Genomic DNA, 72,089 nt, shown 5'->3' with positions numbered 1-72,089 from the left:
ATTTGTGATGCGGCCATTGTTACCTCTTAGTCTTCTGTACAGACCTAGCCTGGCCTCTTTCAGCACTCTTAAGCTTTGCCTCACTGAGTAGAGGGTCAGACTTGACCAGAAGAAGAGTTATTGGGATTTTGAATGTGTTCTTCTAATAACAAATGCAGGTCACTCATGTTCTACCGATCTACTGTATGGCATGTGTATAAGCACACCATAAAATCAGTCCCAGGACTCATATGGCCCATACTACAGTATGTCCCAACCCAGTGGTGGGAGGGAGGGAGGGAGGGAGGGAGGGGGAGGGAGGGAGGGAGGGAGGGAGGGAGGGAGGGAGGGGGAAAGCGAGAGAGCGAGAGGGAGAGAGAGACCATAATAGAGACACATTATTCCCTCAGATTACAGGCCCACAAAGAATTTGAAAACAAATCCAATTTTGATAAACTCCCATATCTATTGGGTGAAATACCACAGCGTGCCATCACAGCAGCAAGATTTCTGACCTGTTGCCACGAGAAAATGGCAACTAGTGAAGAGCAAACACCATTGTAAAAACAACTCATGTTTATTAGTATTTATTTTCCCTTTTGTACTTTACCTATTTCTACATCATTACAACATTTTATACATCATTACAACATTATCTACATCATCTACATTATTACTGTATATAGCCATAATATGACATTTGAAATGTCTTTATTCCTTTGCAACTTTTGTGAGTGTAATGTTAACTGTTTATTTCTGATTGTTTATTTCACTTTTGTTTATTATCTATTTAATTTGCTTTGGCAATGTTAACATATGTTTCCCATGCCAATAAAGCCCTTTGAATTAAATTGAATTGAGAGAGAGAGAGAGGGAGAGCGGGAGAAAGCAAGAAAGAGAGAAGGAGAGAGAGGGAGAAGGAGAGAGAGGGAGAGGCACAGTGAAGTGACTGATCAGGGATAAGGAAAGGTGGGCACCACACCGCATCAGCACATACGGAATCAATCCCATCCCGATTCCCGTCTATCCATCCAGTACCTCTGCAGAGCGCCATGACATCATGGCTCTGGGGCGATGAGCTGAGAGTGATGGATATCTGTATAGGAACATTTCCTTCTGGCCCGCAGCCTCTGTTCATGTTAAAAGCCTTGCACATCATACATCACCGTCTACCGGCATCCCTCCCGAGCCCACATCTCACATCTCCCCTCCTCTCTGCTCCGGACAACATATGGAGACACTTTCTCCTTCTGCATCTCTACCACTTGACGGCCTCATAGCAAATCAGATTGCAGATTGAGCTTGTTTACCTTCCAGACCTTGATCTGAATGCTTCCATTAGAGAAGGCTGGGGAGGGGAGAGGGGGAAGAAACGCAGAGAGAAAACCTAAAATAGGGGAAGCCTAAACCAAAAGAAAGTGCTACTTAATATGACATTTAACCTTTTCCAAACTTCCAGCCGTGAGCGTTTAAAGGCCGGCAATAAATCTGTTCTCAGTTCTCAGTCAGTATGATGGAGGATCCCTGCTCTCACTCTCAGTTACAAGATATAGGGAGGAGAGGAGAGAGGAGATGGAGAGAGAGGGACAAAGAGGAGAGAAGACTCAGTGTCTTCCCCTCCGGAGTGTGTGAAAGGTTGAGGAAACAGCGGGCTGCACCAGCAAGGATCATGTGTATAACGAGGCGACAGTCTTGAGATTGATTGACAGAATGTGTGAGGTGGCTGAGCCTACTGTCGTCCACAACACTTGGTTAACACATCATCCCCTTCACCCACGAAGACAAACACACATACAGTTTCTCTCGCATGCACACATACTAACACACACCTACATTGTTTAAAACCCACCTCTGCATCTCCCTTTGGTGGGTAAGCTTTTACGTCTATCTCCACTATCTACACATTGCAGCAAGTTCCCGACTAGCTCTGTGACAGTTCCAAGACGATTCCTTGCCTGGTCATGAGATGATCAAACTGGAATTATTTAATAGCACCTGGGTCTTGTGCTTGTGTCAGAATGAATAGTTTTGTTTTCTGGCAGTCAACCCTGAAACGGGATTGGCTTCCAACATAAGATGAAAGGATAGAGTAAAAGGACCCAACTCTACAAAACTAAAGAAAACAAACAGTATTAGGCAACAGAGGGACAATTAGCATTGATGTCTGGTGATCCACCCCATACCGCCCAGGGTCAACATACACGCATGCACACGTACACACACACACAAACATAGATTCATGTTGACACTAAACTCCCCATGCAGACCCAAACCACCAACTGTCGTCAACAACCAGCAGCAATTCATTAAACGCCTTGCATAAGCAGAAAATCATAAATACCGCAAAGCAAAAAATATGAATTAACTGTGAAAATAATTACAGGTCTCTTTAATAGGGGGGGAATAAAACTTTTGACAGTATTTACAAAACAGAGGAGGGCGAGGGATCTTTAGATGTGATGCACAGCTGGCTGGCAGGTAGAGCGAGGGCTGGTTGGGTGGCAGATATATCTCTGTTGAACCCCAGCCCTTCGACACATTGTAATTACAGTGTTGGGACTCCACGTCCTGAATCGAAAAAGGCGCTGGAAAAATGGCCCGGGACAACGTATAGCTATAAATCATTGCGCCAAGAGGAGTCTTCTCAATGATTTGTTGACATATCTTTTATGTATGCGTCTTGTCGAGGGCTCTCGAACAATCTGTTTATAACCAGTAAAAATATAAACATTTAGGGGGAAGAAAGAGAGGAAGGGAAGGGAAAATACTACAACTTTTTTATTTTATGGCCATAAGTGAACAGACTGAACATTACAGTGCCATGCGGTGAGGTGAGGATAGCACTGTTAGCTTGTTGTAGATACAGGTTGCTGGAAGCTAGATTGTGTCCCAAATGGCACCCTATTCCCTTTATAGTGCACTACTTTTGACCAGGGTCAATAGGGCTCTGGTCAAAAGTAAAGCACTATATGGGGGATAGTGTGTCTTTTGGGATGCACACGATGACTTGCTACTGGGAGAATAGGACAGTGTATTCGCTACCAGTTACCTGCCATAGCTTGATACACAAATACCCTTCCCAGCTTGGCTTGTGGCATGGGGGAGCTGACTGGGCAGGTCAATTATCTTTACCTGTAGGAAGAGGGACAGTCAAACACTGAAAAGCTGATTTCTAAATGTTTTAACGGTTATTACATTCAAACTAAATAACTAACTATCCCACCTAGGCAATAAATGCCTACTCCACCCTAGACCCCAGTCACACACACAATGCCCAATCATAGGCTCCCTAGTGGCGCAGTGATCTAAGGAAATGCATCTGAGTGCAAGAGGCGTCACTACAGTCCCTGGTTTGATTCCAGGCTGTATCACATCCGGCCGTGATTGTGAGACCCTTTGGGCGGCGCACAATTGGTGAAGCATTGTCTGGGTTTGGCCGGGATAGTCCATCATTGTAAATAATAACTTGTTCTTAACTGACTTGCCTAGTTAAATAAAAGATAAATAAAAAAATAAAAAAATAAGCTACAGCTGGCCATCGTTCAGTGAAGAACAGAGGCAAGGCAAACTTTAGGCCGGGTGCCAGTCATTTTTTTGTGTCTTTTATTTTCATTAATCAAGTTCAAACTTGAATCCCTCGTTTCAGTGCACAACAGGAAACTACAAGAAAACGTATGTAGTAAAACACAATGGGAGGAAATAACAGCTTTACACTTTATGGGCTTACGTCTTACTACTTTCAACCACTACTAGGCTCTGATCCATCAGGCAGACATATGTAGTAAAACACAATGGGAGGACATAACAGCTTTACACTTTATGGGCTTACATCTTACTACTTTCAACCACTACTAGGCTCTGATCCATCAGGCAGACAGATGTAGTAAAACACAATGGGAGGACATAACAGCTTTACACTTTATGGGCTTACGTCTTACTACTTTCAACCACTACTAGGCTCTGATCCATCAGGCAGACAGAGCTGTACTATAGTCTATAATAAATCCTAATAAGACCTGACCTCCTGACGCAAGTGTCGTTTTCCTGACCTAGACACACTGGCATTGACTCTGATAAAATACACACAGTCTAATGAAAGCTCATTAGAGAGAGAGGGAGAGAGACAGAGAGAGAGAGAAAGAGGGAGGGAGAGAAAAGGAAGAGAGTGTGAGGGAGAGTGAGAGAGAACATTAGATAGCATGAGGGAAAGGGTGAGTGAGAGAGAGAGAGACCCTATTAGCTACAGCTACTCACAGTCTCTCTCTGTCTGACTTCCCTATGGCTACACTACTCAGTCTCTCTGACTGATCCAGAGAGAGAGAGAGATACATCCTCATTAAGGCTGAGAATAAACATCCTGTTTAACAGACCAATCAGATTAAATATCCTGTTTTAAAGGACCAATCAGATTACACATCCCATCTAACCAGCCAATCAGAACAAACATCTGTTTAAGGAAGCAATCTGTATTTTATCGGGGTGCCACATCTGTGCCATGTTTACCCCTGAGCTAATAGCCAGACAAAGAGGGCTTTAAGGAGCAGCCTCTCTCGCTGTGCCTCAGGTGGAGTGTTCTTGTGTGGCACACACACACACACACACACACACACACACACACACACACACACACACACACACACACACACACACACACACACACACACACACACACACACACACACACACACACACACACACACACCCTTATGTCCATAAATTAAACACCCACTCTATTAATTCATGCTTTTTCAATGGCAGCAATCCGCTGGCAGCGAGGGGTAAACATTAAACCTACCTGCCTCCTAAATTGATGGTGCTGCTCCTTCCTTTCAATCCCCCTCTGGCTCGGATCTACACCATGCTTTGTGGCTGTGTGTGTGGAGGCATGGGTCTAAATCTATGATTAGGATCCCCTGGGAAAGGCATGGATAACTGTGGGGCAGCCAGGGGTGGGACAGGAGAACGGGACAGTCTGTGGGTGTGTGTGTGTACCTGCATGTAGTCACAATGGCATTATTGAGGGTGCTGGGCTTGAAGGCGTCCCGTTGCCTCGTCCAGCCTGTCTCTATAGTGGTGGCATGTTTGGCTGGATCGAGTTACTAGCCTGTCGCTTTCATGTGAGGCTTCATTAGAGCAGGGTGAGTAACATGAATCTGGAGGCAATGAAGGTGCCTGAAAAGCTGCCTGTCGCCTCCCAGCCCTGCTTCACTGCACACTGACTGGGCTATGGCTTTCCACTACCGTCTCATACCCTAACAAACACAAATGAAAGCAAGAGGGAAATGTGTAATAATTTGTCTGTTATTGGCTGATGCACTCTAAACCATGCTTACTCACAAGTTTCTATCAGACAGGTCATGAGGAGAGGAAACTGACATAATACAGCACTTCCACGAACCTAAATTGTTATGTGTTGCACTGTAACTCATGAACAAACAGCAAATATCCAGGACATCATCTCCCTCTCTCATCTCCTCCCCTCCCTCTCTCACCCCCTCCCCCCCTCCCTCCCCTCCCTCCCTCTCTTAATATATATATATATATATTACCTCCTCCCCTCCCTCTCCCTCCTCCCTCTCTCACCTCCTCCCCTCCCTCCCACCCACTTCCCTCCCTCTCTTACCCCTCCCTCCCACTCACCCACTCCCCTCTCTCTCTTGCCTCCTTCCCTCCCTCTCTTACCCCATCCCTCTCTTATCTCCTCCCCTCCCTCTCTTACATTTTCTGTTTTTTATTGTTGTAGTATCATCTTTCACATGTACTAGAATAGCCACACAGTCAGATAGGATGCTGGAGATAATTTTGATGAATAACGACTGTAGGTCTGCAAAGTTTCAGACTTCAGGAATGGGTGAGACATTTAGCATGAAGTCACCCAGGTGTCCCACACAAGTTGCCCAAATGTACCCAAGTGGCTGAATTGGTGAAATGATCTATAACTATATACAACAGTGCAAATAACTATAAAGAACATATCAAAAATAAATTCTAACACACCATTTTTTAAAATAAAAATGTTAAAAAAAATATTAGAAATGAAAAAGAAATAAAAAACAGGGGTAGACAATTTGGAAGTCCTCTACACAATATTTTGCTGCCTGTGCTATGTCCCATAGCAGTCTCTTTCTGCTGTAAAGAAGAGGCAAACTGAACAAGTGGTGCAGGCGATGGGGGACATCATGCAACACAGAACACAACGACGCCTCCATGCTGTGCCCTTTTGGCCCTGAGGCACAGTCATGCCTGCAGTAATGAACTGTGGCATATGAACACCACTGGAGGCAGGAGTAGAGGGGGCAGAGGTAGATGGGGCAGAGGCAGAGCGGGAAGAGGTAGAGGGGGCAGAATGTGGACTTTTTGCTATAGCCAGCAAGCTCCCGGATGAGCAGCTCCCTGAAGGCTAGCTGTAAGATGGGGGTCTGTCCACAGCTCCTCGCCATTTCCTTCTGCAGGATGAAGGAATTCACCACAGCAATGTCAATGAAATGATAAAACAATGTCTTGTACCATTTCTTTGTTGTATGGAGAACATTGTAGTACCCTATCAGTGCGTCTGATAGGTCTACACCTCCCATGCTCTTGTTGTAGTCCTTGATGGCTGCAGGAATGGGGACATTTTTGGTGGTCCATGCCCCAGTAGCATCCTTCACACGCCTGACGACGTGATTGCCACTGAAGGACTTTTGAAAAGTGGAGCACACCACCACCTCTCTGGTGTCTATCCACTTCACAAAAAGCAGGCTCTTCACGGATCCATCCTATGGTACCCCGCTCAGCCCGCTTAGGCGTGTCATTTATCTTGGTCTTCGGAAAGCCCACTCTGTTGGTCCGAATGGTGCCACAAGCCCACACCTCCAGCTTCCTCAGGTCTGCAGACAGGGTAGGGCTTGTGTAGAAGTTGTCCACAAAGAGTTTGTAGCCCTTCCCCAGCAGTTGAAAATTCAATAACTCCATTACAGAGTCATAGCTGAGTCCTTTACCAGTCGCACAAGTGTTCTTCCCCTCATGGACAAAAAAATTGCATGTGTATGCACACACAGAATCAGCCAAAACAAACAGCTTGGAACCCCACTTAGTTGGTTTGTTACGCATGTATTGTTTTAGGCCAATTCTGGTCTTTGAGGCGACCATCCTCTCATCTATGGACAAGTTCTGGGCGGGCTGAAAATGGATCTTGCAGGCCTCAACCATGCTGGGGTAGAGAGGTTTGACTTTTCAGAGCCTGTCAAACCTTGCGGTGCCTCTCCTCCTGTCATTCTCCTCATCAACTTCTGGGTCACTGATGTGAAGCGCCGGTGAGATATTTATAAACCCTGTAGAGCACATGACAGTGGGGGGGAAAGGCAGTTGATAGTGTGGGGAAGTTTTCCTGTAATCCTTTAGGGTTTTTAACTTCCCCAGCCCCATGTAAATTACCAATGAAAGCTAACAGAAAAGGTCTGACATGGAAATGGGCTTCCATGCCTCTTTATTTCCTGCTTGCTTCCTAGCCCCATACTTGTTAGTATTACACACCAGGGAATCAACAACTGCCAGGGTGAAAAACAGTTGAAAAAGTTGCATGGGGCTGTATTTCAATGTCATGTCGAGCTGAGGTCCTGGTGGCCTTTTTGGTCTGAATATTGGAGGACGTGGGGGATGGGCACCTTGGCACCGGGGGCTCCCAGTCGGAGTCGCTATCACTGTGAAAGAAAACATTTAAAAAACATTTGTATTGTATGAGCCTTTTATCATCACATAAAATAAACAGATATGTATTGTATAGAGCAGAGGGAACCGTCACTAAGGTCAAGTGCTATTCCATTCAACTCCAGCCATTGTTGTGGGCCTGCCCTCCCCCCAACAGCACCCAATGGCTATTTCATATGGAAATGGAGAGGAGTAGCAGGCACAGTGGCAATGTGTGTGTTTGCTGTTCTACCCCATTCCATTTGAATAAAAAAATGAATATATATATATATATATATATATATATATATATATATATATATATATATCTCTCTACACATACATATACACACACACCCAAACAAACAAACACACACACACACCCAAACAATCAAACACACACTATGTATAGCCAATGTGTAATTTACACATTCCATCACACATTTCATTGCAAATTGCAAAAAATTAAATAAAATAAAAATATATTTTTGCAATTTTTTTTTATATTTCAAACAACGCATTAGCACTTACCAGTCCAGAATTACGTCCTGTCCTTGCAGAAACATCTCCTCAATGTTTGAATCATAACTGTGTTCACTCAAAGATTCTTCAAACTACAAATCTGTCTCACTTTCTCAATCAATCTCTTCTCTGTAAATCTGTATACTTAGACTCGGACTTCGCTTTTCCTGATTTATTCGCCATGATGTCTTCAAAAAAATCGTTGAAAAAACACTTTCCAAAATACTGCTTCCAAAATACTAATTTCCAAAACATTGCTGTGCGTAACGAGCGTGACTGCAACTAGTCTGATGGTCAATGGCGAATGAAGTTCGTTGTGCGTGCGTTTACAAACAAGGGATGGTGGTCCAACCCATAACCATCACATACTGGCATTTACCTCAGCTCATTAGCTATCTACCCAGCTAGATTTCAAGAAGATCAGTGGTCATTGGGCAGAAATACAGTCAATCAACGAAACTTCGCTAATATTATTGGTGCGCAATGAGGTCATTGCTCATTGTCTTCAAATCAGTTCACTTCGGTCAATACTCCCCGCAAAAAAAAACTATCAAGATTGGCTGTGTTGCAAACATCCAGAGGATTGCAATGAAACCAACCATGACTAGATAAACGATTGTTTACTGTGTGTAATTACGTCGAATGCTTCGTCAAAAGTTGATAGAGATGGAATTCACGACACAAGCGGTTTACAAAATGTTTCGTTTTAGGCTAAAAAAATCGATTTTATCAAAGAAAACGGCACTTCATTTGATCACTGGGACCCTCACGAGGAGAAATAAGAGCAAGATATCAGAATGTAAGTCATAATTTTACCTTCAGATGTGAATGTGTCAAAACTGTCATGGCGGAAAATGTTTGTTGTTGTTGATCACTCTTCTCAAATAAAAGCATGGCGTTTGTTCTCTATAACAGCTATTTTAAATCAGAAAACGTAGTTTGATTACCAAGATGCTAATCTTTTGAAGGATGTAAGACACTTGCATTTTCAAGAATGTTTAATGTTACGACGTTGTATTTTTAGTTAGTCACTCTGAAATTTCCCAGGATGTTGATCCCGGTAACGGATCACAGCCATAAAAGGTTAAAAGATTCAGAAATCTACTCAAACCGTAACTCCCTCTGTGATGAGGTACTGGTCTGAAACCTTAGCCCTCTCGCGGTTATCGAGGTAAGCTGGTCTGAAGGGAATTTCTCCCTGTGGGGGTTATATTCATAACAGCAGAAAGGGCTGTCCCATGATGCCAGATCAATGTCTGTGCTCATGGGGCGGGCCAATGACTTAGTTAAACTCCAAACGGAATTGGAGTTTACTTCATTAAACAGTTTAAAATCACATTACATCATTTCACAAATAGTTTAATCTTTACTCCTTCATTTTAAACAATTAGATGCAAGCCTCACAACTGAGACACTTGTATAAACATAGTTATGGTAATGTGGCTGTATTGTCTCTCATGAGTCTTCCGGAGACACCTGAAACCCCACCTCTTTAAGGAATACCTAGGATAGGATAAGTAGTCCTTCTCACCCCCCCCCCTTTAAGATTTAGATGCACTATTGTAAAGTGACTGTTCCACTGGATGCCATAAGGTGAATGCACCAATTTGTAAGTCGCTCTGGATAAGAGCGTCTGCTAAATGACTTAAATGTAAATGTATCATTTATGTATTCGGAAGTGTCAGATAGCGATTTACAAATGTTTTTTTTATACTCTGAACATTAGGTACCTTTAAAGGGATACCTCATGATACTTCCCCAGAGTCAGATAAACTCGTGGATACCATTTGTTATTTCTGAGTGCGGTTTGAAGGATGTTGCTAACCCTTGTTAGCAGTGGCTCGGTGTTACGCATGCCTCTATGAAGAGGGAACGCAACACCCTGCTACAATTAAACTCTCCGTAAAGTGAAAAAAAGGTATGGACTGTAGATGCAAGTAAGAATGACAACAGGCAGAATGTGGTACGGTTTACAAGGACTTTATTCCTTCACACGGTAATATGGGGAAAAGGGGCTGGACAGAACCAAAGCAAAGAAAGTAAATCTCAAAGCCCCCCCTCTCCTATCCTACCTGCCTAACCAATACTAACCTAATTTAGCACCACCTGGTGCCCTAGCCAAAATACAGGGGGTGGTCCGCCCAGGTCTTACCTAGTGTGCCTAGACAATGAATATACTACGGGTATTTGTATGTCCGCGGGCCTCTTGCCTAAACACTCCCAAGGTGCCTTCCCCTTTCCCCCTGGGAACAAATGAAACAGAATATTAAACAATTTCACAAACAAACTAAGAAACAAAGGACATCAAATAAGCTCTATCTGAGTAACAAACTCACAAAACATACCAACTCTCAGCAATGAACTCCCAGCAAAATCAACCTCTAGCAAAATCAACCTCTATCAAAAGCTCTCTAGCAAAATCTCTGCAATGACCTCCCAGAAAATCTCTTCCTCCTGAACAGAACACTGGCTTTTATATAGCTTCTGAAGGAATGGGTAATTGGAGACAGCTGCGTCGTGACGAGGGGGCGGGGTCAGCTCTCCAATTAGCCATGGAGTCAACCAATCAGCTGCTTGAGGGATTTCAGGAAGCCATTTCCTGAAATAAACACATGCAAATACACAAACTACAACACATAAACTGGGGAATGTAACACTCGGGAAACTACCTCTAACATGCTTCATAATCGACATAGATTATTTCCACAAATTCTGACTCTGGGTAAGTGGATACAGGGCCATAATCCCGAAGTATCCCTTAATGTGTTATGAAAATAAGACCTCACTACAAAACATTTCTGAGATCTGGAATCTGAAAACTTTGATGCTCAATATGTCAGAACTATGCTTTGCTCCAGGGTGAACGGGAATTTACCGGCCATTTGAGAAATTTACCGAGCCCATATGCATTGGGTACATAACCCATTAGGGTGTCCACCCACGGTGCTCAGAATGACAAAAATCACATTAGGTTAGGTTATGGTAATGCATAACAGAACATGCAACTCATGTAATGAAGCAGCCAATAACACATATTTTTCAAACATTTGCCAAAATGCAATACGCGGGAAAACACCTGATAGTGGTTCCATATGTGACAGAGATCAAACAAATAGGATGGGTTGCTAAAATTACTAGGATTTTGTCTTTGGCTTCTGGACACCGAAAGAAAGGTGATATGAAAAATAATAGAATAGGAGAGTGTCACATTCGTTGTATAGAGGAGACACCAAGGCGCAGCGTGGTAAGCGTACACAGGCGTCTCCTCCCATGTCCATTTCCACATTAAATGCTGCTCCTCCTTTTCACGCTGCTTGGTCCTGTTATGGTGGGTTGTTCTGTCACGTTCGTCATATAGAGGAGACCAAGGCACATTCTACCATAGACATATAAACACCTAGACTTACAAAAACCCCTAGACAATACAAAAACTAAACAAACCATCCTCGTCACACTCTGACCAAACCAAAATAATGAAGAAAACAAAGATAACTAAGGTCAAGGCGTGACTGTAACCCCCCACCCTCCCAAAGGTGCGGACTCCCGGCCGCAAACCTAAACCTATATGGGAGGGTCTGGGTGGGCATCGAACTTCGGTGGCGGCTCTATTTCTGGACGCCGCCCCCCTTCTTTATACTGATCACTCCGCCTTTGTAGCAATGACCCGTGGCTCATCACCTGAGGCTCTGGACTGCGGATCATCGCCGGCGACCCCGGGCTGGGGACCATCGCTGGAGACATTTACATTTACATTTACATTTAAGTCATTTAGCAGACGCTCTTATCCAGAGCGACTTACAAATTGGTGCATTCACCTTATGGGGACCATTGCTGGAGATCCCGGGCTCGGGATCGTCGCTGGAGGTTCCGGACTGTGGCCCGTCGTCATCAGAGGTTCCGGATTGTGGCCCGTTGTCGGAGGTTCTGGACTGTGGCCCATCGTTGAAGGTTCCTGTCTGTAAACTGTCGCCGGAAGCTCGGGACTGGGTATTGTCGCCGGATGCTCTGGACTGCCGAGGTGCACTGGAGGCCTGGTGCATGGTGCCGGCACTGGTGGTACTGGGCTGGTGAGACGCACCTCAGGGCAAGTGCGGGAAGCAGGCACAGGACGTACTGGACTGTGGAGGCGCACTGGAGGTCTGGAGAGTAGAGCTGACACAACCCGTCCTGGCTGGATGTTTATTTTCGCCCTGCATATGCAGGTTCACAGCTTTGCACACTCTTGGAATTTCTCAAGCAGCTTCATGAAAAAGGCTTTTCCAACAGTCTAGAAGGAATTACCACATATGCTGGGCACTTGTTGCCTACTTTTCCTTCACTCTGTGGTCCAACTCATCGCACTCCATCACCCTCCTTCTTGGTCAAAATGCCCTTACACAGCCTGGAGGTGTGTTGGGTCATTGTCCTGTTGAAAAACAAATTATAGTCCCACTAAGCACAAACCAGATGGTGTATCGCTGCAGAATGCTGTGGTAGCCATGCCGGTTAAGTGTGCCTTGAATTATAAATAAATCAGTGTCACCAGCAAAGCACCATAACACCTCCTCCTCCATGCATCACGGTGGGAACCACCCATGTGGTGATCATCTGGACTGATCAGACCAAAGGAGAGATTTCCACCGGTCTTATGTCCATTACTTGTGTTTCTTGGCCCAAGCAAGTCTCTTCTTATTGGTGTCCTTAAGTAGTGGTTTCTTTGCAGCAATTCGACCATGAAGGCCTAATTCACGCAGTCTCCTCTGAACAGTTGATGTTGAGATGTGTCTGTTACTTGAACTCTGAAGCATTTATTTGGGCTGCAATTTCTGAGACTGGTAACTAATGAACTTATCCTCTGCTTCGGAGGTAACTCTGGTTCTTCCTTTCCTGTGGCGGTCCTCATGAGAGACAGTTTCATCATAGCGCTTGATGGTTTTTGCGACTGCACTTGAAGAAACTTTCAAAGTTCTTGAAATTTACCAGATTGACTGACCTTCATGTCTTAAAGTAATGATGAAATGTAATTTCTCTTTGCTTATTTGTTCTTGCCAGAATATGGACTTGGTCTTTTACCAAATAGAGCTTCTATCTTCTATATACAGTTTAAGTCAGAAGTTTACATACACCTTATTCAAATACATTTAAACTCAGTTTTTCACAATTCCTGATATTTAATCCTAGTAAAAATGTCTTAGGTCAGTTAGGATCACCACTTTATTTTAAGAATGTGAAATGTCAGAATAATAGTAGAGAGAATTATTTATTTCATCACATTCCCAGTGGGTCAGAAGTTTACATGCTACCAAATACTAATTGAGTGTATTGCCTTTAAATTGTTTAACTTGGGTCAAACGTTTCAAGTAGCCTTCCACACGCTTCCCACAATAAGTTTAGTGAATTTTGGCCCATTCCTCCTGACAGAGCTGGTGTAACTGAGTCAGGTTTGTATTCCTCCTTGCTCGCAGTCAGCTTAGTGAATGTAAACTTCTGACCCACGGGAATTGTGACACAGTGAAATAATCTGTCTATAAACAATTGTTGGAAAAATGACTTGTGTCATGCACAAAGCAGATGTCCTAATAAACTTGCCAAATCTATAGTTTGTTAACAAGAAATTGTTGGAGTGGTTGAAAAACAAGTTTGAATGACTCCAACCTAAGTGTATGTAAACTTCCCACTTCAACTGTGTTCTTTTATGGTAATCATTTGAGAACATCTAGGCCTAATAGACAGAAAGTCTATCTATTCACTATAATGTAACTACAAAAAGGCCTGCAGGCATTAGGTGAAGAGGTCTCTCTTCCTCCAGTCCTTCTAGGCCTAGCATACACGATAAGAGCTGCTCTTTCTAAATACGTCATAAATCACACCATATGACAGCTTAATTACTGTAAACACAGAGAGATTCAGCCTTTTCAGTCAAGTTTTGATCAACAGGCACATCTCCAAAGGCAGCAGAAGCACATAGGCTTTTATGTTCATTGTAGGTAGGGCTGCTTGGGAAATCCACCCAACCACAAAAATGCAGAGGAAATGATGTGTCAATGTTAAATCACACCGATATGTTGACGACTAGAATGACTAATTCTCTGCGATGGCTTCATAAAACAAACCAGAGCCAAGAACAAATAGGAAACATGAGAATTGGCCTATTTTGTTTAAACTAATAGACCTCTATATTACTCCTTAAGTAATCTTCATTTAAAATCACCATCCCTACCCCGCCTCCTGCCCCTATTCTTATAGGCTAACCCTTGCCCTCCACATCGGCACACGCTGAAACAGGTTTTTTGAAGAAGCTCATTTCAGAAGGTTAGTGGTTAAATTGTCCATGTTAATCTGTGAAGCGGAGAGACGGACCTCTGGACAGCCTCCCTAATTAAGAAGAGGGCACCACAGTCACGGTTTCACTTTAACCCCTCACAAAGACCACAGTCTTCCCCAGGCCCAGACCACTATCCCATTACCACAGTTTCAGCCAGGCAGTCACCACTATCACACTAACTATTATACTGAGTCCACTCAAGCAGAGATGGGAGCCACCACCCATATCCCACAGCTAGGCTCCGCTCATGCAGAGAAACAGGGTCCCTGAAGCTGGAATCGGTCATTGCATCATCAGGACTTAGGCTACAAGAAACCTGTGTTATCCTACATCATATGCATATTATTAGGCCAATCAATGGCTCTACCATAAACAGCCTAATAAAATGAAGCACTGTGCTACATTGGGGAAGGAAAAATGGCAGCAGTAGTTTGTGAAGATCCATTAGGTAAGCCGGACCGGAGGTTGTTGTCAATGTGAATAGGTGGGAAGCCCAGGTTACATTCCATAGCTAGAGCTCAGAGCTGAGCTGTTTCTGTATGTGACAGGGAGGCTCACCCTGATAACAGGTGGATTAAGGTACCCTTATTGTACTCCTGCAGGCCTGCAGCTGTCTCTGAGCTGGGCTGAGGCTCCACCAGTCTGGAACTGCACTGTGCTTTCGTTGTGCAAAAACTGACTGCCTGGGCCTTAGAACATTCCTCCTGTGACCAACTGCCTGCATGTCAATCAAGCACACTGGCCGTGCATGGGGGTGTGATTGAGCGATTGACAAGGAAACTGGTGCAGTTGGGAGTAGAGTAATGTCACTTAATCACTGAGTAGGGCACCTGCCCAGCCTGCATCCCTACCCAGCCACTACTTCCTCAGTCCACATCATCTGTTTAGTGATGTCAGAATTTCCAGAGCCACTGCCTGTGACTGCCCCATCAATGGAGCTGCTGGGGTGGAGGGTTGTTAGCAAGTCACCCCCAAAAAAACAATACAACCATGTGGGAGTCTGTGGGAGGCAGCAACAGTAGACAAATAAACAGTCCTGTGACAAGGTGTCACTCAAATCCATTCAGAGGCTCTTCAATTGTTTCACGCTAACCTGGAGAGGCAACCAAGCAGACAAAGCGCTACTCCCCTACTAAGTAAGGGCTGTACCTGTGTGTGACTGTCTCACCAAGCTGATGTGTTTAGTCCTAAAGTCATGAAATGTGCAGAGTACATTGAGCGCAATTACTGCTTCAATAAATACATTTAAGTTGGCAAAAAAAAAAATCAGACAGCGACGCTACATGCTATTGTGAAGTAAAACGAAATACCCCTACATTTCAAAAATGATCAAAACAACAGATAACCATTAAACCGGTGGGTTGGTCAGGACTGTTTCTGATAGCCTACCTGCTGCTGGATCCCACAATTACAGAGCTCTTATATAAAAAAACGGTTAATTAAATCTGTGGGACGGGGTGGAAGGGAATAATAAATCAGATTGACTGAATAATATACCGGAGCTCCTCCGGACCAGAGCTGCCTGCCTGCCCCAGTGGAGCCAGGCACCGAGGCCAGGAGAAGCTTGAGGCTCCTACTGGCCCTGTAACAGATAAGACAGCTATAGTAATCTGACTCTAAGTCTGTGGATAAAGGCAGTTTGTGTCTTCTCTGCCCCTCTGTCAACACCTGTGGGGTAATTAGGCCTAATTATGAGAGAGAGAGTCCGCTTCCCCTTCATGTTATTAAATAAGAGCCAGCTCCTCCAGCCAGGTCTCTCTCAACACCGGCAAGGGGCTGGCGACCTTCAGATCAAACGTAGCCACTATCTGCGGCCCCCTGCTTCGCAGAGCTCCATGCTTATGAAAAGGGGGATTGGGAGCCGTGTCGTTGTGATATGGAGCTTCAGAGCACATTCCTTCCCTGGCTCTTTGGAGTTGGTAGCGAGCTGAGATGCAGCTACCCACCTGGGTAGCCTCCTGTCATATTCTGCCATTCATAAATATGAGCGTGACACACAGATCACAGGGAGGTTGTTATGGAAACTATACCCTGTCTCACAAAAACCCATTACGCAGAGAAGACAGGGCCAGAGTCCCATGATCTGATTACAATCATCAACAAATATGAGATTTGATATAAATTATGACAATGACAAGCATTTTGCAGATCATTCACACACATGCATTCTGGATAGGCTGCTTGTACAGCACATTTTAAGCAACAACAATACATTTTACTACAGCTTTGACATACTTGGCTAAACACACTATGGACGGTTCCATGGCAAGTAAGAAATCCCTCCTTCAGTGAGATCATACCTCAGCTATTAGTCATTATGTTCTTTATCATAACAGTCTTATCTTGTGTTTCCCCCTATTCTCTCCATGGGCATTTCCATTTCACTGACTCTTTAAGCATTAGTGAGCCTTTTTTCCAAGACCCTCCCACCATCCCCGCCACTAACTTAAAATTCTCCAGAGGAAACCAACATGCTGAATAGAGACCCAGGTCCATTATAAAATTCCAGTTAAATAAACAGCATAGGAAGTGGCAGGGACACACACCCTTTAGTGTGACTGAGCGGCTGGTAGTGGGGGTATCTGGGCTGGAATAGCATAACACCACAGCCCAGCTAGCCTAGATAGAAGATGAAGTCAGACAAGTGCACCCACACCCACTGTCACTCACAGAGTCAGTGGGGGGAAGAGGAGGCATTGTTCCTGTCAATGGCGTGAATGCTGAACGGGGCCATGGTAGATAAGGGATTTTAATGCCATCCAAGCCTCATTTAGGCAGGCAGGCAGGCACTGACGGAGCACTTTGTCACTGCGTTGTTCTGATTTAGGAGAATCCTGACTAAGGCCAACAGGTACCTTCCTCTTTATCTGTTTGTATTATCACCTAATTTCCTCCTTTAGGTGTTTTACCTGAACACTTCAGGATATAGGGTCACAAGAGGATTGGTAGCTATTCATCACCAGCCTACAGCACTCCTCTGGCTAACCCCCTCATGTGCCCTCTCCAAGAAATCAAGCTAGACATTAATCACATTTTTTTGCTCTCAATTTAGTTCAATTTAATCACTGTGCTCATTTGCACTCTTGTATCACAAGTATTTTTACTTACACTTATTGTGTGTACCACAAACCATGTGACAGTCTTCATTGACGATAGTCTGCTACTAGTATGTTTTGAACAGGAAGCAGGAATCTAGATAGATAGCTAGAGCTGTAAACAAAGTTAGGTAGCTTTCATTTAGCTACACAGATCCATTCGTAAACCCAGTCAGGTTTTCCCACGGGCTAAGACACTACAATGGTCTGTATTGTCAACGTTATAGAAATTAACATTGTAAAATGCAAAAACAACTAGCTAGGTGACGTTAGGCCAGCTAACACGGGCTAGTTAAGTGCACAAGCTAGCTAGCTATAAGCAGTAGCTCTCCAATGAGTTCAGATAATAGTGATGATATATTCTAACAATAGCAAAAACGATACATGATTGTAAGTGTGCATGTAATTGCAATTTTGAAAATTGTGATAGAAGCACACGTCACAAATGTACATTTGCAAATCAGGGGAAAGAAAAACGAACCGCCTTTGTAATTGAAGAACCCTTGTTTTCAAGAGAGTCATTCTTACTAGTGCATGAATTTATAGCAGTTAATGGAATGACTTGCTGGAACCGAGCCCACTGAGCGACGACTTCTTCTGTGGTTTCTTTTATGGGGGTTGGCAACCAACTTTACGGTGCTCACGGAGTTACTTTTTCCTCTAGTACTGTACATAAAATAATTCTAATTTCAAAATATTAGCCTTCCGCAAATACAATATACAAAACTGCATTAGATTATAATAGACAATAGCAGAATATAATATACGTCATGATATATGATTTCAGATATGTGTGCTGTGTTTTCAATTAATTAATGGTACAACCTAACCTAATTCATACCGCATGTGTATTTGAATAGCATAAGAACTATCAAAATTGACCATTTATTCAATCTATCAGATTCAGTCAAAGCATTTGAAAATAAGAAGCCTCCTAAAAAGCCAACAACATTGTAAGGAGGTTATTGATGAATGAAGATAGTGCAATCAAATTATTCTCTGAAAATGTTCAATCTGAGACCTGGATTTGACTTGCGCCAAAAATGTTTTAGACATAGAGTCCCTTCAAAGATTGAGTAAATATGCTGTTTCTGGAGAGCACGTATTTACAATAATTTGTGAATGCTGCTAAAAGCTGAGGTTTGAAAAGAGACGGATAAAACCTGCAAAACCTTTGGCCAGGTATAATACTGAGCAAACAGGAGACTCTTTATTTTTTTCATCCTTTTCAGTGTAATTGTAAAAAGAGAAAAAAACACAAGCCCCTAATCTATAGAGCACACAGTGTCCTTTCATGAGTGTGCTGGGAGAGACCTTTATTTGTCCATTCCAATCATGGAAAAGAGGAGGTTTCAAGCTCGGCTGGATCTGAGCAAGAAGATTAGATGAAACCAGAGTGTTTTAAACCTCTTCAGGGGCCATGGATTAAGGCTGGGTGATGGTTACATTGAGCCATTCCCCTGCACTCCGAACAATAAAGAATACAAGCTCACAGGTGTTCGGTCAAAAATACTGTCAGGGACCGCAGAATAATTTGTCATGAAGAACTCACATGATCTATTCAAGCACAGCATGAAATATTTTGTCCTTATGCAGATTGAAAATACGGCTTCTCCACACACTATCATGTATTATAATCTCACACCAACTACAACTGAAAAGAAGAAAAAAAATGAAGTGGAAGAATAAGAACCACTTCATCTACCTATAGCTAATGATATGCAGGGACATGTAGACGGTTGATGGAAGGGAGCAAGAAGAGGAGGAGAGAGGGTAAATGGGGGATGTATCCAGTTAAACCAATTACAGCTAATGGAGGTGGCAGGATCATGACCCTTCAGTGGAGGCCACAGGAACATGTCTGCTGACTGGCCTGGTCAAATGCCATGCCATGCCCTGCTCATCATCAATTATTGGTGGCAGTGTCTCGGTTTACCCCGTGGGGATGACAAGGCCAGCCCAGTGCACCTGGGTGCCAGTGTCCTGGCCTCCAAGGAGGGGAGTACTATGATCATTATTATGCATCCAACCAAGAGAGAAGGGTAAGGAAATCCCTGGACTCACTCTCTCGCTCTGCCTCCCTCGATTCGCCGCAGGGGCAAGCAGGTCATCTTACAGCTCATCACCAAATTAGAAATGCTTTAGGTTGGCCAGACTGGTCGGGTCCTGTTGTTGGTTGGTCCTGATGGTGCAGCCAAACCGTAGATAGAAATAGAATCAGTCTACCATTTCCTGACACTCACTCAGCATAGTCTTCTCTTTCATCACAGAGGAGATACACCGACCATCCAGTGCAAAACACTGAACAAACTAGACTGCAGCTTAAGTTCATGGAGACGTACCATACAGTAATGGAAACCTACAGCAGAGACATGCATATAAAAGGGTTTAAATATAAATAAATAAACATTTATTGTGCCGTCCAAACTACATATAAAAACAAAGCGTAACATTTTTTTTTGTCTAACTGCCTCATTCTCGTCTCACAAAAGAGGGGAGGGCAATGTCCTGAAGAGGGAGAAAACCCCTCAGATAACACTGTCTGACCCAAGCACAAGACAATTGAGCTATAGCACAGTATTTTGATTTGGAATATGCAGCTCAATGCAAAACCCCTTAGTGGTCCAGCAGCAGCGCACAGTGTCTCCATCTCTGTCTCTGCCATGCTGCACCATGCAGTCTTTCCTCTGGTTCAGAGCCTTTAATGACAGTCCTGATCCCTTACTGACAGTGGAGCAGATTCTCACAGAACTGCAGACAGCCAGGGCTACGTCTGCATGGCTGTGGGAACTGGCAAGGCTTTTCAACAGCCACCACAGCATAAGCTGTCCATTACAACTACCAGGGAATGCCTGATAACCTCAATTAGTTCATCTTTATATCCAGCTAAACCTTGAGAAGTCACCTTTTTGTTAGGTGTATCATGTTGTCAGTGATGGAAATACCCAAAGAATAGGAGTAGAGATATTAGGATAATGCAGAATGCTGTGGTGTGTTAAGATATTGGACCACATGTATATAGAGCAGTGGAGGCTGGTGGGAGGAGCTATAGGAGGACAGGCTCATTGTAAAGGCTGGAATTGAATAGATGGAATGGAGTGAAAAGTTGTTTCCATGTTTGATACCGTTCCGATAACTATTTTCCAGTCATTACAATGAGCCCACTAGCCTCCACTGGTCTACAGTCTACTTCCTTAAACACTTGCCACTATAAGCCACTACCTTTCAATGCACTCACAGAGGAATAATAACTAATGTACATTTGAGGTTATTGTTCATCATGTATCCAAGTCAAACAAACCATCTTGAGAACTAGGGCAGGGCAGGGACAGTCTTTAACAGATTTTGGCCAATGGGCGACTGTCCATAGTCTTCCCACAATTTATATTGTGAGACTAATGTTTGAAGTTTAGCATTCAACGACCTGGTGATTCCAATGACTAATAATGTTTAAGGATGACTAGGAAAATCTAGCGTGTGAGAGAAAAATATGACGTGTGTATGGGAGGTGGTGATTCATGGGTTCTCCCAGGTCCTGCTGTTTTTTTTGGGCATCAGTGCTGAGGTGAGGTGGGCTGTGGGCTCAGGGTGTGAGCGGAGAGATCGCAGGCCAGGGAGGGTGAGGTGGGACGGGTGAGGCGGGGCCGTGGGGGAGGCAACCTAACACGCTTTTAATGAAGACCCAGGCCTGTTCAGCCTGCCCTGGGGGAGCATAACAGAACATAGCAGATACACTGTCACAATAAGCACCACCACCCCTAAGCAATCCTCCCCTGAACTCGTTGAGAGGGGGAGCACACGACGTCTGAAGTTAATGTTGTTATCAGGGCTTTGTGAAACTCCCTCTGCTGATGCGGATGGTGCAGCCCTGGCTGGTTCTCATGGTCTCTTACTGTAAGTCAGCCACAGCAGGGAAAGGATGATTACCTCCAAGTTTGCATCCAAGTCCACGTCCTCTTGACTTTCCCATCCCATTCAGTTGCAGTGGCAGGGCCAACGCTCAAGGAGAGAAAGCTCAACACAACAGGATGCTGTGCCAATAGTACAGTCCTCCACATAATGATCACCCTGCCTATACTCTGGCACTGGGTCAAAGGGTAACATTACTAAAACATTACTAAAAACAGTATTTTTGGGAGTACCGAGGTATTCACAACAGCTTTATTTATAGGGACTGTTACAGATGCGTACACACACACGCCAGCCATATCTCATCAGATCATTGCGACAAACAAAATGCCAGAGATAAAAGACTACGGGGAACACCAGAACAGAAACCAACCAGTGCATGGCATTGTGTGTGTGCAGTTTTAATATGCCGGCGGGCAGTCTCGCCACACACACAGACAGACAGAGCTGGCTAAACAGGAAAGAGGGCATAAATCAGGACCGCCATCGACAGGCACCCCGGGGTTATCCCAGCATGCAATCTGTCAGCGTTGCATAACGATCTCTGAAGCTCTGTCGCTTTCGGTCTATGGACAGGAGCGACAGGACATTCAGAGGAGAGAAAATGCAATCTGTTGGTTCTGCCAGTCAAACTATCACCCCCTCCCCTCCTCCAAGCTAACTCTCCAGCTAATGTTTTGGCTGTAAAGTGGGGAATAGTGTCATGGCGGGAGGAGATAAGTCCTTGATTTATGGCTGTGTCAGACTGATAACACAGGGGCCCCAGGGCAAACACAGGCAGAAGAGATAGATTTGGAAGGAAATTATAATATGGACGTTTACACTGCTGCTGCTTTCCCTTTTCCCCCACTGAGTGGGGAGCTTAAAACGAGCTTATAATAAACCGGATGCTTACTTGGGATTTTAAGGTATCTATGAATGAATATTTTGGAATATACACAAAAATAACCATACAGTGTTATAGCATTTCAAATGATTAATTATACCTTTTTTAATTAGTCATTGCTATATTTGAGTAAACAGAGCACACCTACAAAATGAATATGGGGATAGAATACTCTAGAACATATCAAATAATTATTTGCATGCAAGTGTCTGTCTCTCACAACATTGTGTGCTAGGCTCTTTGCTTGTTTAACCCCAAACACCAGTGCAGGTGTTTATTTGTTAGGAAGCAGACCCGCTGAAGTAAAAGGCCAATCCTGCTGATCTGTGGGTTTGGAGCACACACACACACAGCCTACCTATACTATCGACAATGTCCCTTTGTCATGGGAAATCCACTGATAACTCATTAACACACTTCATCAAGGCTATGTAATAAAGAAGCTTCCTGTGTGGCCAGTCCTGACTAGATGATTTAATAGTTGAGGTAGGTGATTATAATTACTCTATTTTATTGAAGTCAAAACCTCAAAAAATGCTATGTCATATGCCCTTATTATTACTAATGGTCAGAGGCGTTGGTGGCCCATGAAGGATTGTGGTGGCTGGCCGGTGGGGTTAACCAGTTTAGACAAAGAAACATCTCTCTCTGTCAGACATCCCCTCAGGAGATAATGTATTTTAGAAGCCATGTGTAATTAATAAAGTTCCATTCCAGAGTGTATCTGTCCTTATCTGAGGTTGATAAGCCCATTTCACAGCCCTTCACCTCTACTGAGGAGCAGAGCAGAACTACCATCAGGACAGGACCCCACTGTGTTCTGTCAAACTCAGTTTCCCCTCCACCTCAGAGTCAGTTATAAGTCATGTCTTTATCTGGCTGTAACAGGTGTCTGTGGTTCTGGGTGAAAGAGGGGTGACTTGTGGATTAACCTTCTATTGAGAACTATAACAGTTGCCAAAAAGGGTGCAAATCCCCCCTACTGTAACTCAATGTGGAAATACAGCGGGTCAGTTGTTGTGAATGGTTGAGACAGACAGCTTTGAGATTCAAGTCAGGGAGTGGTGAAACTGCTGACTAGGTCACAAACTTTATTAAAAACTGTCAGCCGTTGATAACCTTGGCCTTGAAGAACCTACAGAGATCACCGCCATCAGGATATATATACAGTACCAGTCAAAAGTTTGGACACAACTACTCATGCAAGGGTTATTTATTTATTTATACTATTTTCTACATTGTAGAATAATAGTGAAGACATCGAAACTATGAAATAACTAATGGAATCATGTAGTAACCAAAAAAGTATTAAAAAGATCAAAATATATTTTTGCCTTGATGACAGCTTTGCACACTCTTGGCATTCTCTCAAATAGCTTCCCCTGGAATGCTTTTCCAACAGTCTTGAAGGAGTTTCCACATATGCTGAGCACTTGTTGGCTACTTTTCCTTCACTCTGCGGTCCAACTCATTCCAAACCATCTCAATTGGGTTGAGGTCAGGTGATTGTGGAGGCCAGGTCATCTGATGCAGCACTCCATCACTATCCTTGGTCAAATAGCCCTTACATACTTTGAAGGGTTATTTTGGGTCATTGTCATGTTGAAAAACATGACAAGCACAACCCAGATGGGATGGCGTATCGCTGCAGAATGCTGTGGTAACCATGCTGGTTAAGTGTGCCTTGAATTCTAAATAAATCCCAGTGTCACCAGCAAAGCACCCCCACACCTCCTCCTCCATGCTTCACGGTGGGAACCACATATGCAGAGATCATCCGTTCACCTACCTTGCGTCTCACAAAGACACACCGGTTGAAACCAAAAATCTCAAATTTGGACTCATCAGGCCAAAAGGACAGATTTCCACCAGTCTAATGTCCATTGCTTATGTTTCTTGGCCCAAGCAAGTCTCTTCTTCTTATTGGTGTCCTTTGGTAGTAGTTTCTTTGCAGCAATTCGACCATGAAGGCCTGATTCACGCAGTCTCCTCTGAACAATTGATGTTGAGATATGTCTGTTACTTGAACTCTGTGAAGCATTTATTTGGGCTGCAATTTCTGAAGCTGGTAACGCCAATGAACTTATCCTCTGCAGCAAAGGGAACTCTGGGTCTTCCTTTCCTGTGGTGGTCCTCATGAGAGCCTGTTTCATCACAGCGCTTGATTGGTTTTGCAACTGCAATTGAAGAAACTTTCAAAGTTCTTTACATTTTCCGGATTGACTGACCATGTCTTAATGTATTGATGGACTGTCGTTTCTCTTTGCTTATTTGCGCTGTTCTTGCCATAATATGGACTTAGTATTTTAATAGTATTTTACCAAATAGTGCCATCTTCTGTATACCAAACTTACCTTGTCACAACACAACTGATTGGCTGAAACGCATTAAGGAAAGAAATTCCACAAATTAACTTAAGACACACCTGTTAAATAAAATGCATTCAAGGTGACTGCCTCATGAAGCTGGTTGAGAATGTCAAGCGTGTGCCAAGCTGTCATCAAGGCAAAGGGTGGCTACTTTGAAGAATCTCAAATATGAAATATTTGGATTTGTTAACACTTTTTTAGTTACTACATGATTCCATGTGTTATTTCATAGTTTTGATGTCTTCACTATTATTCAACAATGTAACAAACAGCAACAATAAAGAAGAACCCTTGAATGAGTAGGTGTGTTCAAACTTTTGACTGGTACAGTGTATACAGTGGGGCAAAAAAGTATTTAGTCAGCCACCAATTGTGCAAGTTCTCCCACTTAAAAAGATGAGAGGCCTGTCATTTTCATCATAGGTACACTTAAACTATGACAGACAAAATTAGAAAAAAAATCCAGAAGATCACATTGTAGGATTTGTTATGAATTTATTTGCAAATTATGGTGGAAAATAAGTATTTGGTCAATAAAAAAAGTTTCTCAATACTTTGTTATATAACCTTTGTTGGCAATGACAGAGGTCAAACGTTTTCTGTAAATCTTCACAAGGTTTTCACACACTGTTGCTAGTATTTTGGCCCATTCCTCCATGCAGATCTCCTCTAGAGCAGTGATGTTTTGGGGCTGTTGCTGGGCAACACGGACTTTCAACTCCCTCCAAAGATTTTCTATGGGGTTGAGATCTGGAGACTGGCTATGCCACTCCAGGACCTTGAAATGCTTCATACGAAGCCACTTCTTCGTTGCCCAGGCGGTGTGTTTGGGATCATTGTCATGCTGAAAGACCCAGCCACGTTTAATCTTCAATGCCCTTGCTGATGAAAGGAGGTTTTCACTCAAAATCTTACGATACATGGCCCCATTCATTCTTTCTTTTACACGGATCAGTCGTCCTGGTCCCTTTGATGTTTCCACCCCCATGCTTCACAGTAAGTATGGTGTTCTTTGGATGCAACTCAGCATTCTTTGTCCTCCAAACACGACGAGTTGAGTTGTTACCAAAAAGTTATATTTTGGTTTCATCTGACCATATGACATTCTCCCAATCTTCTTCTGGATCATCCAAATGCTCTGTAGCAAACGTCAGACGGGTCTGAACATGTACTGGCTTAAGCAGGGGGACACGTCTGGCACTGCAGGATTTGAGTCCCTGGCGGCGTAGTGTGTTACTGATGGTAGGCTTTGTTACTTTGGTCCCAGCTCTCTGCAGGTCATTCACTAGGTCCCCCGTGTGGTTCTGGGATTTTTGCTCACCGTTCTTGTGATCATTTTGACCCCACGGGGTGAGATCTTGCGTGGAGCCCCAGATCGAGGGAGATTATCAGTGATCTTGTATGTCTTCCATTTTCTAATAATTGCTCCCACAGTTGATTTCTTCAAACCATGCTGCTTACCTATTGCAGATTCAGTCTTCCCAACCTGGTGCAGGTCTACAATTTTGTTTCTGGTGTCCTTTGACAGCTCTTTGCTTCCATCACGTGGACTGGTATATGTTTCGTATTGCGTCAGATAACAACATTGACGAATACGCTGATTCGGTGTGCGAGTTCATTAGAACGTGCGTTGAAGATGTCGTTCCCATAGCACCTATTAAAACATTCCCTAACCAGAAACCGTGGATTGATGGCAGCATTTGCGTGAAACTGAAATCGCGAACCACTGCTTTTAATCAGGGCAAGGTGACTGGTAACATGACCGAATACAAACAGTGCAGCTATTCCCTCCGCAAGGCTATCAAACAAGCTAAGCGTCAGTATAGAGACAAAGTATAATCTCAATTCAACGGCTCAGACACAAGAGGTATGTGGCAGGGTCGACAGTCAATCACAGACTACAAGAAGAAAACCAGCCCAGTCACGGACCAGGATGTCTTGCTCCCAGGCAGACTAAATAACTTTTTTGCCCGATTTGAGGACAATACAGTGCCACTGACACGGCCTGCAATGAAAACATGCGGACTCTCCTTCACTGCAGCCGAGGTGAGTAAAACATTTAAACGTGTTAACCCTCGCAAGGCTGCAGACCCAGACGGCATCCCCAGCTACGCCCTCAGAGTATGCGCAGACCAGCTGGCCGGTGTGTTTACGGACGTATTCAATCCCTATACCAGTCTGCTGTTCCCACATGCTTCAAGAGGGCCATCATTGTTCCTGTTCCCAAGAAAGCTAAGGTAACTGAGCTAAACGACTACCGCCCCGTAGCACTCACTTCCGCCATCATGACGTGCTTTGTGAGACTAGTCAAGGACCATATCACCTCCACCCTACCTGACACCCTAGACCCACTCCAATTTGCTTACCGCCCAAATAGGTCCACAGACGATGCAATCTCAACCACACTGCACACTGCCCTAACCCATCTGGACAAGAGGAATACCTATGTGAGAATGCTGTTCATCGACTACAGCTCGGCATTCAACACCATAGTACCCTCCAAGCCCGCCCTGTGCAACTGGGTACTGGACTTCCTGACAGGCCGCCCCCAGGTGGTGAGGGTAGGCAACAACATCTCCACCCCGCTGATCCTCAACACTGGGGCCCCACAAGGGTGCGTTCTGAGCCCTCTCATGTACTCCCTGTTCACCCACGACTGCGTGGCCACGCACGCCTCCAACTCAATCATCAAGTTTGCGGACGACATAACAGTGGTAGGCTTGATTACCAACAACGACGAGATGGCCTACAGGGAGGAGGTGAGGGCCCTCGGAGTGTGGTGTCAGGAAAATAACCTCACACTCAACGTCAACAAAACTAAGGAGATGATTGTGGACTTCAGGAAACAGCAGAGGGAACACCCCCCTATCCACATCGATGGAACAGTAGTGGAGCGGGTAGTAAGTTTTAAGTTCCTCGGCATACACATCACAGACAAACTGAATTGGTCCACTCACACAGACAGCATCGTGAAGAAGGCGCAGCAGCGCCTCTTCAACCTCAGGAGGCTGAAGAAATTCGGCTTGTCACCAAAAGCACTCACAAACTTCTACAGATGCACAATCGAGAGCATCCTGGCGGGCTGTATCACCGCCTGGTACGGCAACTGCTCCGCCCACAACCGTAAGGCTCTCCAGAGGGTAGTGAGGTCTGCACAACGCATCACCAGGGGCAAACTACCTGCCCTCCAGGACACCTACACCACCCGATGTTACAAGAAGGCCATAAAGATCATCAAGGACAACAACCACCCGAGCCACTGCCTGTTCACCCCGCTATCATCCAGAAGGCGAGGTCAGTACAGGTGCATCAAAGCTGGGACCGAGACTGAAAAACAGCTTCTATCTCAAGGCCATCAGACTGTTAAACAGCCACCACTAACATTGAGTGGCTGCTGCCAACACACTGACTCAACTCCAGACACTTTAATAATGGGAATTGATGGGAAATGATGTTAAATATATCACTAGCCACTTTAAACAATGCTACCTAATATAATGTTTACATACCCTACATTATTAATCTCATATGCATACGTATATACTGTACTCTATATCATCTACTGCATCCTTATGTAATACATGTATCACTAGCCACTTTAACTATGCCACTTTGTTTACATACTCATCTCATATGTATATACTGTACTCGATACCATCTACTGTATCTTGCCTATGCTGCTCTGTACCATCACTCATTCATATATCTTTATGTACATATTCTTTATCCCCTTACACTGTGTATAAGACAGTAGTTTTGGAATTGTTAGTTAGATTACCTGTTGGTTATTACTGCATTGTCGGAACTAGAAGCACAAGCATTTCGCTACACGCATTAACATCTGCTAACCATGTGTATGTGACAAATACAATTTGATTTGAATAGACATTCGTTACATTGCAAGCGCTCCATTCTAGTTCATCACCATACAAGTCATTGTTCATCACCCATGTTCAAGTTGTCGTTTCAGTCACTGTTAAGCTCATCACAATTCCTTCTAGGAGTCTTAAAGCTAAATGGTCTCAAACTTGGGAGACCAGACCGCACAGTGCAGAATGCTACAGACCAGTTTGAGTTGCTCAGCTTGACTACCCATGAGTATTAGAGGCTCCTTCTACTTCTTCTCTAAGTCTTCCTGGTACCACTCTCCATCACTGAGCCCTCCAGACATTTTAGACTGTCAGACAGCTGAGGGAGACACTGGCAGCACTACAGCTCGGACATAAATCAGGCCCAATTAATTTATGTGGGATAATCCTTGTCTGGTTTAGCCTTTTCTGTTTCCAGAATTTGCGTGAATGTTTACACAAGGCAGATATATCTGCCTCCCTGGCCATGGGGCTCTGTACCCTTTGCGTGTGTCTGCTCTCTCTGTGCTGGCTGTAAGGGCTCAGTGACTAAAGTCACAATGGCCCAGTGAATGTTGACTCACAGTCAAGACTGTAAACTTTCAATAGGTGAGATTAAGACAGAAAACACCCCTGAGCGGCACCTTGACATTTTGACATGTTATGCTAAGTGTGTTTCCAAGCTAGATTTAATCTGTTTGCTCCATTTGACGGAAATAAAAACACAAATCCTTTTGCTGTTGCAAAATGGGTTCAATATCACTATTCTTGAACCACTCAATTAACTTTAATCGCTAGTGGTCTGAGGGCAGATTCCAGATTGACACAGGCCTCAGTTCAGGGGTGAAGCTGTTTAGGGATCCTAAGGAGTTTCTGGGTTTGTGAGAGCCCTGTCCTTAACCAAACAAACAGAGGAATTTGTGCCATTGTTGATGCAGAGGGTTGAGTGACAGGGCTGCATAGCAGAGGAGCCTGTCAGCAGAGCTGGGGAGAGGTCAGTGTGACCACCCCTACGTGCTACTCACTGCACAGCCTCCGACAAGGAACTGACCTAACAACCAGCGAGACCAACTCCCAGACAAAATACACGCACTCACACACGCGGACGCAGGCACAGACAAAGGCACCCATGCACACACAGAGGACATCATTATTTTAATGGGAGTCATCAGTGCAATCTCATATTTTATTCCTTCCTTTACACATAAATAATGCAGTACGGAGCTTCATTGTAAATTAGGCTACTCTATTTACAGTAACTAAAGTTGGTCGCCAGGTGTCATCAGACATGCCCTCCCCAGTTGTGGGTTTTAGTGCAAGTCATCATTAGCTGGCGACTTGAAAGTTTAACCCTGACCCCAGTGAGCAACTTAGCATTACGTTCTGCAAGGCTGACGCGGTTGTCCAATTCAAGACCCAAGGCAATGTCTGTATATCAACAACAACGAATAAAGACATTCCAAACAATTCAGCCACAAATATGATTGACTTTAAAAAAAATAGTACGTTTGCACAGAAAAAGCAGTAGTCAGAAATAAGAAAATAACGTAAACAGACAATACATTATTATCTGTATGTAGCCTTGGGCTCAGAGGCAGCCTAGTCTCTAGACTGAGTGTCTCATTAAGCAGAGACATTAACTTATTTATCTATCCATGGCAAATACAACAGTTAGTCAGTGTTTTGCATGTCCCCAGCCTTGCAGCTAAGAGCATGTGGGCTAACTTTGTGCTGTTCCGTGGGTGATAGAGTCAAGCTGTTGCTGCCGAGCGGGGGTTCAGGGTCCTTCAGTCAGCACCCCGTCCCTGAACAGAGCACACAGGAATCCCCCCCTCCTTCTACACCTTCTCCATAACCTCCTCTACCTCTCCCCATGTCCTGGCTGCATCCCTCGCCCTCAACCCCAGGTCCATATAAACCTGGTAGGGCTGCTGCGCCCTTCTCTCCGCCATCTCTCCCTCCATCGCCCGTGCTGTGTGCTGTCACTCCCCTCGTCAGGATCATTAATCAGGCCAGGCAGATTAGACTTCAAACATAAATAAACCAGCCCAGTTCCTTCCTCTTAGACCCCTCACCTCCACCACTCCCTACTCTGCTCCACTCAATTCAACTGCATGACTTGTCCAGCACTGCATAGTTCTATGCTTCCAGTGGTTATTTATTTATTTCACGTTTATTTAACCAGGTAGGCTAGTTGAGAACAAGCTCTCATTTGCAACTGCGACCTGGCCAAGATAAAGCATAGTAATTCGATACAATACAACAAAACAGAGTTACACATGGAAAACAAAACATACAGTCAATAATACAGTAGAACAAAGAAAACAAAAAGTCTATATACAGTGAGTGCAAATGAGGTAAGATAAGGGAGTTAAGGCAATAAATGTTGGCGAAGTAATTACAATATAGCAATTAAACACTTTAATGGTAGATGTGCAGAAGATGAATGTGCAAGTAGAGATACTGGGGTGCAAAGGAGCAAGATAAATAAATAAATACAGTATGGGGATGAGGTAGGTAGATAGATGGGCTGATTACAGATGGGCTATGTACAGGTGCAGTGATCTGTGAGCTGCTCTGACAGCTGGTGCTTAAAGCTTTAAGGAAAGGGTGATTGGGTGAAGAGTGGACTCATGTAAAAAGACGTACTTGACATTGTTTGAAGACTTGAATAGTACGACAGAATGTATGTGACTATTAAAAAAAACAGTATAATGTCATTTAAGAGAAATAAACAAAATGGCCTTCTCAGAGGGGAGGGTGATGATTCTGAGCTGAACTGTGTAAATACACAATGTTACCAGTTGGCACAACAAGAGTCTCCACGGCCTCCACATTTATTAAATTACAGATATCTTAAATATGGATTAGAGGATTAAAATGTGGACCTTGAATGCATGAGGGCTTATTCTTCATACACAGAATTCACTAACCTATCATTTCTTGACCGGCAAGGAAGAAAAAAGGGCAATACCGCCACCATTAGGTAGTGTTAGGTACCTCCACTACTGTGGCCCGGCCCAGGCAGTTCCCTCAGTCTCCATCACTCCCATAGAGGGAGGGATGGGTTGCCAGAGACTGCTGGCCAAGGTATCCCCACATACAGACTGACAGAGGCTGTTATTGCAGTCCCACCGTATTCCTTTTTGCATTGGAGTTGAGTGGGGTGAGGGGAGGGGAGAGGGGCAGCAGCACTGGCCAGGCCCCGACTGGGCCCAGCGCAACACCTCTCTGACTGACAGTCCGCCTGCCGACTGTTTGTGTGTGTCCATGGGAAACGGGGTGGTGTCACAGCGGCGACGGCCATGAGAACATCAATCAGTGTCGCCCAGGCAACGCATGTATCACTCAAGACTAATGGACAGGAAGCACAGGCGGAGAAACAACAATATTTGCAGAATATATTTCAGAAACATTAGTTGCACAGCTTTCTCTCTCTTTTATACAGTCCTGTTTCAACAAAATGGAATGGGCCCTAATCCTGATTTATGAGCCTGTTTATTTAAAGGACGATGCTTGTGGCTGGACGTTTCACTAACCTGGATCTAGAACTCCTTATGGCTTTCAGAGAGGGAGTAGAGGAGAGTACTTACATTATGGGGCTAAATTGGATAACCATTGCCTGGTTAATGAGGCCACAAGTCAAACCTGACACAAATCTGGCTTTCGCTGCATATAGCATTACAGCCATGACCTGGAGGACCCTGCAATGATACGACACAATCAGGCACGAGAAACTGGGCCTTAGTATTCATAAAGACTCTCATAGTAGGAGTGCTGATCTTGAATCAGGTCCCCCCTGTCCATATAATCATATTCAATAGTACCTAGAAGGAAAAACTAATCCTAGATCAGCAGTCCTACTCTGTCTGAGACTATGAATACTGTCCCTGAAACGCAGTAGAACTGAGAGACATTTTAGGCTGATCGAGAGAGCAGCTATAGGATTACATGGACAGTTATGTAGAATTTAGGAGAGCACTGTCACTTTTTCCATGTCTCTATGAAGAGGTTCCTTCCCGTATGCTCAAGTGTGTTGAGAGAAGGGGGTGCTTAACTTCAGCAGCCGGTAACCGTGGCGTCCAGCCCTGAGCGCTTGCTGACGTTCACTTTGGTTAGCTCCTCGGCACAGGTGGATCACTACGGTCTCTGTCAGGTGAGTGAGGGTGGCTCCACACCTGGAAAGACAGACAGACATCTCATTCATATAGCTGTCCGGAGAGCAACACACATTCTCCCATCTTTAAGTTTCTCTTATTAGTATCACTCTGCTGCTGTAATGATAAGGCTCACCTTGTCACCTATATAGTCACATTTGTTTACTGTCTACAACTTACATGACATCTAATGTCCATTCATTTTGTGTAGATTTATGATTAACTTAATCATTAATCTACAGATCCAACATATGTTAGTTTAAGTCATTTACATTAGACCCAATATGTTTTAAAAAGCACTTTAGCAGTTTCTTAAAAACTTGCCACAACAGAACACTATCCTCTATTCTGAGTGCCTATCTAAGTCCATCTAGCAGAGTTGTTGACTTACTGGAAGCCCATAGCGAAGCCCTGAGTGACCTCTCCAGCGTTTGAACTGGTGAAGTGCAGGCCCAGAATCGTCTGGCCTCCATCCCGCTCACACACCACCTGAGGCAGGGAAAGAAACAACGTTACACCAAACCTCCAGGCTACAGTCCAGAGGAAAAATAAGGCTATTAAACTACACTATAGACTACCCAGTATGTGCCAGATGGATGATCTAAGGTAAGGTATCAACATTCACATAACTTTCCCAAAATTCACAGATTTTCCAGATCTCCAGGAATCCTGGTGGAAAATTCCTATAAACACGAGGGAATAAGCAGGTCATTTGGAATCCCTGGACATTTTGGGAAAGTTAGAGGAATTTTGCAACGCAACTCAGAGCTGTCCTGACCTTTATGCTGGCATCTCTCAGCCACAGTAAACTCCAGAAGCTTGTAGAAGGCATGGTACACCTGGACATACGTTACAACAAAATTACTGTCAAAAATTGAAGTACCGAAGTAAAACCAGAGTTTGTGTCCATAAAATGATTTTACAATACTTGCTTGTGTTAGGAGGTAGGCCCTACATCATAGATCGTTCATTAGAACGTGGTATTACAATACTATGCTTTCAAAACGGTTTGCTTCTTTAAAAAAAGGTACATTTGAAATCCTGGTTTCATGCTGTGTTTTATATTGAGCCAGCGTGCATGCCGACACAAGTCGCAGGCCAGGCCATGCACACAGGCAGCTGTCAGGACCCATGGTGCACCTCTCCTGCTGCGGTGCTTTAGATCACACAGTGCCTGTCAGCACCTGATACACACCTCAATCAGGCCCTCTGCTCACCTGTCAATCACACACAGGAGCTAGGCATCACTCTACATCGAGCTGGGGCTCTCTGGGTGCAGGTGTTAGCAGCTGGCACACTGCACACACACAGAGCGAAACACATACGACTTTGCATACATGTATAAAGTAGTAAACAGAGGAACACCTGCATTCACAATCCTGTAAGAACTGAAAGCTTCCCCAACAAACCATCATTTTCTCAAATCTTCTTAAAACCCAAAACATGGGCCAAGATAGAATACCAGCAACCATGTTAGTGGTTTAGAATTAGGTTTACTATACCTCGATGGAGTCCTGGATGGATGGATGTCTGCTCTCAGCCTCCTCCTCTGAGAGGCCCCACAGCCATACTCCAGAGGGGTGAACACTTTGGTGGCAACCTACAGACACAATCGATCAGACAGCACGCAAAGTCTTGTTACATCACGTCCCATGAGGATAGACAGCCCCACACAGCAGTGCTCCAGTGGGGTGGCAGCCTGACAGACAGACACTGACAGAGATACAACTAGGGTTGCACATTTGTGGGAATATTCAGAGGTGGAAACTTTGTGGGAATTAATGGGAATATATGGGAATTAACGGAAATATGCAAATAAATATTAATACCATTTAAAATGTAGATGTTTTTTGTATTGGATATATTTACCATATCATATGGAGACAAACATAAACCTTTCACCTTATCATAAGTAGACAATTGCAAATTATGAAATCCTTCCAATAGAAAAAAAATCAATTTAGTTACAAATTGAACTTTAAATGAGTTGACTCTTCACATGGTATGATTTCACTGAACAACAAATGGGGATATTGAATGATCCCCAATGATCCATCACATCTCCCAAAAACATTTTCAACATACATCTGTAAAATGATAACCAAAGCTTTAGTTTCTAGACTGCCTGCCTCTCAGGCTTCCATGTCTTCTCCCTGGACCTCCTCAATGTCCACCTCTTGAACATCAGACTGAGGCCTCATCTTCACTGTCACTTTCCAACCTTGTTGAGGATGGCTCGTTGGAAGGCTCAAAAAGCCTCAAATTGGCCCGGACGGCCACCAATTTTTCAACCCTTGCATTGGTCAGCCTGTTGCGTGCTTTGGTGTGTGTGTTCCCAAACAAGGACCAGTTGCGCTCTGAGGCAGCTGATGTTGGTGGGATTTGGAGGATGAGGGAGTCAACAGGGGAAAGAGACTCAAATCCGCAAAGTCCCTTCCAACAGGTGACTGATGAGACATGTTGGCACAACTGCCATATTGCATTGCCATCCCAAAGCCCTTGCTTGGAAGTGTACTTCACCAGACTGCCTTATCTAGGCCAAGGTGGCGAGACACGGTAGTGATGACACCATAGGCCTTGTTGATCTCTGCACCAGACAGGATGCTCTTGCCAGCATACTTGGGGTCCAACATGTACGCTGTGGCGTGTATGGGCTTCAGGCAGAAGTCTTCACGCTTTTTGATGCATTTCAGAACTGCAGTTTCCTCTGCTTGGAGCAACAATGAAGTGGGCAGGGGAGTATGGATTTCTTCTCTTACATCTGCAAGCAGAGTCTGAACATCAGACAGGATGGCATTGTCTCTCTCAATCTGTGCAATGGCTACTGCTATAGTTTTCAGGAGTCTCAGGCTGCTTACCACTCTCTCCCAAAATAAATCATCCAGGATGAACTTCTTGATGGGGCTGTCCATATCGGCACACTGTGATATGGCTATTTCTTGGAGAGACTCCTTCACCTCCAGGAGATTGTCCAACATGATGACAACACCACCCTAACGGGTGTCGCTGGGCAGCTTCAGTGTGGTGCTCTTATTCTTCTCATTTTGCTTGGTGAGGTAGATTGCTGCTATAACTTGATGACCCCTCACATACCTAACCATTTCCTCGCTCTCTTGTAGAGTGTATCCATTGTTTTCAGTGCCATGATGTCCTTGAGGAGCAGATTCAATGCATGAGCAGCACTGCCAATGGGTGTAATGTGAGGGTAGGACTCCTCCACTTTAGACCAAGCAGCCTTCATGTTCGCAGCATGGTCCCCGTCACCAGTGCAAATACCTTCTGTGGTCCAAGGTCATTGACGACTGCCTTCAGCTCATCTGCAATGTAGAGACCGGTGTGTCTGTGCTCTTGTAGAATACTGGTTGAGGGGTGGAGATTATGTAGTTAATTATTCCTTGCTCACGAACATTCAACCACCCATCAGAGATGATTGCAACAGTCTGCTTTCTCTATGATTTGCTTTACCTTCACTTGAACTCTGTTGAACTCTTCATCAAGCAAATGACAAGATAAAGCATGTCAGGTTGGAGGGGTGTATGCTGGAACATTCAGAAAACTCTTCCAATACACATTGCCTGTGAGCATCAGAGGTGAACATTAGAGGTGAACCAGTTGCATACACAGCTCGAGCAAGACACTCATCAGCATTTCTCTGACTACGTTCCTCCAAAAAAAAAACTTTGATTCCAGGAGGACCATGAGCTGTTGCTGTCGATAAGGTGTCGAATTCATAATATTCACCTTGAATAGAAGTAGAGGGACTTTTGTCAGAGGTTGCTTGTGAGCACTGAGGGAACTTTATGCACTTGGCCAGATGATTCTGCATCTTTGCTGCATTCTTCACATATGATTTGGCACAGTATTTGCAAATGTACATAGCTTTTCCTTCTACATTAGCTGCAGTGAAATATCTCCACACATCTGATAGTGCCCGTGGCATTTTCCTGTAAAGATTTGTTTTATTAGTAGTTTTAAAAATTCATAAATACAATTCCATGTACAGATAAATAGTTAAGCAGTTAGATTAAACAACTCCTTTGTAAGATGCATGTTTTAAAATGAAACATGTATGGAAACAGGTGAATTAACATGCCTTAACAGGTTCAAGCAATATTTATATTAGAACACACCTGGTAGCAAAAACTAACTAGCAGAAATGGTTAAGATAGAAATGATTTAAACACACTTTGAATGTGTATTTATCAATCATGTATGTCATATAAAAATAGATTCACCCCACCCAGTATTGTAATCAAAACTTACCAGAAAGCATGTAGTCCTTGGCTCAGATAGTGTAATAGTGTGGGCTCAATAGCATCTCAATAGTGTGCAAGATCTTGAAAATCAGCTGTAAATGTGATGGAAGAGTTCACTGCACATGTGATGGAAGAATGCACTGTGCATGCAGAGAGTTGCAATTCCATTGAATTTGGGATAGTTTAACCAAAATATGCCACAAGACCTAGAATTGCCTTGTGTATCCCACAAAAAAAGCTTCACTGTTATAAGCTAACTTTTCTGATTAATTTAAGCAAAATTCCCCCAAATTCCAGGGCTTAACTTACCATGGAAAATCTCCAAAAAGTTTCCTACCATTTGCAACCCTAAATACAACAAACAAAGTTATAGCAGGATAGATAGGCAGAACCATACTGCAGACCTGTCACGTCGCCTACTGTATCTTCCAACATCTACAATAAGCACAATAAAGTGGTCACAGAACAAAGCTACAAAAGACCACAAAAAAAAAGAACGAGACGAAGAACCCAAACAATTGGCATTTAAGCATTATGTCTGTCATTATGAATAGTTTTGGAATTAACATTTGGAAAAGGGTGCAGACGTGCAGTGTGTACCATTAAAACCATATGAGTCAGACCAGGCTGCATAATCCAGGGAAAACAACTAAGCATTAAAATCACACTCCACAGAAACTGAAAACAAACGCTTCAAAAGGTCTCATACAGACAAGCTGTGGAGAGATGGGGGAAAGCATAGGAGTAGTGTGTGTGTGCCTCTGGGATGTGTGTGTGTTTTAGATTTTACTATTCTTGTGGGGACCAGAAGTCCTCACAAGGATAATAAAACAAGGAACATTCAAACAATACGGGACATTTTGCCGGTCCCCACAAGGAAAAGGGCTATTTTAGACTTGGGGTTTAAGGTGAGGGTTACAATTAAAGTTAAGGTTTGGGGAAAAAGGAAAAATGACGTGTACTGTATGTGTGTGTCTATAGCGTGTACTGTACAGTGCATTGCAAAAGTATTCATTCCCCTTGGTGTTTTTCCTATTTTGTTGCATTACAACCTGTAATTTAAATTGATTTTTAGTTGGATTTCATGAAATGCACATACACAAAACAGTAAAAATTGGTAAAGTGAAAAGAAAAATTGGTGTGTGCATATGTATTCACCCCCTTTGCTATGAAGCCCCTAAATAAGATCTGGTGCAACCAATTACCTTCAGAAGTCACATAATTAGTTAAATACAGTCCACCTGTGTGCAATCTAAGTGTCACATGATCAGTCACATGATCTCAGTATATATACACACACACCTGTTCTGAAAGGCCCCAGAGTCTGTAACAACACCAAGCAAGGGGCGCCATGAAGACCAAGGAGCTCTCCAAACAGGCCAGGGAAAAAGTTGTGGAGAGGTACAGATCAGGTGTACTGTCTGTGTGTACTTAGTGTGTGTACTGTGTGTCTATGGTGTGTGTGTGTGTTTATGGTGTGTGTGCATGTGTGCTGTGTGTGTGTGTGTGTGTGTGTGTGTGTGTGTGTGTGTGTGTGTGTGTGTGTGTGTGTGTGTGTGTGTGTGTGTGTGTGTGTGTGTGTGTGTGTGTGTGTGCGTGTGTGTGTGTATGACTATGGTGTGTGTGTGTGTATGACTATGGTGTGTGTGTGTGTATGACTATGGTGTGTGTGTGTGTATGACTATGGTGTGTGTGTGTGTGCGTGTGTGTGTATGACTATGGTGTGTGTGTGTGCGTGTGTGTGTATGACTATGGTGTGTGTGTGTGTATGGTGTGTATACTGTGTGTGTGTGTGTGTACTGTGTGTGTGTACTGTATGTGCACGTGTGTGTGGTTTGTGTCTATGGTGTGTGTGTGGTGTGTGTACTGTGTGTGTGTGTCTATGGTGTATATACTATGTATGTGTGTGTAATGTGTGTGCCTACGGTGTGTGTGTGTGCCTACGGTGTGTGTGTGTGTGGGCCTACGGTGTGTGTGTGTGCCTACGGTGTGTGTGTGTGTGTGTGTGCCTACGGTGTGTGTGTGTGTGTGTGCCTATGGTGTGTGTGGGTGTGTGCCTATGGTGTGGGTGTGTACTGTATATGTGTGTGTGTACTGTATATGTGTGTGTACTGTGTGTGTGTACTGTATTTGTGTGTGTACTGTATATGTGTGTGTGTACTGTGTGTGTACGGTGTGTGTACGGTGTGTGTACTGTGTGTGTGTACTGTGTGTGTGTGTGTACTGTATGTGTGTGCGTGTTGGATGTCTACTCACGTTGTCGTAGTTCATGAGCTCATTAGTCTGGTCTGGAGGAGCTTCCCTGCCTTAACGGCGGTGGGGGTCATCTCAGGACAACACTGGGAACACAGAATGCTAATGAGTGACAGGACAGAGAGAGAGGGAAGCAGACAAATAGACAGTGTACATGCATGCATATTGTATGCGCTTAAATGTATGCAGGCTGTGTCACACAGTCACAGAGTCCACCTTCCTAACACAGGCCCTTCGGCTATTTAGAGAGAGTGGACAGGGCAAGTATAGGCAGGGCAAGTATAGGCAGGGCAGGGCAAGAATAGGCAGGGCAGGGCAGGAATAGGCAGGGCAAGAATAGGCAGGGCAAGAATAGGCAGAGCAAGAGTAGGCAGGGTAAGAGTAGGCAGGGTAAGAGTAGGCAGAGCAAGAATAGGCAGGGCAAGAATAGGCAGGGTAAGAGTAGGCAGGGCAAGAATAGGCAGGGCAAGAATAGGCAGGGCAAGAATAGGCAGGGCAAGAGTAGGCAGGGTAAGAGTAGGCAGAGCAAGAGTAGGCAGAGCAAGAGTAGGCAGAGCAAGAGTAGGCAGAGCAAGAGTAGGCAGAGCAAGAGTAGGCAGAGCAAGAATAGGCAGGGCAAGAATAGGCAGGGCAAGAGTAGGCAGAGCAAGAGTAGGCAGAGCAAGAGTAGGCAGGGAAAGAATAGGCAGGGTAAGAGTAGGCAGGGCAAGAAAAAGGCAGGGCAAGAATAGGCAGGGTAAGAGTAGGCAGGGTAAGAGTAGGCAGGGTAAGAGTAGGCAGGGTAAGAGTAGGCAGGGTAAGAGTAGGCAGGGCAAGAGTAGGCAGGGCAAGAGTAGGCAGGGCAAGAGTAGGCAGGGCAAGAGTAGGCAGGGCAAGAATAGGCAGGGCAAGAGTAGGCAGAGCAAGAGTAGGCAGAGCAAGAGTAGGCAGAGCAAGAGTAGGCAGGGCAAGAATAGGCAGGGTAAGAATAGGCAGGGTAAGAGTAGGCAGGGCAAGAAAAAGGCAGGGCAAGAATAGGCAGGGTAAGAGTAGGCAGGGTAAGAGTAGGCAGGGTAAGAGTAGGCAGGGTAAGAGTAGGCAGGGCAAGAATAGGCAGAGCAAGAGTAGGCAGGGCAAGAGTAGGCAGGGCAAGAGTAGGCAGGGCAATAGGCAGGGTAAGAGTAGGCAGGGCAAGAATAGGCAGAGCAAGAGTAGGCAGGGCAAGAGTAGGCAGGGCAAGAGTAGGCAGGGCAAGAGTAGGCAGAGCAAGAGTAGGCAGGGCAAGAGTAGGCAGGGCAAGAGTAGGCAGGGCAAGAGTAGGCAGGGCAAGAGTAGGCAGAGCAAGAGTAGGCAGAGCAAGAGTAGGCAGAGCAAGAGTAGGCAGGGCAAGAATAGGCAGGGCAAGAGTAGGCAGGGCAAGAGTAGGCAGGGCAAGAGTAGGCAGGGCAAGAGTAGGCAGGGCAAGAGTAGGCAGGGCAAGAGTAGGCAGGGCAAGAGTAGGCAGAGCAAGAGTAGGCAGGGCAAGAGTAGGCAGGGCAAGAGTAGGCAGGGCAAGAGTAGGCAGGGCAAGAGTAGGCAGGGCAAGAGTAGGCAGAGCAAGAGTAGGCAGATCAAGAACAGGCAGGGCAAGAATAGGCAGGGCAAGAATAGGCAGGGCCAGGCGGAGCAAGAGTAGGCAGGGCAAGAGTAGGCAGGGCAAGAGTAGGCAGGGCAAGAGTAGGCAGGGCAAGAATAGGCAGGGCAAGAATAGGCAGGGCCAGGCAGAGCAAGAGTAGGCAGGGCAAGAGTAGGCAGGGCAAGAGTAGGCAGGGCAAGAGTAGGCAGGGCAAGAGTAGGCAGGGCAAGAGTAGGCAGGGCAAGAATAGGCAGGGCAAGAATAGGCAGGGCAAGAATAGGCAGGGCAAGAATAGGCAGGGCAAGAATAGGCAGGGCAAGAATAGGCAGGGCAAGAATAGGCAAGGTAAGTGCAGATTCATAGCGCAAGTTCTAAGTGGAATTTTGTTAACATTTTGTTAACTTGCAGAATTGCATTCAGAATAAGAGTACAGTCTTGAACACAATCATTACAATGGCATTGACTAAACGTTTCTAAATTGCTTAGCACATTGAAAAACAATCATAGCTTTTGTATTCGCTCAAATCTTCCCCACTCCACCTAACTGATTATTAACAACATGCTGCTTCTCACTGAACTGTAATGTATTGACAAGGATTAGAATATTTTATTTATTTAACCAGCCAAGTCAGTTAAGAAAAAAAATTATTATTCTTAATGATGGTCGATTAACAATGTTTATCTTGTCAGCTCAGGGATTCAATCTTACAACCTTTCGGTAACTAGTCCAACGCTCTAACCACTAGGCTACCTGCCGGTGTGGATGTGTCCCAAAGGGCACTCTTTTCCCATAGGGCTCTGGTCAAAAGTAGTGCACTATATAGGGAATAGGATGCTATTTGAATCTCAAACTGTGGGTCTGGATTTACGCCAGATAAATGTCCTCTAGAAAAACACTGAAATACTCTAACAACACAGAAAGCTGCAGAGCTTCAGGGTGAATCCTCTCTGAAAGCATAACTTAAGTCATCAGCAACCTGTTTGATTACCACCACTGTTGCACATCCTGTTGTCCAAGACAGCTCCTCTGGCACTGGAGGTGAGCGTGTGTGTTCGCGAGTTTGTCTGAATGTGTGTGGTGATATTTGAGTACCTGTGTTTACACACCATCCAGATCTGCGTCATAGATATGCGTTTCTTGGCAGTGCCAAGTGCTCTTCAACATCAACACAGAAAGGTGCTCCGTTTGGACATATCGAATTAATATCAATCCACCCCCTTTTAAAAATCCTCCCAGTATGTGAAAAGATGACAGGCATCAGTACTAAAAGTGACTCTCTGTGTCAAACTAACAGTCTGTAGAGGCCTGTTTTAGTTAGGAAACCCATAGCTGGCCAAATGAAAAGACAGGACTGACATTTAATACAAGTAGACAGAGTATTGTGATACAGCAGGACAGTAGTTAGAAAGGAGATCTCTGTTGTGTAGATCCAGCTGCAGTGAGCGCCAAAAGTATTGGGACAGTGAAACATGGTCCCATACTCCAAGCACACAAAGATAACATCAAGGTTGTGACTCTACAAACTTGTTGGATGCGTTTTCTGTTTGTTTTGGTTGTGTTTCAGATTATTTTGTGCCCAATAGAAATTAACGGTAAATAATGTATTGTGTCATTGTTGAGTCACTTATTTTAGGAATATATTTCTAATCACTTCTACATTAATGTGGATAATCTTGAATGAATCGTGAATAATGAATAAAGTTACAGATGCACAAAAATCTGTTGTTTAGATCCAGCTTCATGACTAAATCTCAAATTTAAAAACAAGCATCTAAAATGATATGGTGCCTATCTAGCGCATTCATTTGGGATTGAAGAGTGAACTACAGTACCACTTCAACTTCTTGCACAACGTAGGTTTCTTTCCTACAGTGTCACCTTGGTAGGCTTATTTGGGCAATTGTAGGTTTTATTTCAGATGTCCATACATTCCTGAAGAGGTTCATGTTGGCATTGTAAGGCTGGGTGAGTATACTGTTAGGATGACGGACATGATCAACACCTACCTCACCGATATCAACAAAAGCGTAGATGTTCGGCACGGATATGGATTCGTCGGTAGCCACAAGTATTTTCCCAGACTCCTTGCTGAGCTTGACGCCAACTTTCTCCAGGTTGAGAGATTTGGTTTCAGGAGCTCTGCCTATGGTCAAGCAGAGGAAAACACAGTCAGACACTTAATATGACATTACACATTGATAAAGAGGGGAGGGTACAAGAATCTTGGATTCTTAGAAAAACTCTGACTGCTCAGTGTTCATAACACATACCATTCAGTTGGCACACTAGCGGGTTTACGTTTAAGGCAGGTCCTGCTACTCTTCATCCAACAGAGAGAGAAATCTTATCCAGGAATTAGAAAAGAAAACACATGAACAGCTAGGAGAGGGGAGAGTGGCTTGTCTTTTGGCGGGGAGTGAATAATGAGCAGGCGGGGGATAGGGAGGATCCCTGGGTGTCATTTCTCCCATTTCCTGCAGGACAGTTGACTGATGCTGTCGATGCTCGCCCATCTTGCTGTCCGTCTCTAATGGTGACGGGGAGCACCAAGCACCCCTGCCACCAGGCTAGGCCCCGGTCGAGGCTCTCTCTACCTCCCTCCACTTCCCCCTCACTGCCTCACCTTCTCATTCCATGCCTGGGTAACAAAATAACTTCCCCAACTCCTCCCCGGTAGTGCCCAGATGTACCCACATAGATGCTATCGGACAACCGCCCCCAGGCAGTAAGGCTCAGAGACAGGCAGTAAGGCTCATAGTAGCTGTTTTTCTGGAAGAGCTGCACTAAGCTAGTCAAACAGGACCATGCAGTCACCAGTGTTCAACTACACAGAGTAGGTCTAACACAGGGATCTCTCCCTGTCATGGCTGCCTTTCTCAAAGTATTAAACAAATGTAAATGTATACCAGGGGATTGTACACTGCATGCATACCTGGCTAATAGACAGTGCATAGTTAGACACTATAGTAAATTGTATTTACAAAAAAAGGTTGTTCTTAGGAGGTCTAGCCCCACTTTGCTATCACAGCACACAAATCACAGCACAGTTCTACCAAATCACAGCCCAGTTCTACCAACCACCACAGAGACTGGAGTCAGGTGGGCTATCCTAGACTAGTGTCCACTCTGCTCTCTCTATGTATAGACTAGACTACAAGAGCCATTCTAGTCTGGCATTTCCTGCGTTTCTAGGTTTCTCTGTCTATGATTGGAGACTGTTGGAGCGCCACTGATCCATTGTGTGGTGAGACAGAACAACAGAGGTTCTCCTGATAAGAGCCTTCAGTGAGTGTGGAGCCAGACATATTGGGCAATGAGAGCCAATGACAGGCAGGCCTGATAGGACCACACTGAACAAAGACTATTGTGGCACACAGAGGAAATCTCAAGACCAACCAGCTAATTAGCCACAACAAGCTTTCTGGCCCGACTTGAAATGAGACCGACTACTGTACATGGTGGTTTAGCAAATCAATCAAGTGAACAAAGACAAGAGAAGGAAGTCAGAAAGAATGACTTTTTGGGAAATAGATGATTTTGTCTGGAAAAAGGGGTTTCTGAGAAGGCATTATGTTCAAAGGCCTAACATGAGAATAAGAGATATGATTGAATGAGATTATGTACTTTGCCTCAGATATACTTTTCTGTTTGTCAGAGTGTGGGGAGACTCTGAGGCTTCACATCTTGGCACTTCAGTTCCCATGGAGGCATATACCAACCCCTGACACCCTCACAGTCTTCAACCTCTTTCTGTGTCCCTCAAAATTTGAGAAAGAAAAGGTGTTGGGGACAACAGCCACACGTAGGAGAGACAAGTAACATGGTACACCTAGAGGAAATAGGCTGTTTCCGCATCTGTGCTATTGGCCAATTGGCCTAGGTGCAGCCCCGAGGAAGGTCAGGCTGTGGAAGCTGTGCATGGAGAAGGATGTAGCCTAGCTATAGCTAGAGGACTAGCTAGAGGACTGGAACAGGTAGTCCCACCAACAGCCACGAATTAATCTCTCAGAGAAGCTCACTGTCTGAGTCTTGATTCTCCACCCTTTCTCTAAAGTTTTCACTTGCACACTTCCCATCAGTTGATTTAAAAGCATGAATCAATGCAAGAGTAATCATTGGTTAAAGGGAGTCTCCACTAGGGATGCACAATATATTGGTGACCATATCAGAATCGGACGATATTAGCTAAAAAATGCCAACATCGGTATCGGCCAGATGTCTAGTTTAACGGCGATATGCAAAACCGATGTCAAAGCTGATGTGCATACCTATATAACGTAGGTACATGTTGTAATGAAGCCACGTAAGACTTTGCACTACACGTGCAACACAGCATTCCTAACCAAGCCCACAATGTCTGCTGTGTGGATCGAGCAATCAACATTTCTGCGAGACAACTCAAAGGCGAAATCCATTAACACCAAGATAATGGAATTCGTTGCCCTTGTTTTTCAGTCGTGGGTGATGTTGGCTTGCGCCATATGGTCGAGCACTGGTACACGTTGCCCTTCCGGAGTTAAACAAATCAAATCAAATGTTATTTGTCACATACACATGGTTAGCAAATGTTAATGCGAGTGTAGCGAAATGCTTGTGCTTCTAGTTCCGACAATGCAGTAATAACCAACAAGTAATCTAGCTAACAATTCCAAAACTACTACCTTATAGACACAAGTGTAAGGGGATAAATAATATGTACATAAAGATATATGAATGAGTGATGGTACAGAGCGGCATAGGCAAGATACAGTAGATGGTATCGAGTACAGTATATACATATGAGATGAGTATGTAAACAAAGTGGCATAGTTAAGGTGGCTAGTGATACATGTATTACATAAGGATGCAGTAGATGATATAGAGTACAGTATATACGTATACATATGAGATGAATAATGTAGGGTATGTAAACATTATTTTAGGTAGCATTGTTTAAAGTGGCTAGTGATATATTTTACATAATTTCCCATCAATTCCCATTATTAAAGTGGCTGGAGTTGAGTCAGTGTGATGGCATCAGCCACTCAATGTTAGTGTTGGCAGTTTAACAGTCTGATGGCCTTGAGATAGAAGCTGTTTTTCAGTCTCTCGGTCCCAGCTTTGATGCACCTGTACTGACCTCGCCTTCTGGACGATAGCGGGGTGAACAGGCAGTGGCTCGGGTGGTTGTTGTCCTTGATTATCTTTATGGCCTTCCTGTGACATCGGGTGGTGTAGGTGTCCTGGAGGGCAGGTAGTTTGCCCCTGGTGATGTGTTGTGAAGATCTCACTACCGTCTGGAGAGCCTTACGGTTGTGGGCGGAGCAGTTGCCGTACCAGGCGGTGAAACAGCCCGACAGGATGCTCTCGATTGTGCATCTGTAGAAGTTTGTGAGTGTTTTTGGTGACAAGCCGAATTTCTTCAGCCTCCTGAGGTTGAAGAGGCGCTGCTGCGCCTTCTTCACGAGGCTGTCTGTGTGGGTGGACCAATTCAGTTTGTCTGTGATGTGTACGCAGAGGAACTTAACTTACTACCCTCTCCACTACTGTTCCATCGATGTGGATAGGGGGGTGTTCCCTCTGCGGTTTCCTGAAGTCCACAATCATCTCCTTAGTTTTAGCGTCACTGTTATTAGCTTCACGACATGCTATGGAACGCCATTTGGGTCTTTGCATGTAAAAAAAGATACATGTCAAACACTATTTGTTGCATTAAATAAGCTTTTAATTTGACACGTCAAATAACACAGTTCTATTATAGAATGTTGTGTGTTCTGAATTTGCAAGTGCCACCACTACTGTCAGTAGCACTGTCAAAGCTGTACAAAAAAGTCTGCAAACTCCGGCCACGAACGATGGGTTTACAATACAGCGTAGGTAATAAAGCATAATTTGTTCGACCGCAACTTCTGGGGTAGCTAGCTAGCTTTAACTTGGTACCTAGCTAGCACCAATACAACCAGCCTGAAAATAATTACCAGTAGAAACTGCAGTCATTTTCATTATTCTTAACAATAATTTAGGAATCCTTGTGAGTAAGTATTAGCTAGGTAAACTTCAGTTCATGAAAATAAATAGCTAGCCAGCTGCTTAACCCTGTTGCCCAAAGCTAACATTATAAGCAGCCAGCTAGCTTCAGCTGGCTAGTGAGGCTCGACCAGACCGGGATGTGTTGTGATGCTAGGCACAATAAGGATTAGGCACAATAGTGGACTTTGTGGTTTGCCTTCAAAATAAAAGTACCTCTGACAATGATGCAGGAGGTTACAATTGGTGGAATCATGCCATATTTAGACTAGATAATGTTAAACAAGGTTGGAATGTAAAGCAATAAAATTGGGTATCAGTCTACTTGGTGACACCCACAGAACACGATTGTAGAGTTTAGGCAAATATTAGCGCTTGTAGCTCTTATGGCGAGGCTGTGACTGTGAAATCTCCTCCCCAGTCAGCCTATTGTGTGTATTGACATTCATATTGCACTGTACAGCTTTACCTACGGATTGGTGGTCAATGAAATGGGGTACCAGTCTACTAAATACCACAATATATTTTCCCAACATCCTCCTCAGAGTTATCAGACTCCAAAACATCCACGCAATATTGTTTTTTCTCTGGAATAGTGTTCAATACACATAGGTTGACAATAGTGGCTCAATTCACAGTTGTCTCAGAGTCACGCAACAAGAGCTACGACACTAATGATGTCTGGGTGTCACTGAGTAAACTGATACCCCATGTCATTGATCCACAATCCATTGGGAAGGCTGTACAGTGAAATACGTATGCCCCCATTGCAATTCTAAAGCAATGTGATTTCAACAGATTGCCAAATGTATTTATTTTTGTTGATTTTATATAACATTCCAGCCTTGTTTTGTAAGATCTATTCAATTATGGCATAATTCTACTATTTGTATCACTGTTAATGACATACTTTTATTTTAAAGACCAACTGCAAAGTCCACTATTGTGGCTAATCCTTATTATGGCTAGCTTCACATTGATGGGTCCGACCACCATTAATCAAATAAGAACTGTGTTATAAATTAGGGTTATTTTAGATGACGATACCTAGCTATATTGTTAGCTAGCTAACTATAGCTAGCTAACTATAGCTACTGAAACAGATTGTCGTTTTGCTATGTTTTTGGGGAAGAACATTGTTTGCATCCATGTGCTAGCTAGCTTTATTTTCTGACCAGCACTGTAGGTGCACGAGACAACTTTACCAGCATCATAGCATGCATATCGATGAATAGTTGTGAAATACGAGTGATAGTGTAATCAATGTGTAATAACTACATAAACATTTTTATGAACGCGTCAAATTATTGTGATGTGCAGTCATATTCAGGTCCTGATTGGTCAACAAGCTAATTTGACACGTCAAATAGTGTTATTTGACATGCAAAGACCCAAACGGCGTTCCATGGTATGAGAATCCTGTTTGAGAATGAAACAACTGAACAAAAGAACAACGAAACTGCAAGTAAGTGAAAGAAATAGGTTTTGATGAGGTTTTACTGGTAATGGGGACAAACGTAAATGCCAACAAAATAACTTTTTGGTCAGTGTGGTGTGTGTAACCTTTATTTAACTAAGCAAGTCAGTTAACAACAACAACAACAATTGTGCGCTGCCCTATGGGACTCCCAATCACAGCCGGATGTGATTCAGCCTGGATTCGAATCAGGCTGTAGTGACGCTTCTTGGACTGAAACGCAGTGGCTTAAACCACTGGGTCCATGTTTTTGTGTGTTAACTGTACTAGAATGCTTAAGGCCGAAAACTTTTTAAATATCAGTTATGGGTATCGTTTTTTTGGCAAGGAAAATATCGGATATTGGCTAAAAATGTCATTGGTGCATCACTAGTTTCCACCATTGTTAAATCCATGACGGGAAGAATGCAAGTGCACACTGAGAAAAGGGTGGAGAGTCATGACATACCCACGGTCTTTTATAGCTCCACTGAGGAGGGCACAGACCCAGTCTGACCTGTAGTGTAAAGGGCACATTGGGGAAGTGGAGAGAGGCCCACTCATAACTCCCACAGTCAGACAGCTTCACTTCAAAGGAGAGGATGTACTCACTGACCTGCATGCGAACACCAGGGTAAAGCCCACAGACTGTAGCCTACACTGTAAGGTAGTAATGTAAGGTTGTAATCAGACATTAAAAAAAAGTAATATTCCTCTTAGAACCAATAATTATAATTGTCATATTCATGTTGACAAAGAGACTGACTCAAAGGCCATTGAATGTATGAATCTTTTGAGCTCTATGGACTTTATCCAATATGTTACTGGGTGCACCCATAACCGTGGCTATACCCTGGACCTGGTTATTACCAAGTGTCTTCCTATTGACATATCTTCTATTGTTGATGTTACTTTATCTGATCACCACTGTGTATTTTTTACTACCTTGTTGCCCATAGCACAGGATAATACTTAACGCAATTATTAAGAAACACCATCTTACCTCTGAAGTTGCGACAGATTTTAATGACGGTATGAACAATACTCCGCCACCTATTCTGTCTTCTTCTTATGATTTAGTTGATAACTTTAATAGCAAATTAAAGGCAACCACTGATGCCATAGATCCAGTAAAGTTGAAAAAGGATCAAAACAGAGAGAACCTTGGATGAGTGAGGAAACTAATCAATTACAGAGAAATTGCAGAAAGGCAGAGCAGAAGTGGAGTCGTTGCAGGTCGATTATGATATTCTGAGAGTAACTTGGGATATATAACAAGGCAATTAGAAAAGCCAGACAGGCAAATTCTAACTTCATCACTATTAAATGTCTAAATTCATCACTATTAAATCAAAAATAATTTGAGTGTTCTTCTCGACCATTGATGGCATGATAAATCCTACCCCCGCAAACCTGTGAACTTTCCTCCACATCTAAATGTGATACGTTTTTGTCATATTGGCACTTTCCCCTCTGCACTAAAAATCTTATGGTGAGATAAGAACTACATTTTCTTAAAAATGGTTTTTAATTCCAAATCTGAAAAACTGCAAGATATTGTTAATCAATCCCTGTTCACAGGCACTTTCCCCTCTGCACTAAAAACTTATGGTGAACCACATTCTGAAGAAAAGTTAACTAGATTATTCAACTCCTAGCAATTTTCTGCCAATCTCTAACCTTCCATTCCTAAGCAGAATTCTGGAGAAGAAAATGGTGTTCAAACCGTTAAGTTAAGTACAAACTGTATTTTTGAAAAATTCCAATCTGGTTTTCGTGCCCACCACAGCACAGAGACAGCCTTAGTTAAAGTGGTAAATTATCTTACAGCCAACACAGATACCAAACAGCTCTCTGTCCTTGTACTCTTAGATTTAAGTGCTGCATTATTGACTATGATTTCCTTATGGACAGACTGAAGAGGTGGGTTGGCCTCTTTGGTCCACTTCTACATTGGTTTAGGGCCTATTTAACCGGTCAAGAGTTTTTCGCCCTTGGTGAACTTAACTCAGAGCAAATACATATCACGTGGCGTTTCACAAGGTTTGCTCAAAAAAATAAAGGGAACACTTAAACAACACAATGAAACTCCAAGTCAATCACACTTCTGTGAAATCAAACTGTCCACTTAGGAAGCAACTGATTGACAATACATTTCACATGCTGTTGTGCAAATGCAATAGACAAAAGGTGGAAATTATAGGCAATTAGCAAGACACCCCGGAGTGGTTGTACAGACCACTTCTCAGTTCCTATGCTTCCTGGCTGATGTTTTGGTCACTTTTGAATGCTGGCGGTGCTTTCACTCTAGTGGTAGCATGAGACGGAGTCTACAACCCACACAAGTGGCTCAGGTAGTGCAGCTCATCCAGGATGGCACATCAATGCGAGCTGTGGCAAGAAGGTTTGGTGTGTCTGTCAGCGTAGTGTCCAGAGCATGGAGGCGCTACCAGGAGACAGGCCAGTACATCAGGAGACATGGAGGAGGCTGTAGGAGGGCAACAACCCAGCAGCAGGACCGCTACCTCCGCCTTTGTGCAAGGAGGAGCAGGAGGAGCACTGCCAGAGCCCTGCAAAATTACCTCCAGCAGATCACAAATGTGCATGTGTCTGCTTAAACGGTCAGAAACAGACTCCATCAGGGTGGTATGAGGGCCCGACATCCACAGGTGGGGGTTGTGCTTACAGCCCAACACCGTGCAGGACATTTGGCATTTGCCAGAGAACACCAAGATTGGCAAATTCGCCACTGGCGCCCTGTGCTCTTCACAGATGAAAGCAGGTTCACGCTGAGCACATGTGACAGACGTGACAGAGTGTGGAGACGCCGTGGAGAATGTTCTGCTGCCTGCAACATCCTCCAGCATGACCGGTTTGGCGGTGGGTCATTGATGGTGTGGGGTGGCATTTCTTTGGGGGGCCGCACAGCCCTCCATGTGCTCACCAGAGGTAGCCTGACTGCCATATTTGGTACCGAAATGAGATCCTCAGACCCCTTGTGAGACCATATGCTGGTGCGGTTGGCCCTGGGTTCCTCCTAATGCAAGACAATGCTAGACCTCATGTGGCTGGAGTGTGTCAGCAGTTCCTGCAAGAGGAAGGCATTGATGCTATGGACTGGCCGCCTGTTCCCCAGACCTGAATCCAATTGAGCACATCTGGGACATCATGTCTCGCTCCATCCATCCACCATGCACCACAGACTGTCCAGGAGTTGGCGGATGCTTTCGTCCACCACCTCATCAGGAGCATGCCTCCGCGTTGTAGGGAGGTCATACAGGCACGCGGAGGCCACACACACTACTGAGCCTCATTTTGACTTGTTTTAAGGACATTACATCAAAGTTGTGTGGTTTTCCACTTTTTTTCCATTTTGAGTGTGACTCCAAATCCAGACCTCCATGGGTTGATAAATTTGATTTCCATTGATAATTTGTGTGATTTTGTTGTCAGCACATTCAACTATGTAAAGAAAAAGTATTTAATAAGAATATTTCATTCAGATCTAGGACGTGTTATTTTAATGTTCCCTTTATTTTTTCTTGCAATGTATGTTACCCTCTGGCAAAGTTATCAGAAAGCAGAGCATTGATGTTCACTGCTATGCAGATGATACACAGCTTTACATGTCACCGGAGAATTTTAGCTTCACTGATCAATTATTAGACTATATCAGTGATGTAAATACTTGGATGGCTCACAACTTCCTCCAGCTAAATCAAGACAAGACTGAGGTACTCATTGTTGGAGCCAAAGCACAGAGAAAATCTAGGCTGCACATTTTACATGATGGGCAATAAAGATAAAAACCAAGGTGTTATTTTAGATTCTGGGCAAAATTTCAAATCACACAGGAATGTGACCAAAATAGCTTTTTACTACCTGAGGAACACTACCAAGGTGCAGGCATCTCTCTCAGGCTGATACAGAGACTCATGCTTTTATTACAAGCAGGCTTGACTACTGTAATGCTCTCCTGTCTGGTCTTCCCATGAAAGCCATTGGTCAACTGCAGAACATACAGAATGCTGCAGCGTGGGTACTGACCAAGACCAGACATTACACCGGTTTTAAGATCTCTCCACTGGCTGTTAGTTTTAGAATTAATTTAAAGACTTTCTATTGGTTTTTAAATCAATCCACGAATGTGCATGCCAATACATGTCAGACATGCTTTTAAGTTATGTACCCAGTACGTCTCTCAGGTCCTGTAGCACGTGTCTTTTTCACTATCCCAAAGCCGAGGACCAAGAGGCAGCCTTTAATTATTATAACCCAAGCCTCTGGAATAGCCTTCCAGAAAACCTGAGGGGGGCTGAAACTGTGGACATATTTAAACAAAGATCTTAAAACATCTGTTTAGCTTTGCTTTTCCATAGTTAGTTGTTCAGTTTGTGTTATTCTTTAGTTTTTTTTATCTCATCTTTGTTGTGCAGAAAATATTTCAGCTTTTATTTCTATGAAGCACATTGTGTTGCATTCCATGTCTGAAATGTGCTGTATAAATAAAGCTTGATTTGATTACATAATTTTGGTGAGTGCTTATGTTTCTCCTATTGGAAATGTGTTTTTTGCATATCCCAACACTTCCTGGGACGCCCTCGGAGAAAGGGAGCACGGCCATGGTCTGCCATTACAGTCGGCAACCCTAGAGCAGTTAGGGTTAAGGCCATGGTCTGCCATTACAGTCGGCAACCCTAGAGCAGTTAGGGTTAAGGCCATGGTCTGCCATTACAGTCGGCAACCCTAGAGCAGTTAGGGTTAAGGCCATGGTCTGCCATTACAGTCGGCAACCCTAGAGCAGTTAGGGTTAAGGCCATGGTCTGCCATTACAGTCGGCAACCCTAGAGCAGTTAGCGTTAAGGCCATGGTCTGCCATTACAGTCGGCAACCCTAGAGCAGTTAGCGTTAAGGCCATGGTCTGCCATTACAGTCGGCAACCCTAGAGCTGTTAGGGTTAAGGCCATGGTCTGCCATTACAGTCGGCAACCCTAGAGCAGTTAGGGTTAAGGCCATGGTCTGCCATTACAGTCGGCAACCCTAGAGCAGTTAGGGTTAAGGCCATGGTCTGCCATTACAGTCGGCAACCCTAGAGCAGTTAGCGTTAAGGCCATGGTCTGCCATTACAGTCGGCAACCCTAGAGCAGTTATGGTTAAGGCCATGGTCTGCCATTACAGTCGGCAACCCTAGAGCTGTTAGGGTTAAGGCCATGGTCTGCCATTACAGTCGGCAACCCTAGAGCAGTTAGGGTTAAGGCCATGGTCTGCCATTACAGTCGGCAACCCTAAAGCTGTTAGGGTTAAGGCCATGGTCTGCCATTACAGTCGGCAACCCTAGAGCAGTTAGGGTTAAGGCCATGGTCTGCCATTACAGTCGGTGACCCTAGAGCAGTTAGGGTTAAGGCCATGGTCTGCCATTACAGTCGGTAACCCTAGAGCAGTTAGGGTTAAGGCCATGGTCTGCCATTACAGTCGGCAACCCTAGAGCAGTTAGGGTTAAGGCCATGGTCTGCCATTACAGTCGGTAACCCTAGAGCAGTTAGGGTTAAGGCCATGGTCTGCCATTACAGTCGGCAACCCTAGAGCAGTTAGGGTTAAGGCCATGGTCTGCCATTACAGTCGGTAACCCTAGAGCAGTTAGGGTTAAGGCCATGGTCTGCCATTACAGTCGGTAACCCTAGAGCAGTTAGGGTTAAGGCCATGGTCTGCCATTACAGTCGGTAACCCTAGAGCAGTTAGGGTTAAGGCCATGGTCTGCCATTACAGTCGGTAACCCTAGAGCAGTTAGGGTTAAGGCCATGGTCTGCCATTACAGTCGGTAACCCTAGAGCAGTTAGGGTTAAGGCCATGGTCTGCCATTACAGTCGGCAACCCTAGAGCTGTTAGGGTTAAGGCCATGGTCTGCCATTACAGTCGGCAACCCTAGAGCAGTTAGGGTTAAGGCCATGGTCTGCCATTACAGTCGGTAACCCTAGAGCAGTTAGGGTTAAGGCCATGGTCTGCCATTACAGTCGGCAACCCTAGAGCAGTTAGGGTTAAGGCCATGGTCTGCCATTACAGTCGGCAACCCTAGAGCTGTTAGGGTTAAGGCCATGGTCTGCCATTACAGTCGGCAACCCTAGAGCAGTTAGGGTTAAGGCCATGGTCTGCCATTACAGTCGGCAACCCTAGAGCAGTTAGGGTTAAGGCCATGGTCTGCCATTACAGTCGGCAACCCTAGAGCAGTTAGGGTTAAGGCCATGGTCTGCCATTACAGTCGGCAACCCTAGAGCAGTTAGGGTTAAGGCCATGGTCTGCCATTACAGTCGGCAACCCTAGAGCAGTTAGGGTTAAGTGCCTTGCTCAAGTGCACATGGAAACATTTTTCACCTTGTCGACTCAGGATTAAAACTCGCAACCTTTTGGTTAATGGCCCAATAGCTCTAATCGTTAGGCTACCTGCTGCCCAGAGTAGACACAGTGGGTCATCCTTTACCCCTACTGGGTCATGCTTGACCCCCTACTGAGTGAGAGTGCAGAGGAAGATGTCCATCCACTAAAATATAACTCGATTATAACAAATATTATTATTGCTGCCAATTTCCCAATCCCAGTGAGTCTCAAGGTCTTGGTATTTTGACTGCAGTCGACAGACTGGACACTGTGCCTTGACCTCCACATTGTTTGAACCTCAGCTCTCTGAGAGCTGCAACCTGCCAGGGTGGGAAAAACATAATCTCTCCCAAAAGATCACCCACATCCTGGTCCACATGTCACATGCTCCCTGTCACACACATAGGCAGAGAGAGATGCCCTGGCCTGTCCTGGCTGGTACTGCACAGTCACACACTGCGGAGGGGTGTAGTCAGGCTTTCGGAAACGCGTCATCTTTGGGACCATCTCAACACAAATAAACGTCTGCCGGGCAGCCAGGCGGAAGTTCCCTCCATTGTGTTGGTTGGCGGAATGAGAGAAATTACATGGTGTGATAAAGAGAGAAAAGGACTAGGGAAAGAGGTCTGGTGTGGGTACAGAGCCGCAGACAGACAGGGCCAGCCGTGCAGTGACAGATGCTGCAGGAGGTAGAGTTGGGTGGCGTGGCAGGCTGGTTTCCGCAGGGCTGGTACGACGGGCAGGAAAGCCCAGAGCAGAGCGAGAGAACAAAGGAGGGAATGCAGTGACCCGTGCCTGGTTGCATCCTGCCCCCGCCCCAGCCAGGCCCAGGACCCGGACCCAGCACTCGGCTGGGTGATTAACACTTCCCCTGGTGACTCCATCATTCACCCTTTATTGCCTTGTTTTTAGGCTTGATACACCGTCTGCTGACACTGCACTCTTTTGTAGATGACAATAAAACAAATGTCTGGAAAGGGAAGGGGGACTAGTGGTTTAACCGATACGTCTTTGCAAAGCTTATTGTATGTTATGTGGCATACTCAACACACGTGATTGCAGCTACTACTAAAATAGTAGTGATTTGATTTGATTTCTTCCAAACATTAGGGTATTACTGTAGTAATTTGTGGGACAATTCTCTTCCTTCTCTGACACACTCACCTACGGCCCACAGCACAGAGTCAAAGGTGTCCTGCTGGTACTGTATGTTTGTCTGTCCAAGTCACCTGCAGCGCCCCAGAGGACAGCTTGTCCAGTCTCTTGGGGACACTCCTCCGGGAGAACTTGGTGCCATAGGCCTCCATGTAGTCAGTCACCAGCCCTGCCATTTGCTGCAGCACACACAAGACAAGAGGGGAGAAATTCAGGTTTTTGACAGGTCAGTCACCTTTCCAGCACTTAACTTGGGAAAACTATTATTCCAAACTTAACTTGTACAAGAAAAGTCCCAATATCACTAGTACACAATGAATCAATGGGCTCCTGAGTGGCGCAGCGGTCTAGGTACCACATCTCAGTGCTAGAGGCGTCACTACAGCCCCTAGTTCGATTCCAGGCTGTATCACAACCGGCCAAGATTGGGAGGCCAATAGGGAGGCGCACAATTGGCCCAGCGTAGTCTGGGTTTGGCCGGCATTGTAAATAAGAATTTGTTGTTAACCGACTTGCCTAGTTAAATAAAAGGTTAAATAAAATAAAACAAAAAATCTATATCAATTTGTAAATGAGTAGTGAAAGATTTTACGATCTCTGAAATATATTTAAAAGCTACAAAACATTTGAGTTACAGTATAAACATGATACAGTATAGAGAAATAAGAAATTAATTAAAATAGTGTCAAATCAATTTTGAAAAATTTAAAATTGTGATAAGTGCAGTACCTGATCAAACCCCCTGAGGGGGATGCTGCACATCATGAATGTGGTGTCCAGGCCAATGCCTGTCAGGAAGTCAGCACATTCCAGGGCCACATCTTCATAGCACCATATTCAGGAAAACAGAACACTACACAAATGCTCTGAGGAACCTTGTCTATCTCTAGTTAAAGTAGATGTGACAACTGAGAACCTAAGCATAAGAGGCATTGATAGACAGGTGATCCCAGTCTAGGAAGAAGGGGTCACCAGTTGAACTGCAATTCACCACCTTTTGCCTTCAACATTAGGGCCAACTCACTCTGACAATATACAGTGTAACCAGTGATTCATGACCAAGCACATCGGCAGTCAAAAGGATACAGCCGGCACCAACCACATGTCTGAAAAACAAAAACCATTAATCTTAGCTGTTTTCATTTAAAATATATCTCTTGGAAGTTATATAGTACAGGTATATGTGTTTTTCTATACGATGCACTTCATACATTTTCCTTCAAATGATCTTGAATACTACTGCGCCAAATAAAACAGGGAAACTGGACACAAATGTTTAGTCTGAATCTGAGGAATTTAAAAAGTGATGAAAGTACTACTCAAACTTCGGGGGTTCTATTACTCTAAAAGGGGTGGCGGAGTTGGTAGGGCTAGTCTGTGTGTGTGTGTGTGGGCCAGGTGAATCACACCTCTAATCCAGCCCTGAGCTCCACTCACTACTAGCGTTCAGGCTAATCCCTGCGGATGGGGTGTGCCGTGTTCATGGCTCAGTCCACATCACTCCGCTGAGTGACGCCCATCACCCGCATGGAGGCCAGGGCCTCTCTTGCTTTCCCATCCTCTACCTATCCATGGCTCTCCACACTGGCCCAGGCCCTGGCAGGTGAGGGTGCCTGGGGCACACACACAAGCCCAGCCATACCCCACCCTCATGCTAGCGCTAACTGCTAAGAGCATCAGTACCCCGATCCTCCTGTCCACCTAATGCACAGCTGCACTTAGTGCACATTGTGAGGTGGCTTAGGGAGGGATTAGGCCAGGAGTTTTAGGCTGATTCCACACTCTCATCTCCTTTCCCTGGCTGCTTGGTTATATTGTATTTCAGAGAGACTCTGGGATCGTTCTGTTATCCCTCATCCGGATGGTGGTGTCTGAAAGCATTGGTGGAGGCACAAACTCACAAGTGGGTCTCAAAAACACTGCATACAGATGTGAAAGACGGGGGGGACACTGGATAAATTCCTTATCACTGGATAAATTCCAGTGGGAAAGACATACTTTACTGTACTGATATCTTCCCAGTAAATGTTGCCCACTCCCCTGGAGGACGGGAAGTACTAGGAGCAGCCTTTCAAACAACAAAGATAACAAAAATCAAACTCAGGGCTTCCATAGGCTACATCCTGATCCAAAGCCACTTCAATGACTGTTGGAGTATGTCTGACTGTGATAGTTAAGAATTTGCCACAAGCTCGCTCTCTCACTCTCATAACCTTGGGCCAACCTTCAGCAGTCCAGACAAGAGATAAGTCAATCTGTTCTCCTTCGGTGTCTCCTATGTTCGCCACAATAACAGTGCTCTTTCACAAGTGTTCCTTAGAGGGGAGAGTTCTACAGGCAGCGGACTTTATCTGAATTCAAATAGAAAGATATAGGATGAGAACTCAACTCCCTAACACAGTTGTGACTACAGAGAGAAAAGATTGTGCGTTACAATTGTCTCACTGTCTCTTTTTGATGTTGCATCTTTTCATCCCAGGCTCATTTCCTCAGCTATTCTCTAGAGCAGTTATTCCCAAACGGGGATACGCGCAATGCCATCGGGGGTGCGCCAAATAAAATTGTGATTCACATAAAAAAAATATATATATTTACTTTTTTCCCCTTGGCTTCACATTTTCAAACGCTCTCAAAAAAATAATAATAATATAAAGTCAATTTATATTTTCCAACGGGGTGGTGTTTTTTGCTCGCCTGAGTAGCCTTGTTTCACTGCCGGTAATAAAATGAAACCATCTAGTGTTCAGCAAAATAACAACACAATGTCAAATACAGGTAGCCAGGTCAAATAATGAACATCCAATCATATTAATTGTTACTCTCTCACGGGAATTCTACTAACGGTCCGGGGTCCTTATGTAGCTGCTACAAATTCCGTTTGCGCGAATATGGATAAAAGGGTTAAAAGAAACTAAGGCCAGAGACATACCAGCTCTACAGATAGTACTGCTACTACCAGCAGTACTACACCTGTCGACGACACAAGTTGTTCTGCTTCCATGAGCACATCCAATGCTAGCATCAGTAATTCTACATTTTTGTTGCTAGACCAGCTAGCATGGACACTGATAGTTATGAATCTGATACAGCCGAAGAGCTACTGCCCCCTTACCTGGGAAAGCACTGAACAACAGACCGGAACGTTGGACCATCGAAGAGGCGCAAATATGATGAGAACTACATTGATTTGGGGTTCACTTACAGTGGGGCAAAAAAGTAATGTCAGCCACCAATTGTGCACTTAAAAAGATGAGAGGCCTGTAATTTTCATCATAGGTACACTTCAACTATGACAGACAAATTGAGATAAAAAAATCCAGAAAATCACATTGTAGGATTTTTAATGAATTTATTTGCAAATTATGGTGGAAAATAAGTATTTGGTCAATAAAAGTTTCTCAATACTTTGTTTATATACCCTTTGTTGGCAATGACAGAGGTCAAACGTTTTTTGTAAGTCTTCACAAGGTTTTCACACACTGTTACTGGTATTTTGGCCCATTCCTCCATGCAGATCTCCTTTACAGCAGTGATGTTTTGGGGCTGTTGTTGGCAACACAGACTTTCAACTCCCTCCAAAGATTTTCTATGGGGTTGAGATCTGGAGACGGGCTAGGCCACTCCAGGACCTTGAAATGCTTTTTACGAAGCCACTCCATTGTCATGCTGAAAGACCCAGCCACGTTTCATCTTCAATGCCCTTGCTGATGGAAGGAGGTTCACACTCAAAATCTCACAATACATGGCCCCATTCATTCTTTCCTTTACACGGATCAGTCGTCCTGGTCCCTTTGCAGAAAAACAGCCCCAAAGTATGATGTTTCCACCCCCATGCTTCACAGTAGGTATGGTGTTCTTTGGATGCAACTCAGCATTCTTTGTCCTCCAAACACGACGAGTTGAGTTTTTACCAAAAAGTTCTATTTTGGTTTCATCTGACCATATGACATTCTCCCAATCTTCTTCTGGATCATCCAAATGCTCTGTAGCAAACTTCAGACGGGCCTGGACATGTACTGGCTTAAGCAGGGGGACACGTCTGGCACTGCAGGATTTGAGTCCCTGGCGGCGTAGTGTGTTACTGATGGTAGGCTTTGTTACTTTGGTCCCAGCTCTCTGCAGGTCATTCACTAGGTCCCCCCGTGTGGTTCTGGGATTTTTGCTCACCGTTCTTGTGATCATTTTGACCCCATGGGGTGAGATCTTGCGTGGAGCCCCAGAGAGGGAGATTATCAGTGGTCTTGTATGTCTTCCATTTCCTAATAATTGCTCCCACAGTTGATTTCTTCAAACCAAGCTGCTTACCTATTGCAGATTCAGTCTTCCCAGTCTGGTGCAGGTCTACAATTTTGTTTCTGGTGTCTTTTGACAGCTCTTTGGTCTTGGCCATAGTGGAGTTTGGAGTGTGACTGTTTGAGGTTGTGGACAGGTGTCTTTTATACTGATAACAAGTTCAAACAGGTGCCATTAATACAGGTAACGAGTGGAGGACATAGGAGCCTCTTAAAGAAGAAGTTACAGGTCTGTGAGAGCCAGAAATCTTGCTTGTTTGTAGGTGACCAAATACTTATTTTACACCATAATTTGCAAATAAATAAATAAAAAATCCTACAATGTGATTTTCTGGATTTTTTTTCTCATTTTGTCTGTCATAGTTGAAGTGTACCTATGATGTAAATTACAGGCCTCTCATCTTTTTAAGTGGGAGAACTTGCACAATTGGTGGCTGACTAAATACTTTTTTGCCCCACTGTATATTGGGAGTAGTGCCTTTCCTCAGCCACTGTGTTATATGTGCAAAAGTACTCTCATATAACTCGATGAAACCATCACTCTTGCGCAGACATTTAGAAACAAAACATGCTAATTTGAAAAATAAGTCACAGGAGGGCTTTTTTTAGCGAGAAGTAAGACAACATTAATAACAAGGTGCTACAAGCGTCTTATATTGTGAGTGTAACAGTATAACTTTAGACCGTCCCCTCACCCATACCCGGGCGCGAACCAGGAACCCTCTGCGCACATCAACAAGTCACCCACGAAGCATCGTTACCCATCGCTCCACAAAAGCCACGGCCCTTGCAGAGTAAGGGGAACTACTACTTCAAGCGCGAACACCGCTAACTAGCTAGCCATTACACATCCGTTACATGAGCTACCGAGTGGCTAGGACAGCCAAGCCAAATACTATTGTGGAGGACTTAATTCTTCCTGCTGCCGCAGATATGGTTGGGACAATGCTGGGGGAAAAGGCCAAAACAACTATACAGACAATGTCTTCATCAAACAACACGGCTTCACGACACATCAGTGACATGGCAGGAGATGTTTGGAAACAATTACTGCTTCGCATACAAACTAGTGAATTATATGTGTTACAGCTGGATGAGTCAACCGACATTGGCCGATCCTTGCACAGCTCCATGTCCGTTACGTTTATGGGTGGGTCAATTAAGGAAGACATCCTCGTCTGCAAACCACTGGAAACCAGGACAACAGGAGATTATATGGTGTGGTGGTTACTCATGTTCTTTAATGAAAAAATGAACGATACATGAAATAACTAAATATACAAAAACAACAAACGGAACGAGAAAACCTATACAGCCTATCTTGTGACAACAAACACAGAGACAGGAACAATCAACCACAAACACACAGTGAAACCCAGGCTACCTAAATATGGTTCCCGATCAGAGACGAGAATCACCTGACTGATTGAGAACCGCCTCAGGCAGCCATAGACTATGCTAGACAACCCTACTCAACCACAATCCCAATACCTACTAAACCCCAATACAAAAACACACCAAAATAAACCCATGTCACACCATGGCCTGACCAAATAAAGAAAGAAAACACAAAATACTAAGACCAAGGCGTGACAGTATTGACATGTTTTTTTATTTATTGAGAGACAAGCTTAAAGTTTCCTTTACTGACCATCATTTTCTCTTGTCTGACTGCTTGCATGATGACGAGTTTCTCACACGACTGGCCTATCTGGGTGATGTTTTTCTCACCTGAATGATCTGAATCTAGGATTACAGGGACTCTGCAAATATTTTCAATGTGCGGGACAAAATTGAGACTATGATTAAGAAGTTGGAGCTCTTCTCTGTCTGCATTAACAAGGACAACACACAGGTCTTCCATTCATTTGTGTGCAAATGAACTCAAGGTTACGGACAATGTCAAATGGGATACAGCGAAGCACCTGAGTGAGCTGGGTGTGCAATTTCTTTCCCGAAACGGATGACACAAACAACTGCATTCGTTATCCTTTCATGCCATGCATCCAGTCCATTTACCTATATCTGAAAAAGTGTGTCATCAAATTGCAACAAGCGGTTCTGTGAAAATTGTATTTAAATCAGAAGCCACTGCCAGATTTCTGGATTGGGCTGCGCTCAGAGTATCCTGCCTTAGCAAATCGCACTGATGCCCTTTGCAACCACGTACCTATGTGAGAGTGGATTCTCGGCCCTCACTAGCATGAAGACTAAACACAGGCACATACTGTGTGTGGAAAACGATTTAAGACTGAGACTCTCTCCAATACAACCCAACATTGCAGTTATATGCATCCTTTCAAGCACACCATTCTCATTAACCTGTGGTCACAATTTACGATGAACAAATAAAGTGATATGCAAGATGGCTAAATAAAGATCAAAATGATTGATTATTATTATTATTTTGTGCCCTGGTCCTATAAGAGCTCTTTGTCACTTCCCACAAGCCGGGTTGTAACAGAAACTCACTAATTCTTATGTTTAATAAATGTATCGTATAGTGTGAGGGGTACGCAGCTGGAGGTTGAATGTTTGAAGGGGTACGGGACTATAACAAGTTTGAGAACCACTTATCTAGAGAATGAGAAAGTATAGCACATTTCAAGCCTGGTTCACTACCCTTTAGCACTGGAATTTATTTAAATAAATATAGAATTAAAAAGTTAAGGAAATGCAGTGCATTATATACTGCAATAAAAGTCAGCATAAAACCTCTTACACTCATGTCTACACTTCCCATCTATCGTGTTTGTGAGTGTGGCTGTGTACTCCAGTCCTTCTAAAGGCACCACTCACCTGGAGCCATCCACTACCTCCACCTAATAAGCTAATCAACCCAAACACCCTCTCAGACCCCACCTGCTGAGCTGACAGCTCAGCTCCCTCCACAGAGCAAAGCAGCTCCTCCTCAAAGCAGCTCTCCACTGCTCCTCCTAGGCAGGGAGAGATAGGTCTGAGGAGAGCCACGGGAGGACCTGCTAATGCTAACCCCTAGTAGCCTGAGGGGCAGAGAGGACTACACTAACAGTAGGCCCCTGCCTAACCACTCCACTACACCAAACAGTCCCACTCACATAAAGGGTTTCCTGAATTGAAGCACTCTTTCTGGGGCCACTCACTTGAAAGCTGCATAAAAAGATGTGAAAATTGCTTAGGAGACATGCTGAAAGAGGGAAGGACAGTGCAGGGAAAACATACATACAGAGACCACCACCGTCTGGCTTGTTGTTAAGATGAGTTCATATTGCCCTCTAGTGGTAGAATGTTAGAACAGCAGCCTAGTTTGACAAGAAAAATACAATTTCCCTGACTAAACTGGGAGGGGTAACAAATAGGTTGTTGCGATAGAAAAAATATGACGGAAATCTATTGTAGATTATATTTATAATAGCAAGGATTACCAATGAGTAGGTGACTAAGATAACTCTTCACTGTTGGCACCATGTACGGTTAAATTACAGCCACACTAACAAACATTACACTCAACCTCCATTTTGTGCCAAGTGGAAATGGTGTAGAGAGACCAATTAGACAGGCGATGACAGGATTTAAATGGCTTGATTGGAGATGTGTGTGTGTCCCGACCTTTGCTGAACACACACACGCACAGCTAATCTGAGTCAGGAGGAGTGAGTGACAGGAACATTTAAAACGTCCTATAGTAGAACACGCTGTGTACTGGATGGATCATTATGACAGAGTTGTCTGTGTACATGGCACAGCATTGTATGGTTTGTGTATCTGTGTTTCACCACATGCACCATTCACGTCTTGGCAAGGGACTCTTTCAGCCAGAAGATAACATCACTAGTGATGCCGTGCTGGATTTGCTCCGTGGATCTACAACACAGGAAGTAGAAACAACAGGTAAACACAACAAACACTGTTTGATTCATATTGTCAATACAGCTTTTGGCAAACGATTAGGAGGGGAAGGTTGGCTTTGTTCTTTGTTAGTCTGTTATCAACAGACAGTAAATCACAGCCTGTGATACACCACAGGGAGGGAGGCCTATGAGAGGCCGCAGTCCCAGAGTGTATCCCAAATTATACCCTATTCCCTATGTATTGAATAGGGAACAGGTAGGGTGCCATTTGAGACACAGACCCAGACAGCCTCCCTCCTCCACCCAGAGAGAGCCATGTTTTGTCCACCACCATCCCATCAAAAGCTCCAGATCCACTGTGGTGTTATCAGCAGCTGGGAGGATCAACGAAGGAGACATATCTCCCCCCTGTCTACTGAGCAAGGACACATACAGAGGGAGAAGGGGGGTACAGAGAGAGGGACAGAGAGAGAGAGGAGAGTTGGAGGTGAGGGAGTAGAAAAGAGGATGGGGAGAGGTAAAGGTTCATACTTACATGTGTGGGGTACTTTGCCGCCCTCCAGTTGCAATCACAATGTCCTTGGCAGTCAGTGTCATCTGCCAGACAAGGGGGAGAGAAATTATAATGACGTCAATAGGAAAATACAAATACCGCAGTGTTGAAATTATATTCCTTAAATAAAAATAATAATATGGTGAACATTTACATTTTTTGTCATTAACTCCCAGTTTGAAATACAGTACCAGTCAAAAGTTTGGACACACCTACTCATTGAAGGGTTTCTCTCTATTTGTATATTGTAGAATAATAGTGAAGACATCAAAACTATGAAATAACACATATGGAATCATGTAGTAACCAAAAAAAGTGTTAAATAAATCAAAATATATTTGAGATTAGAGCTTTTTCAAAGTAGCCACCCTTTGCCTTGACAGCTTTGCACACACTTCGATATTCCCTCAACCAGCTTCATGAGGTAGTCACCTGTAATTAATTTCAATTAACAGATGTGCCATGTTAAAAAGTTAAATAGTGGAATTTCTTTCCTTCTTAATGCTTTTAGCCAATCAGTTGTGTTGTGAGAAGGTAGGGGTGGTATACAGAAGATATCCCAAAGTTTCTTCAAGAGCAGTCGCAAAAAAACATCAAGTGCTATGATGAAACTGTCTCTCACGAGGACCACCACAGGAAAGGAAGAACAAGAGTTACCAATGCTGCAGAGGATAAGTTCATTAGAGTTACCAGCCTCAGAAATTGAAGCCCAAATAAATGCTTCAGAGTTCAAGTAACAGACATCTCAACATCAACTGTTCAGAGGAGACTGTGTGAATCAGGCCTTCATGGTCGAATTGCTGCAAAGAAACCACTACTAAAGGACACCAATAAGAAGAACAGACTTGCTTTGGCCAACAAACGCGAGCAGTTGGACAGTTATAAATCTGTCCTTTGATCTGATGAGTCCAAATGAGATTATTGGTTCCAACTGCCATGTCTTTGTGAGATGCAGAGTAGGTGAATGGATGATCGCTGCATGTGTGGTTCCCATGTGAAGCATGGAGAAGGTGTGATGGTGCTTTGCTGGTGACACAGATTTATTTAGAATTCAAGGCACACGTCACCAGCATGGCTACCACAGCATTCTGCAGTGATACGCCTTCTGGTTTGAGCTGGTTGAGAGAATGCCACGTGTGCAAAGCTGTCATCAAGGTGGCTACTTTGAAGAATCAAAAATATATTTTGATTTGTTTAACACTTTTTGGTTACTACATGATTCCATATGTGTTATTTCATAGCTTTGATGTCTTCACTATTATTCTACAATGTATAAAATAGTAAAAATAAAGAAAAACCCTTGAATGAGTAGGTGTGTCCAAACTTTTGACTAGTAGTGTGGTATTACCTCTTTTCCTGTCCTGGTTAACCCTTTGACTGTGTGCTCATCCACCAGACTTCCTTTAATGTTCAGATACTTCACATTCCTGTCAAAGAAAACAACATGGTGACACCATGCAAACACCACAGGAGAACTTGTGAGAGATCTTGTGCAAACATTGGGTTTATCTGAAAAAGGATACGTACTGCACAGCTACACTGTTAAAGCAGTTTTCTAGCAAAAACAATTACATATGAGAGTGAAGACAAAGTTTGGGAGGAGAGATGTGAAGCCATTTTCTATGAAACTGCGTCTATTAAATATGATATTCGGTTGCACAATGTGAACATCTGCTGTGAGAGTGTGGGCACATAGAGGCAGAGCAACACCTGTTAGCCCTGCAGCCATTCAGTCAGAGCACTGCATGCAATCATGGACAATTCATCATAGCGCTGTAACCTCTGTGTACCAACAGGTCTACTAGGCCTAAGAGGGAATATCTCAAGTCGGAAACTTAAGGAGGCAGTTGTCATAACAAAATGACTGAAAACTGCAGGTATGCATGTGTAAAATCCCTGTTTAAGTTATACAACAGAATCTATGACATACCGCATATGTTTTCACAGGTCGCCCAATTCTGATCTTTTCCCCAATTATTGAGATGTACCAGTCATGGGAGATGGGCCTGGGGATTTGCCAGCCATACTTCTGGGCGTCTTTCACAGCTGTGCCCAGCAAAGCAGCCTGGTGCATGAGCTTCTTGGGAATGCAGCCCACAGTCACACACATGCCACCAATGCCCCACTTAGTACCTGGAAGGGTAGCATGATATATTTTTAAAACTTCTATATTAATGCAGATTGTTCACAACATAGTTTGTTTACTCTGAGACAAGCAAGGTGAAATGCTTCAAGTCAACAGTTCAAGTCAAGCTGTTTTTGGTGGAATGTACAGTCAGTATGAGTACATTTCTCACATAAATTCTTCACATAATCTAACACAGCAATGTTCTGTCCTACCTGAGCCGATGAAAACAAAGGACAGAATGTTTTGGTCAATCTTCATGGTCAGTAAAGCTGCATTAACACATTAGATTAGACATGATCCTATATAAAACCTTTACACAGAGCCAGACCTCCTGGTAACAAACCAAGTCCCTACTAGTTAATAACGTCGTCTTGTAATACTAATGATTTAATCATGGGATTGAGACACCACCTTCTTTGGAACAAGCAAGACCCACCTCCAGTAACAAACCAAATGCCTTGACATTTGATCTCTATTGGTCAATGCTGACACCATAAACACATGGGTTACTTAGAATGTACACGAGGTTACTTATCTAGAAACCAAGCTGACAAGTGCATAATGAAGGGCATTTGAAAAGAGCATGTTATTCTACCAAAGACACTCATTATTTGGAATATTTGACACTGACAGCTTGCCAAGTACCTCAACTATTCCGAGGTACTGGGCAAACTGACAGCTAGCTTGCAGGGCATTGGTTACAACTATAGAAAAATAAAACGCTGTTTGAGAGATTAATTCGAAATCCATTTCTCATAATCTGTCCGTTTGTCACTAGCTAGCAATATGGCAACAAACTCCATGTCTGTCAAGTTTCTCATTGAAAAAAAAAATGAATGCAGTTGGTACGTTTCCACCGGCGTCTGCCTCGAGAATGCTGCCATGTTGTTATTACAAAAGGCCCTTCATAGGTGTCTGTAAGTCTGCCTGCCTCATTTTACATTGGAAGCACATTCACTGAAACTACGTCGTCAAAATATAAATGTCGTTGTAAGTGTTGCAAATAAAATATTATAAAAAAACAACAACACTTTTTTGTCCTCCAAGGCCAAACATAGTTCTCAAACTCCAGGCGCCATTCTTACTTCTCCCTACGGTTTTCAGCCATCAGCTTTGCCTACCACTGGCCCATGTGAACCAGGTCCTTCCTGTTATGTAGTGCCTTTTCTTGTCCGAGGAAATAACACAAATTATTGTGTAAAATGCGATTTCCAAAAGGCTTAAAATATAAAGTTAGGTGTTCTTTAACATAAAAACACAACGATATGGATCTGAAAGGGAATTTTATGCATTTTGACCATTTTGTTTTTTTTGTGGATGACGGCAGGTGCTATTCATCAACTTCTACGATAAATATGAGCCATTAAATATTCAAAATGTTCAGGAAGTGTCAATCATTATTTTGGCAGTAAAACAGTGCAAAGCTAAGTAAATATCAACACTTCATTTTATTTATATTTCAATGTTTCATGATGTTAGTATATTTCACTCTTAAATGTCCACCCTGTTAGGCTACATTAGGGGAACATGTTTTATTTATTTTTATTTTACCAGGCAAGTCAGCTAAGAACAAATGCTTATTTTCAATGACGGCCTAGGAACAGTGGGCTAACTGCCTGTTCAGGAGCAGAACAACAGATTTGTACCTTGTCAGCTCAGGGGTTTGAACTTGCAACCTTCCGGTTACGAGTCCAATGCTCTAACCACTAGGCTACCCTGTTATCAAATGTAATAATTAAAAAATATGTTAGACAGAAAAGTAAAAATTCACTTAAAGTGTTCACCATTATTCTAGCTGGATCTTGATCACTCACAGGATCTTGATGTCATGCTAGCTCAATCTAGATCACTATAGCTAATTTAGCCTCCAAATTTACACTGTTAGGTTCCACTCTGTTAGGCATATGCACATAACAGGGTGGATACCATATACTTAGCATATATAGATGCATGTTTGTTTCTAATTACAATACAATGACTAGGCCTATTTACATAAATGTGACATGTCATTGTATTGCAATGTATATACAATTATAATGAGCAATTGTAGTGCAATTAGCAACTATATATACAGTACCAGTCAAAGGTTTGGACACACCTACTCATTCAAGTTTTTTTTCTTTATTGTAGAATAATAGTGAAGACATCAAAACTATGAAATAACACATATGGAATCATGTAGTAACCAAAATAAAGTGTTAAACAAATCAATATATGTAATATAGTTTTTAGATTCTTCAAAGGAGCCCCCCTTTGCCTTGAAGACAGCTTTGCACACTTTGGTATTCTCTCAACCAGCTTCACGAGGAATGCTTTTCCAACAGACTTGAAGGAGTTCCCACACATGCTGAACACTTGTTGGCTGCTTTTCCTTCCCTCTTCGGTCCAACTCATCCGAAACCATCTCAATTGGGTTGAGGTCCGATGATTGTGGAGGCCAGGTCATCTGATGCAGTACTCCATCACTCTCCTTATTGGTAAAATAGCCCTTACACAGCCTGGAGGTGTGTTGGATCATTGTCCTGTTGAAAAACAAATGATATCCCAAACCAGATGGGATGGTGTATCACTGCAGCATTCTGTGGTAGCCATGCTGGTTAAGTGTGCCTTAAATTCTAAATAAATCACTGACAGTGTCACCAGCTTAATGTTGCCTTGAATTCTAAATATACATCTCAGACAGTGTAACCAGCAACGCACCCCCACACCCTCTCCATTCTTCATGTGGGAACTACACATGCGGAGATAATTGTTTCACCTACTCTGCGTCTCATAAAGACACTGCGGTTGGAACCAAAAATCTCAGATTTGGACTCATCAGACCAAAGGGCAGATTTACACCATTCTAATGTCCATTGCTCATGTTTCTTGACCCACGCAAGTCTATTCTTCTTATTGGTGCCCTTTAGTAGTGGTTTATTTGCAGAAATTCGTCCATGAAGGCTTGATTCTTTATTTGTGTCGGCGCCAACAGAGATGGCCGCCTCGCTTCGCATTCCTAGGAAACTATGCCGTATTTAGTTTTTTAATGTATTATTTCTTACACTGTTACCCCAGAAAATCTTACGTTTTATTACATACAGCCGGGAGGAACTATTGGATATAAGGTCAACGTCAACTCACCAACATTACAACCAGGATTACGACTTTCCCGAAGCGGATCCTCTGTTTGGTCCACCACCCAGGACAATGGATCGGATCCCAGCCGGCGACCCAAATCAACGGCACTGCAGAAGGGGCAGATGGAATGGTCTTCTGGTCAGGCTCCGTAGACGGGCACATCGGGCACCGCTCCCAAGTATACTACTCACCAATGTCCAGTCTCTTGACAACAAGGTAGACGAAATCCAAACAAGGGTTGCCTTCCAGAAAGACATCAGAGATTGTAACGTTTTTTGTTTCACGGAAACATGGCTAATTCGGGATACATTATAAGAGTTGGTACAGCCACCTGATTTCTTCACGCATCGTGCCGACAGAAACAAACATCACTCTGGTAAGAAGAAGGGTGGGGGTGTATGCCTTATGATTAACGAGTCGTGGTGTGATCACAACAACATACAGGAACTCAAGTCCTTTTGATCACTATGTAGAATGCTGTTCATCGATTACAGCTCAGGGAGGAGGTGAGGGTCCTCGGAGTGTGGTGTCAGGAAAATAACCTCACACTCAACGTCAACAAAACAAAGGAGATAATCGTGGACTTCAGGAAACAGCAGAGGGAGCATCCCTCTATCTACATCGACGGGACAGTAGTGGAGAAGGTGGAAAGTTTTAAGTTCCTCGGCATACACAAATTCAGAACACACAACATTCTATAATAGAACTGTGTTATTTGACGTGTCAAATTAAAAGCTTATTTAATGCAACAAATAGTGTTTGACATGTATCTTTTTTTACATGCAAAGACCCAAATGGCGTTCCATAGCATGTCGTGAAGCTAATAACAGTGACGCTAAAACTAAGGAGATGATTGTGGACTTCAGGAAACCGCAGAGGGAACACCCCCCTATCCACATCGATGGAACAGTAGTGGAGAGGGTAGTAAGTTAAGTTCCTCTGCGTACACATCACAGACAAACTGAATTGGTCCACCCACACAGACAGCATCGTGAAGAAGGCGCAGCAGCGCCTCTTCAACCTCAGGAGGCTGAAGAAATTCGGCTTGTCACCAAAAACACTCACAAACTTCTACAAATGCACAATCGAGAGCATCCTGTCGGGCTGTTTCACCGCCTGGTACGGCGACTGCTCCGCCCACAACCGTAAGGCTCTCCAGAGGGTAGTGAGGTCTGCACAACGCATCACCATGGGCAACCTACCTGCCCTCCAGGACACCTACACCACTCGATGTCACAGGAAGGCCAAAAAGGTCATCAAGGACAACAACCACCCGAGCCACTGCCTGTTCACCCCGCTATCATCCAGAAGGCCAGGTCAGTACAGGTGCATCAAAGCTGGGACCAAGAGACTGAAAAACAGCTTCTATCTCAAGGCCATCAGACTGTTAAACAGCCATCGCTAACATTGAGTGGCTGCTGCCAACATACTGACTCAATCTCTAGCCACTTTAATAATAAAAAATGGGATGTAATAAATATATCACTAGCCACTTTAAACAATGCCACTTTATATAATGTTTACATACCCTAAATTACTCATCTCATATGTTTAAACTGTACTCTATACCATCTACTGCATCTTGCCTATGTCGTTCGGTCATCGCTCATCCATGTATATTTATGTACATATTCTTATTCATTCCTTTACACTTGTGTGTATAAGGTAGTTGTTGTTAAACCTGTTGGGGATAGGGCTGTTTACTGCCCCCGCTGGAGTAATTGCGTGCCCATAGTAAACATAATTTTTTGTTTGTCAAAAGTTGCTAATATATGCAAATAAAAAATATTATTGAATAGAAAACACTCTAAAGCTTCTAAAACCGTTTAAATTATGTCTGTATGTAAAGCAGAACTCTCAGGGCAGTCATTCTCACAAACTCTCTCTTGTCATCAGAATAGTTGGCCCAACTTTGACGTCATCGCCCCCACCCTTCCCAAGCACTTACAGGTCTGGGAACAGTCTCTTTGTCTTCAGCGCGATGTCTGCTTCCAATGGGGCTTCTCATTGTGAGAATCGCGCGCTCACGAGAGTTTTGGCGGCCGAAACCTTTCGGTCACGCGAAAAAACAGGTCACTCTCATGCGCGCTCTGCTCCGGTCCTGTCTTTTTCCCAAGATCGATTATACAATGCATGCATTTCTGTTCGTCCTCACGATTGCTGTACACCTTTATAACATGTTAAAGCTTGATTATGAACTTAGTTTGACAAGTTTAGTCGACATATAATATGTAAGTTCGACGTTTTGGTGCGCATCCACTTGACTTTTGGCTACATTTCAACCGAAATGTGTCGTGTTTGAGAACCGAAAGACACAGACTGCAAAACTAAACGCT

General features: G+C 43.9%; 1 pseudogene; it reads right to left on the bottom strand.

Moving 5' to 3' along the window:
* Positions 1 to 31,053: 31,053 nt before the first annotated feature.
* On the bottom strand, positions 31,054 to 67,712 carry LOC124036473 (annotated as a pseudogene).
* Positions 67,713 to 72,089: the final 4,377 nt, after the last annotated feature.

Source organism: Oncorhynchus gorbuscha, linkage group LG05, assembly GCF_021184085.1.
Source record: "Oncorhynchus gorbuscha isolate QuinsamMale2020 ecotype Even-year linkage group LG05, OgorEven_v1.0, whole genome shotgun sequence".
Classification (NCBI taxonomy): domain Eukaryota; kingdom Metazoa; phylum Chordata; class Actinopteri; order Salmoniformes; family Salmonidae; genus Oncorhynchus; species Oncorhynchus gorbuscha.
Note: the sequence above shows the minus strand (reverse complement) of the source record. Positions and strands in the feature narration are given on the sequence as shown.